The 71,616-nt window shown below is 44.6% G+C and overlaps 6 protein-coding genes across 6 annotated transcripts in view; 1 reads left to right on the plus strand and 5 right to left on the minus strand.

The window, feature by feature from the left end:
- bicra (BRD4 interacting chromatin remodeling complex associated protein) overlaps window positions 1-7,150 on the minus strand; it is a 27,175-nt gene extending 20,025 nt beyond the window's left edge. Inside the window, exons 1-5 of the mRNA XM_080547331.1 lie at window positions 7,105-7,150; window positions 6,939-6,984; window positions 6,248-6,313; window positions 3,893-5,980; window positions 3,527-3,721 (exon numbers count right to left, since the gene is read on the minus strand). Of these exons, the coding sequence (XP_080403457.1) occupies window positions 3,527-3,721; window positions 3,893-5,980; window positions 6,248-6,313; window positions 6,939-6,984; window positions 7,105-7,145 (2,436 nt within the window). The 5' untranslated portion in view covers window positions 7,146-7,150. The remainder of the gene's footprint in view (window positions 1-3,526; window positions 3,722-3,892; window positions 5,981-6,247; window positions 6,314-6,938; window positions 6,985-7,104) is intronic.
- A 5,131-nt stretch (window positions 7,151-12,281) lies between these two features.
- napab (N-ethylmaleimide-sensitive factor attachment protein, alpha b) lies at window positions 12,282-26,754 on the minus strand. The gene is made up of 11 exons (XM_080547684.1): window positions 26,607-26,754; window positions 25,647-25,726; window positions 25,217-25,333; window positions 18,500-18,546; window positions 18,203-18,280; window positions 16,736-16,791; window positions 16,458-16,542; window positions 14,650-14,754; window positions 14,366-14,434; window positions 14,167-14,217; window positions 12,282-14,003 (listed from the first exon to the last, which is right to left on the minus strand). Exons 1-11 carry the CDS (start codon window positions 26,702-26,704, stop codon window positions 13,902-13,904), a joined length of 888 nt encoding a protein of 295 aa, XP_080403810.1. The 5' UTR covers window positions 26,705-26,754; the 3' UTR covers window positions 12,282-13,901.
- Window positions 26,755-28,141: 1,387 nt separating this feature from the next.
- On the minus strand, window positions 28,142-33,984 carry bckdha (branched chain keto acid dehydrogenase E1 subunit alpha). The gene is made up of 8 exons (XM_080547474.1): window positions 33,866-33,984; window positions 32,688-32,864; window positions 32,449-32,535; window positions 32,250-32,358; window positions 31,635-31,796; window positions 31,081-31,287; window positions 30,835-30,976; window positions 28,142-29,730 (listed from the first exon to the last, which is right to left on the minus strand). The coding sequence occupies exons 1-8, from the start codon at window positions 33,977-33,979 to the stop codon at window positions 29,388-29,390; spliced, it is 1,341 nt and encodes a 446-aa protein (XP_080403600.1). The 5' UTR covers window positions 33,980-33,984; the 3' UTR covers window positions 28,142-29,387.
- A 442-nt stretch (window positions 33,985-34,426) lies between these two features.
- On the plus strand, window positions 34,427-38,621 carry exosc5 (exosome component 5). Its single transcript, XM_080547499.1, has 6 exons — window positions 34,427-34,545; window positions 34,988-35,101; window positions 36,156-36,277; window positions 36,792-36,932; window positions 37,354-37,443; window positions 37,702-38,621. Exons 1-6 carry the CDS (start codon window positions 34,449-34,451, stop codon window positions 37,795-37,797), a joined length of 660 nt encoding a protein of 219 aa, XP_080403625.1. The 5' UTR covers window positions 34,427-34,448; the 3' UTR covers window positions 37,798-38,621.
- Window positions 38,622-40,778: 2,157 nt separating this feature from the next.
- Window positions 40,779-46,968, minus strand: tmem91 (transmembrane protein 91; the record flags this gene model as incomplete). Its single annotated transcript, XM_080547226.1, has 3 exons — window positions 40,779-40,934; window positions 43,356-43,502; window positions 46,546-46,968. The coding sequence occupies 3 exons, from the start codon at window positions 46,966-46,968 to the stop codon at window positions 40,779-40,781; spliced, it is 726 nt and encodes a 241-aa protein (XP_080403352.1).
- A 19,757-nt stretch (window positions 46,969-66,725) lies between these two features.
- Window positions 66,726-71,616, minus strand: part of ppp1r13l (protein phosphatase 1, regulatory subunit 13 like) — a gene marked incomplete at its 5' end in the record, with an annotated part of 9,085 nt that continues 4,194 nt past the window's right edge. Inside the window, 7 exons of the mRNA XM_080547332.1 lie at window positions 66,726-67,118; window positions 67,693-67,886; window positions 68,693-68,859; window positions 69,629-69,762; window positions 70,191-70,340; window positions 70,785-71,272; window positions 71,574-71,616. The exon at window positions 71,574-71,616 is cut by the window's right edge and continues 363 nt beyond it. Of these exons, the coding sequence (XP_080403458.1) occupies window positions 67,083-67,118; window positions 67,693-67,886; window positions 68,693-68,859; window positions 69,629-69,762; window positions 70,191-70,340; window positions 70,785-71,272; window positions 71,574-71,616 (1,212 nt within the window). The 3' untranslated portion in view covers window positions 66,726-67,082. The remainder of the gene's footprint in view (window positions 67,119-67,692; window positions 67,887-68,692; window positions 68,860-69,628; window positions 69,763-70,190; window positions 70,341-70,784; window positions 71,273-71,573) is intronic.

The following is a 71,616-nucleotide window of genomic DNA, read 5'->3' on the forward strand; positions in this document are numbered from 1 at the left end:
CTTGCAGGTAGGCAGGGGCTGTCCCTTTTGCTGTCCTGTAGGCGAGCACCAGTCTTGAATCTGATGTGAGCTGCTATCGGGAGCCAGTGAAGGGTGCAGAAGGAGACGTTTGGGAGGTTGAACACCAGACGGGCAGCAGCATTCTGGATGAGCTGCATAGGTCTGATGGCGGAGGCAGGGAGCCCGGCCAGGAGTGCGTTGCAGTAGTCAAGGCGGTCGATGACCAGTGAGTGACTGGGTCAAAAGTTGCGCTGCTTCTCTGGTGAGGAATGGACGTATCCTTCTGATGTTGTAGAGGAAGAATCTGCAGGCTGTCACTGCGATGTTCTCTGCAGAGGATAGGCGGTTGTCCAGGATCGCCCCATGGTTCTTTGCTGTCTGGGAGGAGGTTACAGTAGAGTTCTCCACTGTGATGGAGAAGTCTTGGAGAGGGCAGGCTTTCCCAGGGATAAAGAGTAGCTCAGTCTAATTATGGTTGAGCTTGAGGAGGTGGACTGACATCCATATAGAGATGTCAGTGAGACACGTGTTGCCACATGAAGGTCAGAGAGACAGGAAAAGTCAAGTGTCACCTGCGTAGCTGTGGTAGGAGAACCCGTGTGAGATTACTGAGCCAAGAGACTTGGTATAAAGGGAGAACAGTAAGGGCCCTAGGACAGAACCCTGAGGGACCGCAGTGGTGAGGGTTCGTGGAGAAGACAACGAGTGCCTGAAGTCTGGAACCCATTTACGGTGGGTATCTTCTCTGGTGATGCTCTGCTAGGACTATAGTTGTTTTGAGTTATTTTTGCCTACAATTTCATCGTCAGAAAATTAAACGCATGTTCGGGTAATTGTCTTACTGTATCATGAAGCCATATCCAATGCATTTTGAGGCATTTACTTGAGTTTTTGTACACTTCAGAATATATTCTGCTGTCGTCGGCACCAGTTACCCGGTCCACTGTAAATATATGCATATCCTTTTTTCTCCAAACTTTACCCTTGCTATCACTCTGGTAAATATTATCTGTCCACAATACCTTTTACCAGACCTCTGCAGGCTTTTTAGCTAACTGTAACCTGACCATCCTTTTTAACAATAACTTGTAGTTTTGCACCTTGTAGTGAAGCCTCCATAGTTCAGCTGGTGACATATTCTGCGGAATGTAGTCTGACACATTCACGCCTCTCTCCAGGGCCCAGTTGTTCAAAACGTTTAATCTGGATCAGAATGATTCTGATTCTTTTTTGCTATCCAGGATCAGATGGAGCTGGCTGATTTCCCCCTGAACGACTCAAAACCAGCCAGATAGAGCTGTTCCTGGACAGCAAAAAAGAATCAGGATCATTCTGACCCAGATTAAAGGTTTTGAACAACGCAGCCCTGGAGGCTATTCCTGATCTGTAGGACAGGTGTTTAGATCCTGATCTGTAGGACAGGTGTTTAGATCCTGATCTGTAGGACAGGTGTTTAGATCCTGATCTGTAGGACAGGTGTTTAGATCCTGATCTGTAGGACAGGTGTTTAGATCCTGATCTGTAGGACAGGTGTTTAGATCCTGATCTGTAGGACAGGTGTTTCAGGTGTTTCAGGTGTTTTGAGGAGTTTCTTAATTATGCATTTTGTGATTGCTGAACCAGAGCTTGTTTTGTCTTTGTAATGATGTTCTAAACTGTTGATTTATCTTTTGGCTATGTTTCTAAATATATATATACTGTATATACACACAGTACCAGTCAAAAGATTGGACACACGTTCTCATTCATGTTTTTTCTTTATTGTTATTATTTTCTACATTGTAGATTAATACTGAAGACATCAAAACTGTGAAAGAACACATATGCAATTATGTAGTAAACAAAAAAAGTGTAAAACAAACCTGAATATGTTTTATATTTTAAGCTGATTGAGAGAATGCCAAATGCCAGAGTGTGCAAAGCTGTCATCAAAGCTAAAGGTGGCCACTTTGAAGAATCTAAAATATAAAACATATTCTGGTTTGTTTAACACTTTTTTGTTTACTACATAATACCATATGTGTTCTTTCATAGTTTTGATGTCTTCAGTATTAATCTACAATGTAGGAAATCATCTAAATAAAGAAAGACCATTGAATGGGAAGGTGTGTCCTGTCCAAACAAATAGCAGACTCCAAATGCAAAGCCTAGAATACGAGACGTTGAGAGCTCTCTTATGCCGACACAAACTATATGACAGAACACGCCTGACTTACCACAAACACCTGTCAAGCCAATTGCTTTTGGTGCCCTGAAGTAAAGCGACTATGTATACAAAGTTTTGTCATTTCTAAATGGTGGGACCACAAACACCCTCCAATAAAAGCAGAGAATCTCTACTTCAAGCTCATAGTAGTCGTTTCATTTAAAATCCAAACTTTTGGAGTACAGAACCAAAAGAAGGAAACAATGCTTCACTGTCCCATTACTTACGCAGGGCCTTGCATCGATATATGCGCCTAGATGTATAGATGCCTAGATGTATAGATGCCTAGATGTATAGATGCCTAGATGTATAGATGCCTAGATGTATAGATGCCTAGATGTATAGATGCCTAGATGTATAGATGCCTAGATGTATATAGGCCTAGATGTATAGATGCCTAGATGTATAGATGCCTAGATGTATAGATGCCTAGATGTATAGATGCCTAGATGTATAGATGCCTAGATGTATAGATGCCTAGATGTATAGATGCCTAGATGTATATAGGCCTAGATGTATAGATGCCTAGATGTATATAGGCCTAGATGTATAGATGCCTAGATGTATATAGGCCTAGATGTATATAGGCCTAGATGTATAGATGCCTAGATGTATATAGGCCTAGATGTATAGATGCCTAGATGTATATAGGCCTAGATGTATAGATGCCTAGATGTATAGATGCCTAGATGTATATAGGCCTAGATGTATGATGCCTAGATGTATATAGGCCTAGATGTATAGATGCCTAGATGTATATAGGCCTAGATGTATAGATGCCTAGATGTATATAGGCCTAGATCTCCTTTGGTGCAAAATAACTAACATGCTTACACAGCCACACATCTTATAATATAAATATTCATTAGGCTGACTAGCCACTTGCATTTCGATGACTGAAAATGTGACACACACAACCAATATACAGATAGTTCATGCCAGGACAATGGAAATGTTATTCCACAAAAAGTTAGGGATAGAAAGACACTGAGTGAAACACAAAAAGCAAAAGACTTACGAGACAGACTCATACATACAGCTTAGGAAAAGTTATGCCAAAGGACTTGCATGGAACTTATAGGTATGATATGATTTACATAGCGATTATAGTGCAGGAATTAACTGACACACTAGCAAAAGGAAGATATGCCCAAACCAGACAACAAAAGCACACAAAGTGATACAGAAGAAGCTTTCTGAGACAGACAATGCCCTGACGCAGAGGCTAGCGGCAGCAACAGGTGTGTGTGGGGGGAGGGGGAGCGGGGGTCAGTGGGGGGGAGGGCAGGGGGGGGGGCTTAGCATAAGGGGCATTTCTACCTGCTTTACCACCACTGCTGCCATGTGGGTGGGGTCAGGGGAGGGGCCGGGGCTCTGACCCACCCGTGCCTCGGCTAAGAGGCTGTCATGACCTGAGGGGGTTGGACCAGAGTTGCTGCTGCTGCTGCTGACGATTACAGACGCTGGTACACCCACAGAGGGGGGGGGGTCATTCTCTGTTTGGTGCCGCTGGTCCTGACATGAGCAAGTTTACCAATTCAGTCGGGGGGGGAGGGAAGTAAAATAGTAAAACCGAAGAGGTCAGACCAGGGTATCACTTCTGTGCATGTTATCTGTTGTTGGCTAATGTTAACTGTTCACAACACACAATGTCAATAAAGGAGGAGAGGGGGAGCACACACTGACCTGTTGGAGGAACATTTGCAGGGACTCTTGGCTCAGGATCATGCTGGAGCCGTGGGGCGTGAACAACACCCTCCCCGGGCTGTGCTGGGCCTGAGGGGGGGGCGCCAACCCCAACGCCGTCATCGACGACGAGGAGGTGGACACAGACAAGGACGGAGAGGAGGAGGAGAGGGAGGGGAGGACCGAGGAGACGGCGACAGACACGGAGGGAGCGGCGTGCTGCATGGTGAGGACGGAGGATTGCTGCAGGAGGGCGGGCTGGCCGGGGTGGGCCGCCTGGTCGGCGGAGCTGCCCAGCACCGTGACGCTCTCCCCGGGCTGGCTCTGGGCCATGGCCGCCGGCCCGCTGCTGCTGGGGACGCCACCGGCCTGGGGCTGCATGGCGGGCTGCAGGCTGACGGCCGGGCTCAGGCCCTCCACCTGGCTGAGCATGGCCAGGGAGTTCTGGATGGGCATGCCCTGGATGACCGTCTGGGCGTGCTGCTGCCCCGTGACGGTGTGGGTCTGGCCCTGGCTCTGGGCCAGCGTGACGGGCATCTGGAATAGCGTGGGGTGACCCATCTGGCCGGGCTGCAGCTGGAGGATGTGGGCGCCGGGGTGACCCTGCGAGGTCAGCATCTGGCCCAGGTTGATGTTGGGGTTGGCAGAGAGGATCTGGTTGGCGATGAGCTGCCCCCCGGGGCCCTGGCTAGTGATGATGTGGCCTCCCGGGTGCTGGGTGAGGATCTGTCCGCCGGCCTGCAGCTGAGGCAGGAGGAACTGGTGGTTCTGGCCCTGCAGGACAGTCTGTACGATGTTGCCTGATTGGTTTAACAAGTGCACACTTAAGGGTTTGCCTGACGCGTGAGCCGACTGCTGTTTGAACAGGGCCTGTTGGAACTGCTGAGGCCCCTGCGCCCCGGCCTGGGTGCTCAGGACCACGTTCGAGCCTGGCTTGCCCGTCAGGAAAGCTACATTCTGAGCAGCGGAAACTGGGACCTGCTGGACCCCCCCTAGAGCCTTGTTGGCATCGTTCTGGAGAGAATGGGGGACCGTCTGCTGCTGCTGCTTGAAATGTTTGGGATGGATGGCTCCCCCCAGCGGGGGCTTGGGCTGGATGGGGGTCGGCGTGCGTTGGATTATAACGTTCTGCATGATCTGCCCTTGGTTTTGCATCTGTGTTTGGGGTCCGATCCCTGCACCGCCGAAGCCCACGAGCCCGCCGGGAGCAGTCATAGTGCTACTGCTGCTGCTTGTGCTGCTGCTCACGCAAACCGCCGGTCCGTTTAAAGCCCCCAAGGACCCGACTGTGGTTTTGCCCCCTTGTATCAAAAGTCCCCCTCCAGAGCTCAGAACAGAGCCTCCCAGCCCGGCCTGCGGCCCTACGCCTGCCGCCTCTTGCGCAGGCTGGTGCAACTGGTAACCGCCGCCCATAGCTTTGGCCAGGATCGGCTGCCCGGACTGGTTTATAGTCATAACTGTGGGCTGGCCCACGACCTGAATCTGTCCGATTCCCAAATGTCCAGACTGACTCCCGTTAGGAATGGCTTGAAGACTTGAAATGGGTTGAAGCGTAACGTTCCCCAGACCGACTTGCTGCATGAACGGTTGAACATTGATGGCCTTGTTCATGACCTGGGGTTGCAGGTGCAGGCCCTGATGTGCCAAAACTGATCCCAGCATGTCGGCCGGAGCACTGGGAGGTGTGGCGTTGGAGCCAGCGACTGATCCAGGGAAGATCGTGGCGGCTCCTCCGACACCGATCCCTACGCCGATAGCGGTGCCCCCGGCACCAGACAAGCTGGCGTCAGGCAGAGTCTGAACGACCTGCGTCAGTCCTGGTATCCCATAGGAGCCCAGGTCCAGCTCAGCCTCAGCCTCCTGCAGACTCTGCTCTGTGATGTTGGCTTCGGCCAGGCTCTGCTGCAGGATGTCACACGGCTCGTGGTTCGTCCCGATGCTGTTGCTCCCGTCGTCTCCTCCTTCTCCTGGGGAGCCCCCCAGGATGTCATCGTCCTCCAGGAAGTCCAGGTCCACACTGACTCTGGGCAGGCCGGGCGGCTCACTGACCGACAGCTGAACCACGGGCTGGACCTCAGGAACATGGCCCTAAATAAAAAAGAGGAAGAAGAAAAAGTGAAGCTTGGTGACGGAAGACGAGCAAAGATGGGATGTGATGGACTGTCTGGAGACAGAAGAGATGTTGACAGAGCAGGCCCCTAGCGCTGTTAGGGTCACCAGAGGGTCAACCAGCGTATGGAGAGTGTATATGTATGTTATTTGAAGGGTGGGGGTGGGAAATGCATGCAACATATATTTATGGATGAAGACAGGAGGATGGGGGAGGAAGGGGGAGGATGGGGGAACGTTACTCACCCCAGCGGTGGAGAAGTACGAGCTGGAGGGGTCGCTCGAGCCATCCAAAAGGTCGTCAGTGTCCAGCTACAGACAGACACACCCAGGATAGGACAGACCGCCACCACAGTCACCCAGACATATAGGCCCAGAGGGGAAACGCCACAAGGAAAATCCAGAAATGCAGACAGATGGTCAGACAGGGGAGGGCAAAGGAAAGATACAGACCCACCAATGAACCAAAGGTTGAAGACAGGAAAAGATTTAGAGGGACAGAGTAAAATCAGAAGATGGGAAGATTATATTAGTATCTGTAAACGTGTGTTTATATTAGTCTCTGTAAACGTGTGTATTAATAAAGGGGTAAACTAGGTTTAAATCATAAGGAGTGCAATCAGACAGTAAAGACAGTAAAGACACCCGTAAGCATAAGAGCAGAAAGGAAGAGCACTAAAACAAAAAGAAGACATCACCTGGGAAGGGGGTGGGGAGGGGTGTGTGTGTGTGTGTGTGTGTGTGTGTGTTGTAGCCAGGTGCATCCCCATGTGTAGACAGTGTCTGTGTGCGTGTGTCTCAATCATTTGGTCTCAAGACCCGACAGAGATACACATCAACCACATTCATTCATTCTAGTAGGTCAATTGTTATGTCAGGTATAGTGCCATGCCATCCATATACATCTTAAAGATTTAAAACACCAGTCAACACTCACATGGGTCTCTGATCCATGAAGAAAGTCATTGAGTGCTTCTGGGTCACTGTAGAGGGGAAAGACATCATTCACTCACTGGGTTCCAATCTCATAATGGAATATATATGAGTACATAAGTGACTATAAGTAGGCTATGTAGTTTAATAACATCTTAAACATGACTTACCAAATTACATCTAGCAGGCATCTGCCGTCTTCATCATCCATGTCAACTGCATAGTAACATAGATATGACATAGATATGACATAGATATGACATAGTAATGGCAGAGTCACCAAAACACACCAACAAACAAACATCAGTTTCAATACGCCAATATATTTGTTACGGTACATGTGGGAATATGGTACATGTGGGAATATGGTACATGTGGGAAAACTAGGGTTAGGGTTAGGTGCTAGGGTGTTAGCCTAGACCAGCATGTACCAAATCAACGTTTTTTTTTTTTTGTCCCCGGAAATGCCAACATAAACTGTTTTCCCACATGTACCGTAACATAATTCACCAGTACATGTATACAGGTATAGTGCAGACATGGTGCTAGCAGAATCAACAGGACAACAGTGCTTGCATTGTGCTATGATATGTTGTAAATCACTGCAAAACAAGAAAAGTCCATCTACAGTCAAAATGGTGCACTGAAAGTGAAACCACCTCTGGGGAGGGTTGAGGTACTTTCTATGTATTTTAAATGTTATTTTTTTGTTGTAATCTGAACATGGTAAGTACCCCATGGATCTTGCGAGCTGCAAGAACGTAGCAAGCAGTGTTGCCAGATTGGGCTACTTTTGGTCAAACTGGACGGGTGGATTCCGCAGCTTTTAGACCGGTTGGGCTGGACATTGTCAATTCCGTCTGGCAACCGTGGTAGCAAAATATGTGCATACATTACAACATCGTATCTGGTAGCCTACTGGACTGGGTTGCACCAATATGGCGTAAGTCATTACTAAATGCAGGCATTTTAGTAGTTACTAAACCCCTAGTTGTTACTAGCTAGTTTCAAACTAGTTGTTAACTAATTTCGGTTGCACCACGCCAATCTTTTGCCAATCTTAGCTAGTAAATACTCAGCTTTGGTAACTGTTTTTTGTTTCTCTACTGTAACATAACTAGGTACATTAATAATAATAATTCATAATAATTACAATTTACAATACAAATACAATTGGGGGTCCCTCCCAAAAAATGTGGGAGCGCTGCGCGCGCACAAGATCAACCACCAAGCCCTCATTCTGACCCAGGAAAAACCCTGGTATGTACTGTATAACATGATAGCCATCTATGAGCAATGCACTGTATATAAGATGATGACCAAGGGGCTGAGTCCTGTTGATGGGGCCCAATTTTCTTTTAGTCTGTAGGCTACTGTATTTGTTTATTAAGATTTCATAAATATGATATATTGTCTGAATGTTTTTCTTGTTTTATACAATGTTAATTATTTATTATTTTCATTTCTTGTGCTGGTTTATTATGAACAACATGTAAAATTGCAGGAAACTAGCACAAATAATTGGGTGGGAGAGAGGGGCCGCCGCTGCCAAAACGCGCACAGTTTTGGGTCGCTCCACCGCCAAAAAAATCTCACTCCAAACTTTTGGTGAAACTTGGCAGCCCTAATAGACACACAACGCAGAATAATATAGAGGGACATTTTTTTCGTGCAAATTGCCGCTCTCTCTCCAGAGGGAAAGCGCTCGAGGCCATCATTGCATCGGTGCGCAGGATATGAATGGAGGGAGACACTGAACGTTAGTTAGCTCCATGCAAAGCTTCAGGCTCATCAAACACTGTCCTTTAGACTAGCTTCATCCGACATTATTCGTGCATATTGCAATTGAATCTCCATCATGTTGTCTTAACCTGTTATTTGGTTTTTTTGCATTTCGCTGCATACTTCTGCCCTGGCATTACATTTGTGTTAGCTCTTCGGGGCTAGCTATCCTAGTAGGCTAGCCGACCCAACAACATTTTGGTGTTCACAGATTCGGACGTCTTATTTTGTTGACAGTGACATTCACAACACAGCACAAGGTGACGGATACAGTCGTATTGCACGGATGCATTTAATCTCAGCTAAACACGACGCGTTATTTTTGGGTTTGCCTGCCCTGAAATGCAATTGCGTAGCTCCTCTGCAAGCAAAAACATCAGAGTTAATGTTGGAATACTCTCTTGGACCAGGGGGGTATGCTTGGGGATTCGTAGGAAAATGACTATGTTCAGCCTGGCCGTGCAGGAGAACGAGCGTTTTGATCACGGCAGGTTGCGATCCGCTCGCAGTGTGCAAATGTAGCATGTTTATTATCGTAGTTATTCACAGTAAAGAGAAATGGACAAATTGCTACATTGTAACAAACTCACCCGAGACGATAGAGGAGCAGGCTGCGCGGGGTCTCCAGGACAGCCTCGCACGGGCTTCCATAGAGGACCCGACTGATGGCAGGAAACAGAGGGGGCCGACGCCTTCGCCTGATCGAAATGTGTCGTCGCATGTGTGCAGGTTGTGGCACTGAGATGTCTATTCTATCAGTCATTATTATTAAATGTAATTGTTCTCCCCTATGCAACCTCGAGGAGAGTACGATGCCTTTAATCAAAAAAGAAGCATGAGCACGAACGCCGTGCTAACACCTGGATCAGGAGGGAATACCTTTGGAGACTTGACTAAACTCTGGACATGATCGCATGTCTAATATCTTAACGCCTTCATGGCTGTACAGTTCACTACCTTACTCATGTGAACGCATATCTATATTAATACCGTCGTCTTCAAATAGACTGAAATTGTGTTCATGTGTTTTGCATTTGTATTTGTTTTTGTTCATGTATACATGTGAAAAAATTTGAGTAAGCCCTGTTCAGCCCAAAATAAAAAGGTGGATGAACTGAGTTTACTTGGATTCACTGCACTGAATATCACTGAGGCGAGAGACGTGCACGTTGTGTGGTTTAATCACAAATGAACAGGTGAAGTTTTCCTCTGAACAGTCAAGATTATGCACATCATTTATGAAACTAGCCACAGGCCCAAGGATATTGGTTCTCTGCTCGCCAATGTTGACTTGAACAACGCCACTTCCACCACGACAGTGACAGGGTTGTCATGGACCTAACAGAAGGGTCACGTGTTAACCACGTCACACATTGTTTATTTCTTCATTCTGGTCCGGGCCTCCTATTGGCTGCCTCTTCCGTGGTGTCAAATTACCAGTGTTCTGATTGGACCATCGACAAAAGTACTAAGACGAAAAAGCCTGAGCAGACAGATGAGTAAAAGATGCTTTATTCGTATGCGCACAAGCTAGTGATGCCAACACATTTTGTAGGCCTTCTAGAAATAATTTTGACTAAAATAAAATAAAATAAAACAGCTCCTACCTCACCAGGAATCTATTAACTGAACATTTAGTAGCAGGTGGAAGCATTGGAATAATAAGAATTGTTAAGAAACAGCAGACTATTTTAAAATGAGAAAGGGGCTTGGACTACTACATTTAAATGCTAGAAGCAGAATAAATTAAATGGATTTAATCAATACGCTCAGCAGGCAAACCCAGATATGTGTATGATTTCTGAAACATCAGGGCCTGACAATGATGTGTACTTACATGGGTATACCATAGAAAAAATATATTAAAAAAGTATACCATTGAAAAAATCAGGTGTAGTGCTGAGGCACAAATGTGTACATTTCAAGCCTGCAAACTGCGACACTTTAAATGAATGTGCAATAACACTATGTGCAATATGACAACCCTAGTCGTCTATCTGTACAGTATAGTATAGTGGATAGTGTACATAGCCTTTATTTATGTAAACCAGCTCCTTTCCCTTCTTGTTTTTTTAGTTTTTTTTTCTTTCCTAGCACCAGGGGAGCCCCCCCTCCCAAATGTCGTTGTTTGGTACCTGTACTATAGCAATGACAATAAAGACCATTCATTCATTCATTCATAGCACAGACAGAGAAGATGGATGTATGGCTATTTTTGTCTAATGCTGTTTTACTGTATCTGTTTTTTTGTTTTTTGTTTTGCCATTTTGGAAGTCTAAGCTGTGTCTGTGATGGGAGTGTATTGCCCACCATGTGCCCATCATAGGGATCTTGTTAATTTAGTTTGTGCAGGAATAAAATAACTGTCAATGTCTAGTATTGATTCTATCCTTCAATTTCCTTTGGAGTCTGCTATTGGTGTCTGTCAACATGAAGACCAAAGAGTTGGTCACTGCAAGTCAAGGAAACCATTGGTGGAGAAACCAGAAATAAACTATTATAAACATATCCAAAACCATAGGCTTACTAACAACAACAATTTGGAACATCATCCAAAAGAAGAAAAATACTAGTTAGCTCATCAATCACAAACAGTCTGGCAGGCCAGGAAAGATGTCTACAGTGGATGGCCCAAAGAAGAAAAAGAATGCTCACCATAATTAAGAAAAACCCCCAAACAACCTCTCTCTCCAGGAGGTAGGCGTGAATGTGTCAGACGACCATCTGCAGAAGACTTCACCAGAAGAACTGCAGACGCTACACTGCAGGTATAAACCACTAGTTAGCAACAGAAACTGTGTGGCCAGATCACAGTTAGCTAAACATTGCTAATACTATCCTCCTATGCACATTCTGAAGTATTAATAATGAAACCTAGACTGGTTATTGCACATCTAACTCAAAACCAACACTCATTTGAAGAACCCAGATACAGTGGGGGAAATAAGTATTGAAGTATTGAATATTTTGTCCAGTAAATGTATTTCCAATGAGCCTATTCAAGTGAAATTTGCACCAGACTTTGGTATTAACTCAAACTCATATTGTCTCAAATCCAGAAATAAAAATGTAAATATTAAAGTTCATATGTAAATAAAGTGATGTGTAATAAAGTGGAATGAAACACTCACCAGCCAGGGAATAGCACCCTGACACTGCTGCCTCAAAGTACCTGATCCATACTAATCATACAACTACATAGTATTTAGAGCCTATGTTTAGTAACATTTCAACACACCACACCTCATTCATACTGAGAAACCTGCCGTTCACCATGTTGTTGATGACAGCCTGCCCTCACCCACCACACTGACTTGTGGGACTAAAATCCGATGTTACTTATGGATTAGTGTGCAGTGAAATCATACTATCTGGAAAGGCAAATATAACATGACATCGTAGCATTTTAAATATACAAAATTTTTGCATACTGAAAAACGTTCTAATCTTACATACTGAAAATACTAAATAGGTTGCAGTTTGAGCATTTGGTAATGAGAGTTTAGGAAATGTAGGGTTAAAAACATGAAAAATGAAATCTGATTAAGTTTATTGAAATGTGTGTATTACATTTCCAATAGACCATGATGAGAACAGCACTGTACAGTCATCGTCTGTGGTGACGATTCTACTTCTCCAAACAGCCCAGGTGAAGAAGAGAGCCATGCTCATTGTAGTGACGACAGACTTCCTCAATTCAATCAAAAGTTTGTGTATCTTTCCATGACAAAAAAGTTTAAATCTATACATGCTTACAAAATAGTTTCCGGTAGCATATTTTTTGAATACAAGATTAAAGAGAGATTAAACAAAAGCATTTTTAAGATAAAAAGAGAACTTCATAAAACTGAAAGGAAACACTGCAACACCTCATATCTGTTCTCTGGTGACACGTCACATTTAGCTGCCCCAATATCTGTGTAGTAACATCATTACTGTAGTAACATTGTAGAAATGTCCTTCCACTTGTGTAATAACAAATGTTATTACTATGCAATTACCAAAGTGCATGGTCTGATGAAGAGGAGGTTGGTTGGTTCACCCTTGAATTTTTATGTAATAAAATACAAATAAAAACTTCTGTACAAAAACAGTAAATTTGTTTGATTCACACTCACAAACAAAACAAAGCTCAGCTCAGATAGTCGTTGTTTCAACAGTGGTCCCAAACAGTTCAACAACCTGACTGCTAGCTAGCTAGCCAGCTGGCTTAGGTTATCCAACTGCAACTTGTTTGATTCAAGGTTAGCTTTGGTTGTATTAATTTATTGCCATATTCATTCCTCCTCTTCACCCTCCCTAATCTTGAAGCCGGCACTGCAATGTTCTGTATAATAAAATAATGTTAACACAATGTCACAGCGATATTACAGATATTGGTGCAACTTAATGAAAAACGTGATCCTTTTTTTCCCAAACCGTCCATTTAGAGAGAAAAGAAAAAAGAAAAGAAGATAATTAGGCACATTGTTCATGTGGAGCGTTTCTGTGTCTTAATCATCCCTTTCCCTGAAGTGTAAGTGTGTGTGTGTGTGTGTCTTTGGGGGGATAATCTTTATCTAGGAAACAAGCCCTTAGTTTCTCCATTGAAAGTGTTTTCTAGTCCAGAACACGCTTCCTCAGGGTCGTCTATGAAACCATCCTATAAGTCTGGTTACACCATAACAACCATCATCATTATTAGAATAACCACCCTATATGTCTGGTTACACCATAACAACCATTATTATTAGAATAATGAGCATACATATAATGCTTTTTCAAGGCTACCACCGAGAACCTAATCAAATCTAGCAAGTCAACATTCCTGATGACTCCCTAGGCAGTAGAAGACAGAGTGGTATTGCTGGATTCACCTTTAAGGCACTTCTCTCCCACTCTCAAGACTTCAAGACTGTTCACTTCAAGACTTCAAGACTGTACACTTCAAGTGAAAAGACCTCAACTATTGATGGAGGTTCTCCTTCAGCCAATCAGGGGAGGTTAGCTGGGCTGGGAATCACAGAACTTTGTGGGAAGACCTCAAAAGAGCTGGTGGCTGATCAACACTGAGTTGACCAGTAATGTAAGGGGAATATAACAAAGGCACAATGTTTTTTTGTAGCAAAAAGGCACAAAGGAGCATTTAAGGGCAAAACGCAGGTATGTAGAGAAATGTTGAGGTTTGAGGTGAGTGGTGAGGTCGTTAACGGAGATCGCTCTCATCCTCCTGTATGGTTTTCTTGATGCGGAGCAGCATGGTAGTGAGCCACTGATCCAGTCTGGAAATGGTGTCGTATTCCTTCACCTGAGAGGGGGAGGGCGAGTGTTAGACAGATAATAGATGGGGGGCAAACAGCATTGGACGGGTCAGGAAGGGCGACAGAGAGACAGAGGTATTTAAGGAGAAATGATCCAGACTTTCTCTTGTAAAAAAATAATAATCAAGTAATAAGTAATAATTCACTCACCGAATCTGTATAAGCATCCACGTTCTGTTCTTCATAAGCATCTAGAAGTTTCTGATGAAAAACAAGAAATAATAAAAAAGTATAAAAAAGCTCTGAAGTAAAGATACAGTAAGTAGAGAAAATGATTGTTTATAATGAGGAGTATAAGATACAAAAGGACAAGATTAATAAAGTGCAAAAACACAACACATTCACTTACCTTCAACAGTTTGCATTCTCGAGAATCTGAAAAGGCTGGAAACATTTCTTCATACTTTTGCAGGGCGAGCTAGGGTGGCAAAGAGGAGAAGAGATCAGTTGCAGAATAATAATAATAATAATAATACATTATTAGGTATTTAACTTAACTAAGAATTTCTGATCAACATTCTTTGAATGGTGCCCTCAGGTAATGACAGTACTAATTTGAAATAGGAGCCAAATTAATAATTCCAAGTAACTAATTACCAGTACAGTATTTACACCTCCATACCCGCTACTTACTTTAGCATTCAGCATGTCCACACAGAAGTGGCAGAGCGCCGCCTTGAAGAAGTAGTCCTTAGCGCTGTACTTCAGCAAGGTGCTGTCCATGGCGTGGGTCCCAACCTCCAACCAGACAGACACACACACCACACTGTTACCATAAGATATGGACTGACTTCTATAGCGCCTTTATCCAAAGCTCTTTACAACGGCCTCTCATTCACCCATTCACACACACATTCACACACCAATGACGGCAAGTTACCATGCAAGGCGCCAGCCCGCTCACAATTGCAATTTGGGGTTCAGTGTCTTGCTCAAGGACACTTCGACATGTGGCCAGCCGGGGCTCGAACCACCGATCTTGCGATCATTAGACAGCGGCTCTCCCTCCTGAGACACAGCCGCAGAGATTTGTGTAACATGTGATTTTAGTTCAGATGATGTTGCTGAGGGACATTTGCTAATTTCTCCATCACAATTATCAGGAGCAGCTGACAAAACCAGAGAATTAATATTTCAAAATGATCAATTTTCCTGATGAAACGCTGAAGCTCACCTGTTCATAGACCTCATCTGTTCATAGATCTCACCTGTTCATACCTGTTCATAGATCTCACCTGTTCATAGATCTCACCTGTTCATAGACCTCACCTGTTCATAGACCTCACCTGTTCATAGACCTCACCTGTTCATAGACCCCACCTGTTCATAGATCTCACCTGTTCATAGACCTCACCTGTTCATAGATCTCACCTGTTCATAGACCTCACCTGTTCATAGACCTCACCTGTTCATAGACCTCACCTGTTCATAGACCTCACCTGTTCATAGACCTCACCTGTTCATAGACCTCACCTGTTCATAGACCTCACCTGTTCATAGACCTCACCTGTTCATAGACCTCACCTGTTCATAGATCTCACCTGTTCATAGACCTCACCTGTTCATAGACCTCACCTGTTCATAGACCTCACCTGTTCATAGACCTCACCTGTTCATAGACCTCACCTGTTCATAGACCTCACCTGTTCATAGATCTCACCTGTTCATAGATCTCACCTGTTCATAGACCTCACCTGTTCATAGACCTCACCTGTTCATACCTGTTCATAGATCTCACCTGTTCATAGATCTCACCTGTTCATAGACCTCACCTGTTCATAGATCTCACCTGTTCATAGACCTCACCTGTTCATAGACCTCACCTGTTCATACCTGTTCATAGATCTCACCTGTTCATAGACCTCACCTGTTCATAGACCTCACCTGTTCATAGATCTCACCTGTTCATAGACCTCACCTGTTCATAGATCTCACCTGTTCATAGACCTCACCTGTTCATAGACCTCACCTGTTCATAGATCTCACCTGTTCATACCTGTTCATAGATCTCACCTGTTCATAGACCTCACCTGTTCATAGACCTCACCTGTTCATAGATCTCACCTGTTCATAGACCTCATCTGTTTATAGATCTCACCTGTTCATACCTGTTCATAGATCTCACCTGTTCATAGAGCTCACCTGTTCATACCTGTTCATAGATCTCACCTGTTCATAGAGCTCACCTGTTCATAGACCTCACCTGTTCATAGACCTCACCTGTTCATAGAGCTCACCTGTTCATAGAGCTCACCTGTTCATAGAGCTCACCTGTTCATAGAGCTCACCTGTTCATAGACCTCACCTGTTCATAGAGCTCACCTGTTCATAGACCTCACCTGTTCATAGAGCTCACCTGTTCATAGAGCTCACCTGTTCATAGAGCTCACCTGTTCATAGACCTCACCTGTTCATAGAGCTCACCTGTTCATAGACCTCACCTGTTCATAGATCTCTATGGCTTTGGGGTACTGCTCCAGCTGTGCTGCGTAGATGGCGACTTTGAGAAGACACTTGTTGGCAGAGCTGAGAGAGAGGCAGGTAAAGAGATGCAATCGCTCAGTGCTCAGATAAAAAGCAGAAAGCCAAAGAAGGAGGGGCTTATATCATCTAAAGAAGGAGGGGTTTATATCCTCTAAAGAAGGAGGGGTTTATATCATCTAAAGAAGGAGGGGTTTATATCCATCTAAAGAAGGAGGGGCTTATATCCTCTACCCACCTGGTAGAGTCTTCTCCCTTGTAGTAGTCGGCGGCCTGTTCGTAGTGAGCGATGGCCTGCAGACACAAACACAACATCTGAATCAACACACCCATACATGTATACCCTTGCATTGCTATGTGCATATCCAATGAAACAATTGTTTTTACAACTTAACTCATAAATAAGTACCTAGACAGGTAAAATGTCTGTGGAAATTGCGATGTGTGCTTGCCCTTCACAGCCACTCCGGTCCACAGTGTCCAGTTGTGGAATTATATGTATCACTACTTTAGCTAATGTGATGTGGGTTAAGTAGCCAACTCCGTAACATCAGCGGAGCAAACCAAAAGAACCAAGTGAGAAACTACTCGCTGTGATTGGTTCCACGTGAAAATGTCTTGCGTCAGACATACGTAACCCTTTGCGTGCCTGACCAGGCAATGTTCATGCTTCTGTTCACAACTAAGCCGTCCCTGCATTTTCCATGGAATCACACAAGGTCCTGACCAGGGAAATTGCCTGAGCCAATTTCCCGTGAAATTCTGTTCACACACATGCCCCATACCAGGTAAATTCCATGGAATTTAATGGGAAAGCTTCATGTGTGAATGGGGTTTTAGATATACATATTTTGAGTGACAGTGTGAGGATCTGAACATGTTGATGTAAAACGTGTCTGCGACTGGTGAACGTGCAAACCTCACGCTCACTGGAAGGGGTCAAAAAGTGAAAGTGAAACTTATTGTGTCAACAATATCTAGTTTTCTTTTTCTTAACACCAACTTGAAGTTTTAAAGTACCCACTCGATATAATAAACAACAGTTTAACGATCACTAAATACTTATCATTTGTGGATTGGATTGACTATTCTCGTTTGCCGTAAGCTACTGGTAAGGGAGACTTTTGCATTTCACTTGCTGAAGACAAAACTGAAGGGAAAATGCCCCAAGAACAAGCAGGAACTGAAGACAGTTGCAGTAGAGGCCTGGCAGAGCATAGGGACCAAACCCAGCGTCTGGTGATGTCTATGATGTTTATGGGTTCCAGACGTCAGGCTGTCATTGACTGCAAAGGATTTGCAACCAAGTATTAAAAGTGACAATTAGATTTATAATTGTTAATTGTCCAATTATTTTTGGTCCCTTAAAAGGGGAGGGGGGCACATGTAGAAACTGTTTTAATTCCTACACTGCTGTACACCTGATTTGGATGTAAATATCCTCAAATTTAAACATCTTGATTGTTTAATTTCAAGTCCATTGTGGTGATGTACAGAGACAAAATGATGAAGATTCTGTCAGTGTCCAAATATATAATATGGACCTAACTGTATATGTGAGATAACAATAGTTTCACACTAATTATGTTGACATGATATTCACTGTAGGGCCATACAGCATATCAATATGACAGTATGAGCTGACTAACAGCTTAGTCAAGTATGAGGATAAACAGAGGGTGAGATGGCTGCAGTTTGTTCTGACCTTATCGATGTCCACCAGTTCAGTCTCAAATATTTCAGCGATGGTTATGTGATGTTTGGCTGCGATGGTGAACCGCCCCTAATATGTCAGAGAGGAGAAAGGGGAACATACATTACATGGTACAATGGTAGAACGGTACACATGGTAGAATGTATCGTTACAGAGCAACGTAATCAAGACTGGGTTAATTTATTACTATGTTCACCATGAATCTCTGCACTGCCAAGTACAGCCATTGTTGTCATAGTTTCATTCATGCATTCAACCGTGCAGTGCTTTCCTCTGTTCACATCTCACCATGTCTGTGTAAATCTCTATGGCCCGGTTCAGGCAGCTTATGGCCTCTGTGGGAAAGAGAGAATATGTTATGTGCAATATGTAGCTTTTGAACTGAATGTCACTAAATAACCATTCTGAATCATTAGTTGGGATGCATTGGCAGTAAGCGACAGTAGGCGTGCACCTGCCAAGACCCTGCCCTTCTGCCTGAATTTGCTTATAACTTAATAATAATGTGTATAACCTGTGACTTGTGTGTGGCCTCACTGGCTACCTACTGCCTGGAAGCAGCAAGCATTTCTCAGTGCTGGAAGCAGACCGGAAGCCATCGTATGCAAATAAGTTGTAGATGATTTTTCCTAGTGAGTGTCCTGTTTCACAGCCTTGTCTGAGTTCTGCTTGGGAGAGGAGGGGATTTGTCTGGTTCCGCAAATGTGAGCGTCTCTTTTCCATGTTCATGTTTCTGTGAACATTTACATACTAAATAACGGCTGAACATTCAACTTTCACTTTCACTGCTTTACTAGTTTCATGGAGAAAATGATTGAAGTAGTTTGCATTAAGCAAGGGGAGGAGACACTTTTCTGAATTGTCATTGCAGTCAAAAGTGAGCAGCACAATCCTTCCCAGAATGCACTGGGTATCTTCTCTGCCGACGCTCTGCCAGGCCTGTGCTGCAGCCGTCACCAGTTGTTGTTTGTTTTGAGTTCTTTATGCCTAAAATCCGATCAGGAGATTAAACGCATGTTCAATGTTCTATGTTCTAGTTAAATCCAGTCAAGAACTTTCTATTTGTTGGCCCTGAAACACTCACTAGTTGCTATGTCATGTTTTGGGTAATTTACTTATTGTATGATATACCATGATATACCATGCAATGAATTTGAGGCATTTTCTTCTACTTGAGCAGACAAGATGTTTCTGTACGCTTCAGCATTCTGCTGCTGCCGTCAGCTTCAGTTTCATCAATCAAAGACGTTAGTCAGTTCTAGTGGCGGCAGGTACACATGCCCAAACCATAAGACCCCCCAGCATGTTTCACAGGTGAAGTGGCATGCTGTAATTCTGGGGCACATCCTTTTTCCTCCAAACGTTCCTCTTGCAATCACTCTGGTACAGGATAATATGTGTTGTATCTGTCCACAAGACCTTTTTCCAGACATCTACAGCATCCTTTTAGAGGATCACTAGTGGTTTGCACCTTGCAGTGAAGCTCTGTAGTTCAGCCAGTGACATATTGGTCGGTTGGTCTCTGACACGTTCACACCGAACCCCTGGAGTGTTCCTGAGCTGTGAGACAGGTGTTTTGGGGTTTTCTTCATCATGGTTAGATCTCTCTGGTCATCCACTACAGAAGTCTTCCTGGCCTACCAGGCTCTGACCCCAACCCTACTAGCCTCTCTGTGATCGCTGAGTTCACCGTTGCTTTTTTCCGTTTGAATGATGTTCCAAACTGCTTATATTGGCATGCCTACGGTTTTGGCATTTTTAAAGATATTTTTGTCTAATAATGGCTTCCTTGACCTCCATTGCCACCTCTTTGGTCCTCATTTTGACAGACATCAATAACAGAATCTAAAGGCAAATGCAAATGCAAAGCCTTGACATTGACATCTCTCTTATGACAGCTCTCTTATGACAACTCTCTTATGACAACTCTCTTATGACATCTCTCTTATGACAGCTCTCTTATGACATCTCTCTTATGACATCTCTCTTATTGCATCTCTCTTATGACATCTCTCTTATGACATCTCTCTTATGACAGCTCTCTTATGACATCTCTCTTATGACAGCTCTCTTATGACATCTCTCTTATGACAGTTCTCTTATGACATCTCTCTTATGACATCTCTCTTATGACATCTCTCTTATGACACCTCTCTTATGACATCTCTCTTATGACATCTCTCTTATGACATCTCTCTTATGACATCTCTCTTATGACATCTCTCTTATGACAGCTCTCTTATGACAGTTCTCTTATGACAGCTCTCTTATGACACCTCTCTTATGACATCTCTCTTATGACATCTCTCTTATGACAGCTCTCTTATGACAGCTCTCTTATGACAGCTCTCTTATGACATCTCTCTTATGACATCTCTCTTATGACACCTCTCTTATGACATCTCTCTTATGACATCTCTCTTATGACATCTCTCTTATGACAGCTCTCTTATGACAGTTCTCTTATGACAGCTCTCTTATGACACCTCTCTTATGACAACTCTCTTATGACATCTCTCTTATGACACCTCTCTTATGACACCTCTCTTATGACATCTCTCTTATGACATCTCTCTTATGACAGCTCTCTTATGACATCTCTCTTATGACATCTCTCTTATGACATCTCTCTTATGACAGCTCTCTTATGACATCTCTCTTATGACACCTCTCTTATGACAACTCTCTTATTGCAGCTCTCTTATGACATCTCTCTTATGACAGTTCTCTTATGACATCTCTCTTATGACATCTCTCTTATGACATCTCTCTTATGACATCTCTCTTATGACATCTCTCTTATGACATCTCTCTTATGACAGCTCTCTTATGACAGCTCTCTTATGACAGCTCTCTTATGGCAGCTCTCTTATGACATCTCTCTTATGACATCTCTCTTATGACATCTCTCTTATGACAGCTCTCTTATGACATCTCTCTTATGACAGCTCTCTTATGACATCTCTCTTATGACATCTCTCTTATGACATCTCTCTTATGACATCTCTCTTATTGCAGCTCTCTTGTGACAGCTCTCTTATGACATCTCTCTTATGACATCTCTCTGATGACATCTCTCTTATTGCATCTCTCTTATGACATCTCTCTTATGACAGCTCTCTTATGACAGCTCTCTTATGACAGCTCTCTTATGACAGCTCTCTTATGACATCTCTCTTATTGCATCTCTCTTATGACATCTCTCTTATGACAGCTCTCTTATGACATCTCTCTTATTGCAGCTCTCTTATGACAGCTCTCTTATGACATCTCTCTTATGACATCTCTCTTATGACAGCTCTCTTATGACACCTCTCTTATGACATCTCTCTTATGACAGCTCTCTTATGACATATCTCTTATGGCAGCTCTCTTATGACATCTCTCTTATTGCAGCTCTCTTATGACATATCTCTTATGACATCTCTCTTATGACATCTCTCTTATGGCATCTCTCTTATGACAGCTCTCTTATGACATTTCTCTTATGACATCTCTCTTATGACAGCTCTCGTATGACATATCTCTTATGGCAGCTCTCTTATGACATCTCTCTTATTGCAGCTCTCTTATGACATATCTCTTATGACAGCTCTCTTATGACAGCTCTCTTATGACAGCTCTCTTATGACAGCTCTCTTATGACAGCTCTCTTATGACATATCTCTTATTGCAGCTCTCTTATGACATCTCTCTTATGACAGCTCTCTTATGACAGCTCTCTTATGACAGCTCTCTTATGACATATCTCTTATTGCAGCTCTCTTATGACATATCTCTTATGACAGCTCTCTTATGACATATCTCTTATGACAGCTCTCTTATGACAGCTCTCTTATGACAGGTCTCTTATGACAGCTCTCTTATGACATATCTCTTATTGCAGCTCTCTTATGACATATCTCTTATGACAGCTCTCTTATGACAGCTCTCTTAATCAAAAAGTAATGGGACTCAGCTCTCAGAAATGATGAAACAAAACACACGATTAACCAGAAGCCTTTGTCAAGTCAGCAGTCACTGCTGACTTGACAAAGGCTTCTGGTTAATCGTGTGTTTTGTTTCATCATTTCTGAGAGCTGAGTCCCATTACTTTTTGATTTAAATCAAACAGTTATTAAGTATAGTGGCAAAAGAAGACAAAATGCTTTACTGACCCATTGCTTATGCAGGGCACTGTGAAAACTCTTCAGTATATAGTATATATAACTCTTCAATATATAGTATATATAACTCAGTGTTTCCTCTATATGCATTTATTGGTGGCGGGCCGCCACGAATGAATTTCCTCCGCCACAAATTGATTCAGTCCACAAAAAAGTGCTCAATTTTTTTTTTTTTTTTAATATATCTGATCCTAGATCAGTGCTATAATGGATGTTGACTAAAAGTGCACCTAAATCCACGCCCATCTCTCTCTAACCGCTGATCCAAAATCAGATTAATGACATTAAACATTCAGTTGACGACGTGACACAAGGGCTCCTGATTGGTCTAAATGTGAACTGTGGTATTCTGTGTACAGGCCACCGTAGTGACATCAGGTCAGGTGGGCAGGTTACGACGAGACAACAAGAGACCGGTATTGTAGAGCTTACAGAGCGAGTTAAAATAAAGACACTACATTGAAATACAGAAGGACTCACGTGTATGTTTAATAGAATAACACAACATGGTGTCAGAAGTCCTGTAAGTGAGTGTTAAGAGTTAGATCGGCCGACAAGTGTAATTTGAGCTTGTGACGGTGAGAAGGGAGAAGAAAAGATGGATGCTAATGCTAACGCGGGAGCAGCTGCAGTCCAGGGGGGTATTCCATCAACGTCGCTAAAGGAAAATCCTGGCTTATTTTGGATAACTCTCGCGAGACTTGTCAGAATATGCCTGGATATTTTTAGGAACTCTCGCGAGACTTAACCTGGATTTTCTTTTAGCGATGTTGATGGAATACCGCCCAGAGAGCGGCGCCAGTTTCAAGTGCTACGTTCAGCATCCAGCCTCCGGATCAGCCTAGCATCTAAAAGATACAAAAAGCTGATCTAGCTAGCTAGGTGCACAAATAAGCTACAGCGGGAGAGCCATCAGCATCGGCTAGCTGTGGTGGTGTATCAGCAGACATTAGCAAGTCAAAAAACGATTCTTATGTGCCGTCACTTTAGCAACGACACAGTATTGTCAAGGGGAAAAGAAGGGGAGACGATTTTTTTATTGACAACGGAATTACATGCTGGAAAAACATGCAGACACAGACAATAAGAGACACACGGGAGAAGTACGGGAAAACAGGGCTGATGTGGGTGTCATCAAAGGTAAGAGTTTGTTTTCTTTAACTCAGCTGATACTCAGCTGTTTACCGAATGCTCCATCTGACTGTGATTTTACTTCTGTAATTATTGTAATTCGTATTATATTATAGCTGATGATCTTTGTGTGTGTATGTGACTGTCAGTCACAAGTTTATATTCTGTATTTTCATAAAAAAAATTTGGGCCATCCTCTAGTTTTGGCTGAAATTACGTCGTTGTTTTGAGCGTGCGTGCGCGTTTCATGCGCGTGCACGCGGGGAAAAAAATGCCCGCGCTGCGCGCGCGGTCAGGGCTACCCGCCACCAATGTAAAAATTCCTGGAGGAAACACTGTAACTCTTCAGTATATAGACAGCCTGAACATCTGAGGTGTGGAAACGCTTGTAAACCCTCATTTTAACCTCATAAGAAGGAGCCTCATTTCTGCCCTTTCATTAATTTCTCTCTCAAATGTCTTTTTTAATAACAATCCAATAAACATAAGATCAAGTGTAATACTACAGTTAGGGGATTTAAGACGCATTTGCAATCATTGAGAATTCCATAAAATGTTCAATAAAACTGAATTAAGATAATTTGGCAATAACTACTACCATTGAATAACATGATCAATGGAAGAATCTACAACCGATTAATGATAATATTACATTTTTTTTTTTTTTGGGTCGCGCAGCCATGAGTCTCATAGTGGCAGAGTTGCCTCGCTCCTGACAACACAGTTTAAAAAGACTTTGACTTTGACCCATGAAGGCAGAAACCTTCTCTTTTTACTGCAACTTTCTATGACAGATCGTTCAACCCTGGAGGTCAGATATTCTTCAGCACAAACTCTCAGTCACGCCATAAGTGAAAAAAAAAGTGAAAAAAATGTTTTACAATGAGGAGGAGGGTTGTCAAATTCCAATAATAATAACCTGGAGCCTCTCTCTCTCCTCCCTTGTGTTTGGCTCCAGGACCTCTGGCTAGCTCTCACACATCAACAACATGCTCGAGTCAGGAGGGTAAAACAAGTCCATCTGAACTGTTATATATGATGGTAGATATGGTGTTATATATGATGGTAGATATGGTGTTATATATGATGGTAGATATGGTGTTATATATGATGGTAGATAGGGTGTTATATATGATGGTAGATATGGTGTTATATATGATGGTAGATATGGTGTTATATATGATGGTAGATAGGGTGTTATATATGATGGTAGATATGGTGTTATATATGATGGTAGATATGGTGTTATATATGATGGTAGATATGGTGTTATATATGATGGTAGATATGGTGTTATATATGATGGTAGATATGGTGTTATATATGATGGTAGATATGGTGCTATATATGATGGTAGATATGGTGTTATATATGATGGTAGATATGATGGTATATATGATGGTAGATATGGTGTTATATATGATGGTAGATATGGTGTTATATATGATGGTAGATATGGTGTTATATATGATGGTAGATATGATGGTATATATGATGGTAGATAGGGTGTTATATATGATGGTAGATATGATGGTAGATATGGTGTCATATATGATGGTAGATATGGTGTTATATATGATGGTAGATATGATGGTATATATGATTGTAGATAGGGTGTTATATATGATGGTAGTGTGATGGTAGATATGGTGTCATATATGATGGTAGATATGGTGTCATATATGATGGTAGATATGATGAAACATACCTTGTGGATCAGCTTTTTTGAAGGCATTTCCAGCATCTATGAAGTTTGTGGCCGCGTCATGTTTACTCTGCATCTGCAGGTGGAGGTGTGCGGCCTGGGAGAAGGCGTTCCCCGCGGCTGAAACAGGAACAGACATGTGACAGATCAGATTACCACAACAAACACACAGAGGCGTGACCACACACAACAAACACACATAGGGCTTTCACACCGGAAAAGAACCGTGCCGGTTCGCGTTCGCGTTTGGGAACCTCCGAACGTTGGCGCTGTTCATGTATGAACGCGGGCTCGTTCGCCAGACAGCGCCAACGTTCGGAGGTTCCCAAACGCGAACCGGCACGGTTCTTTGACGGTGTGAAAGCCCTAACAGAGGCTTGACCACACACAACAAACACACAGAGGCTTGACCACACACAGAAAGCCACATTACCACACCAGTTCTTGGCCATCTTGTACATATTGGCGGCCCTGGCGTACATGTCACAGGCCTCTTCCAGCTTTGAGGAGCCTCTGCGTGAACAGAGAGAGAGACATACTGTAGTGACCATAGGGTCTATGCAAGCAAATTCATTGGTTGAAGATATATTACTCAGGTCATGTTGCTAAGATTTGTGATCTCAGAACTAAATAAAACGTTTCACAAGTTCAGTTTGATTGTTTATGTTCCTCCCCTGAACAGGACTACATCATTAACTAAACAGTATATTATGGTCAAGCAACGACATGGCATCTTACTGGTAATGGCAGTCAAATAAACAAACACTAGGTCACACTTTTACATTCAGGTTAGTGGCACTACACTATTCTATGTAGTAACTGTTGCTTTGTTATTACCTAATGTAATGACTATGTAACAACATGTTGATGGCGTCATGACTATGTAACAACATGTTGATGGCAGAGGATCACGTGGGGCAACAGTGTTCACTACGTCATCATGTCGAAATCAGCTGATGGCTGAATTACAAAAGTGTGTGTTGATAATGGATAAATACACAGTTATATCCCGTATAAAGTCAAGTGTGATCTATGCAATACACAATAAGCTGTATTCAACCAAAACCCAATCATCTTTTGATGTTATTGCCAAAACGTCCTAACTTGATCTAACTTGATCATACACGGTAGCTGTCTGTCTGCATGCAGACCCTTGGCTTTAGACATGAAAATGCACTGACTCATGCAATTCCACACAGTTTGTGCGCAATCTATACGAACTTTAACTATTGTAAACTGGGATTAGATCGGAGCCAATCCTCTGAAACGACAGCTACTTGGGGTATAACTTGCTACAGCTACTTTAACAGCTGAAGTTGTTGGGCTCTTCCGCTTGAGAAGTTGTAGCTCCTAGTTTGAGCTAACACACCCTGCCCTGCTAACCAATGCTCACCCAAACATCGCCCCGAAGAACGACTGAGATGATTTCACTTTCTTCTCGGCGTCCGCCATCAGAGCCGAGGCCTCCTTCTCCTTCCCAGAGGTGTCCATTTCTGTTTGGTTTATCTCCGTCCAGGCGAGTTCCAACAAAACAACCACATAGGGTTTAGGGTTGTTGGGTTAGGCTCCGAAAGTTACTAGGAACACCTCTGTCACGTGGGCTGCCGTGAACTTCTTCTTCGTCTTCTTTTCAGTTTGAATGGCGGTTTGCGACCAACTTGAGGCGCACTACCGCCACCTACCGGACTGTGTTTGACAGGGAAAACTTAATAATGAAAGAAAGGGAGGGAACAGTCGTGCCGTGAACTATCTGTTCCAATCAATATGATGTCCCTGCAGAGCCGCAACACAGTGGTGTCAGACCAGGGTTAGGATTATAGACCAGGGTTAGGGTATAGACCAGGGTTATAGACCAGGGTTAAGGTTATAGACCAGGGTTAGGGTTATAGACCAGGGTTAGGGTGATAGACCAGGGTTAGGGTTATAGACCAGGGTTAGGGTTATAGACCAGGGTTAGGGTTATAGACCAGGGTTAGGGTATAGACCAGGGTTATAGACCAGGGTTAGGGGTATAGACCAGGGTTATAGACCAGGGTTAGGGGTATAGACAAGGGTTAGTGTTAGTGTTAACGATGAATTGAGAATCAAGGACCCCAATTGAAATAAGCCAGTGGCTTTCTTGGGTTTTTATCCTGTTAGTTGACCTTGTATGTAATATGTACTTTCATGTACCTACTTCTGCAAATCTTCTAATAAAGTTTTCAATCAATCAATCAATAGACCAGGGGTATAGACCAGGGTTATAGACCAGGGTTAGGGGTATAGACCAGGGTTAGGGGTATAGACCAGGGTTATAGACCAGGGTTAGGGTTATAGACCAGGGTTAGTGTTATAGACCAGGGTTAGGGTTATAGACCAGGGTTAGGGTTATAGAGCAGGGTTAGGGTTATAGAGCAGGGTTAGGGTTATAGACCAGGGTTAGTGTTATAGACCAGGGTTAGTGTTATAGACCAGGGTTAGGGTTATTGACCAGGGTTAGGGTTATAGAGCAGGGTTGGGGTTATAGACCAGGGTTAGGGTTATAGACCAGGGTTAGGGGTATAGACCAGGGTTAGGGTTATAGACCAGGGTTAGGGTTATAGACCAGGGTTAGGGGTATAGACCAGGGTTAGGGTTATAGACCAGCGATTCTAGGTCACTAGTTCATTGCGACAGCGCCACCTAACAAATTGGATGACCTTATTGTACCCTACATTGTAAAGGCTTATTCCACCCAAATACTACTTTCTGTCTAAGTACTTTGTTTTAAAGGTTTATTGCACCCAAAATATCACTTTATCTAACTACATATTAAGTGTGCTTGCAGTATTATCACTAGGAATATGAGTCAATAGAGATGCATTATCACTAGGAATATGAGTCAATAGATGCTCAGATACATCTGTCAGGCTCTACATATAGTATATACTGTCAAACAAATGTTGTCTGCATATAACTTTTATTGACACCAAGTCTCACAAAACCTGTTTTGTTTTCTCAAAAAGTGTTAGTATTAATTCAAAAAGTGTCCTAGTGTTAATTCAGTAATAACATGACAAGTAACCTTTACACCCACATGTTGGTTGTGAGTTTAACCTTAAAAGGACAAACCCTCTTCTAACATCAAAAAGAAAAATCACACAACACCTCTGCCACACACTGGGGTAACAAACAATGGATAGAAACAGTTGTAATCAAAAGGACAAAACAGCACAAGTGTATACCGGTATATGACCTCTTCTGAAAAGGGAGGAGAATAAAGGAGTTGAGTGGGACGTGTTGACCTGCCTCATGACAAACCAACGTTATGAGAGCTGAACAGACAGCGCTATTTGAAACCACACAGAGGGATATTGTATATATTCATAACTGCCAGTGGTGCAAATGAAGATTATTCAGTTAGTTTTTTATTTGTATTATTCTATACAACAATGTTGAGCATGACAAAGTGGAAATAACTGATTAGTATTACAGGTGATCACACAAGGACTAGCGTCTACAGACTAGCAGTAGAGGCTGCAGCAGCTGCCTGTGTTCTGAGAGAGGACACTGCAGTAGGGCTCATCAGATCTCACAATGCTTGGATAGGTGTTCGACGTTAGTTAATGCTTCATTAAGATGACGTATGGTCCCAAAATATTATTACTTTATTAAACCTCAGATATCCTAGTGAGAGGGAAGGTAACCAACCTAAATGAATGAATGGTCTTTATTTGTCATTGCTACAGTACAGGTACCAAACAACGAAATTTAGGTAAAGGCTTTTAGAAAGAAAGGAGTTCCTTGATCTTTATTGCAGGATTATCGTTTCTACTCACGGCACAACACAGTTTCAACGTGACTCTTTCACTGCGCTTCTAGAAGCAAAACAGCTCTCTTTCTCTTCTCCCCTCTACAAGATCCTAGTAGCAAGGAAGCTGATGAGAAGTATACAAAAATATATTTGAGGACATTTTTAGTCAGATACTCAAATTCAAGGCACAAAAGCCAGAGACGCTCTAGTGGCAGAATGAAAACAATGACTACCTCCCTCACGCATCCTATTGTGCAGAATGTGATTATTTCCACTAGAATTTCCTGAATACAGTAGAATGCATTGTGAGCTGTTTGCGACCCACCCCAACTCTCAGCATCCCGCGTTCCTTCCATGTCTGTCGTTTGCACCTTGCCCTGTTCCAGTGTAACAGTGGAGTGGCTACTTAGCATAGAGGTCAAGTGGATAATGTTCCTTGTACTGCTGCACGTGTCTCCACATGTCCTCCTTCTGTTTGATCAGGCCGGGGGTCATCTCTTCATACACGTCAGAGAACATCAGGTCAGGATGAGGCTTCAGACGCTTCTCGGCCTTCTCAAAGGCCTCCATGACCATCTTGCGTGACTCCTTCCTCCAGGTCCTCTCGTCCTCCTCGCTCCACCAGCTATGAGCGTTCATGTAGTGGCGGAGGCGTGAGATGGGGTGGTCCTGCTTGTCCCAGTAGTTCACCTCATCTACGGAGCGGTAGGCGGAGCTGTCGTCACTGGTGCTGTGGTGACCGATCCTGAGGAGAGGAGGAGGATGATGATGTGAGAAGGTCAAGAGGGTCAAGTCATGCTACAGTGGGGTGTAAACATTTGGGCACCCCTGGTTTAAATGTCTGTTACAGTTCATCTCCAAGTGATTGAAAGCGAACCTGAACACTAAATGCTACAAAGTTAAGCATGAAAACCTTTCTGCACATTTGAAAGCAAGGTTTGTTTTTATTTTTCTGATAAAAAAGGAAAAGGGCCCTGTGCAAAAGTTTGGGAACCCTTTTGGAATATTCATTGTTATCTTTTGAGGAGATGATTACTAAGGCCCAGACCAAGGTGATTTACTCGTTAGAGCTTCAATGAGTCAGGTGAATATAACTCCAGGGTTGAACTATATATTCTGAAGTAACTCCATGCCTTCTAAAGTATCCGACTGCGGTGGCTGTTGTGTCTGGTGTTAAAAACCATGGGCTCCTCTAAACAGTTGTCCAGGGATCAAGATAGTTCACTTCCACCATCAAGGAGAAGACTTGAATATTATTGAAAATCTGTGGAGAGATCTCAAACATGCCGTGTATTTTATGAATATTTCTGAGCTAGAGGTGTTCTGCCAGGAAGAATGGGGAAACATTTAAGAATTGAAAGACTCTTAGCTGGCTACAGGAAGCGTTTGCAAGCTGTTATAGTTGCCCGGGGAGGAGTTACAAAGTACTTGCTGACAGGGTTCCCAAACTTTTGCACAATGCCTTTTTCCTTGTTTTAAAAAAAATGAATCTTGCTTTAAAAATTTGATGAAATGTTTAACTTGGTACCATTTCGAGGTTAGGCTTGCTTCTTTTCACTTGGATGTTAATTGTAAAAAGCATTTTGACTAGCGGTGCCCACATTTTTGCAACCCACTATACACCTTTCTTACAAGGAAAAAATCTAGCTCAGGCCAGGGGCCACTGGCAGTTGTTTGTTTTTTGCTGGAGACAGTATAAGGGGGACAATGAAGAGACAGTACAAGTATAGGGGAAAAGCAGGTGTCTCAGGAGACATAGTGCTGGGGGGTAGTAGATGTCTCAGGAGGAGCAGTTATGGTGTAACCTGAAGAGATGGGTCTTCAGTCTCCGGCGGAATAATTAGCATACCTGTAGGTCATAGCCTCAATGAGGAAGGGCTGGTTCTCAGCCACGGCTCTGCGCCGAGCTTCCTTGGTAGCGTTGTACACAGCAAACACATCGTTGCCGTCTACACGGATAGACATCATGCCATAGCCTGGACCGCGTGCAGCTGAGGAATGAGGAAGTGTATTTCTTAACACACACACACACACACACACACACTGAAACAGACAATTTGAAAGGAAGGGAAGGACAAAGAGAGTGGCCTCTTACCTATGCCATCCCCTCTGTACTGCTCGTTGGTGGGGGTGGAGATGGCATAGCCGTTGTTGCGACAGAAGAATATGAGCGGGCATTCTAGGGTGGCGGAGAAGTTGAACCCGGCGTGGGCGTCGCCTTCGCTAGCCGCTCCCTCTCCGAAGTAGCAGATCACAGCGCGGTTTAAGTTCTCCCTCTTCGCTGCGTACGCCGCCCCGGCCGCTAACACAGACACACGGGAGAAAGTAAATGGATGGACTGCACTTCTATAGCGCCTTTATCCAAAGCGCTTTACAACGGCCTCTCGTTCACCCATTCACACACCAATGGCGGCAAGCGACCATGCAAGGCGCCGGCCCGCTCACTGGGAGCAATTTGGGGTTCTGTGTCTTGCCCAACGGACACCTCGACACGTGGCCAGCCGGGGCTCGAACCGCCGATCTGCCAACCTTGCGATCATTAGACGGCAGCTCTACCTCCTGAGACACAGCCGCCCCTGTATACAGGAGTAAGCACAGTGGAATGGGCCGGGGACATGAATGAGACACATACATGAGGGTGATTCTCACCCTGGGGGATCTGTGTGGCCAGGGGAGAGGAGATGGTGACGAAGTTGAGGTCTTTGCTGCCGTAGTGGACCGGCATCTGCCTGCCCTTCCCCAGGTCATCCACGTTGGCGTAGCACTGCGCCATGAACATGTCCAGGGGGAACCCGCGATACATAAGCACTCCTATGGCATAGCCCAAAAAGTGTTTGTTAGTACTTAATAAACCCAGTTAAAACAAATGCAAGACACTCGTTGGCGAAACACTTAAGGAGCATTTTCAAATGGACCTATCGCTAAACCACGGCCCAAAATAGAAATCGTCACAGCAAAAGTCACGACAGGCAGAAAACTCGGACAAACAACTCGCTAATATCTGATGGTGAAAAGCTTCTAGACGAAATATTCTTGTAATCTTTAAAAAAACATGTCTATTACTTGCTGTGGTAAATCAGAAATCAGAAATTCGCCAACTCCCTCCATTGTAAGTCATTGAATGTCATTCGGTCACGGTCGGTCAGTCACTGTCAGTGAAGCGTTGTTTGTTTGTCCGAGTTTTTAAAGGGGGCGTGGCTTAGCGATAGGTCCTTTGTACAGACGTAGAATGTATCCTCTCAGCAAAGCTCCTTTAGTCCTCACCAGCCTCTCTGTACTGGCCGAAGACCAGGTCGTTAGGGTCCAGCGCTGCGGCACTGCCGATGTGCGTCCCTTCTTCTCCATAGTTGGTCATGTAGAAGGAGATTCGACCCTGCAGGGGCAGATCTCATTAGCTCTCGTATATCGCTCTCGTCTGTTATAGAACGCTGTCTTCAAACCTGACATCAACGTAAGCCCTTACCTGCCTCTGAGACTCATACAGGATGCGGTCCATCGTGTTGAGCAACGTCATCTTCTGATAGAAGTTCAACACGGTTTCCTTGGAGAGCTGGAATGAAACGATGCATAAGAAAAATGCAAACAAGTCGTTATCGAATCAAAAAAGACACAGCCTCTGTAAAGCCTTGATACAGCGTGTTGGCATGAGGGCAGACATTACAGGGGTCCTAGGACAGCAGGGGAGGGCGGTGCCCACTGCACCTGAGGGTCTTCTGAGGGGTTGATGATCTGGCCCTGCCTGTCCATCACCCTGTACACGGGGATCCCAGAGATGACGTTGGGCTGGATGAACTCCAGGTGGTCCACAAACTCTGCCGAGGCGCCAGGGAACTGAGGCTTCTCTGCAGACGAGTCAAAAGGCTGCTGCCGGCGGACTGCCTGAGAGACAGGTAGCAAAACATTACTGGTTATTATTATTATGGTAGCTCTACAGTATAACCTAACACCAAGAAGTCATTGGAAATTACAATGACACTGTTCCAGACCTTATAAGCTACTGTCCCTTCAACTGGAGCTTTAGAGGTCAGGTCTAGAGTGCTTGTTGTGTGTTTTAAGGTTTATAACAAACCATACCTTTTGAAAGCAAGACGGGACCTATCGCTAAGCCACGCCCCAAAATAGAAATTGTCCAATCATATCACAGCAAAAGTCACTACAGGCAGAAAACTCTGACAAACAACTCGCTAATATCTGATGGTGAAAAGCTTCTAGACTAAATATTCTTGTCATCTTTAAAAAAAAAAAAAAAGTCTATTACTTGCTGTGGTAAATCAGAAATCAGTAATTCGCCCATTGTAAGTCATTGAATGTCATTCAGTCACTGTCAGTGAAGCATGGTTTGTTTCTGAGTTTTCAAAGGGGGCGGGGCTTAGCGATAGGAGCCAATCAACAGCTGTGTATACACACCCCCCACAACCGACCAATCAGGATGCAAGAATATCAGGAATATTAAGCTAGCTAGTTACAATTTAGGGTTAGGGTTTAATTCATTAAAAAAACAAGCATAGTTTACAAGCTGTCAGCGCATTGGGATTGGTTTTCATTTACATTGTAGCTATGCAAACCCACTAAAGGGATTCATAAAGGGACATAATTTCGGATTGGGGTGGGTTTAATTTCTGACATTCCAGTTCCATGGAAAGAAACTTAAATATATTCTACAGTGGATGCATCTAGCTTGCCGAGAGAAGCATTATTAACATAACCATATATAGATCATTAATTATAACACCCAATACAATGCTAGTATATAACATTAACCGCTGTATTGAATATTTCTCCCCACGGATTAATCAGACCCCAATACAAGGAAGCGATGGCATAGATGTCAAGCAAGCATCATTTTTCAAATACAAAAGGTGAACAATATATCAACTCACATTGACTCTGAACGATCTCTGCTGGAGAAGACGTGATGCTTTCAACCCTGTCGTTTGACGGATCGCGTGAAAGCAGATCGAGTACATTTTCTTCACTTCTCTGAGCGTCGCCATCTTTGTGTTCCAGAACCACAATGAAACAGCTAAAGTCGGCTCCTCCCCTTTCAAAGTCGGCTCCTCCCCTTTCAAAGTCGGCTCCTCCCCTTTTACTTTTCGCACTAGAAGTGAAAGTTAGCCACCTCCACAAGATGGCAGTAATGCAACATCAAGGAAGCAAGCTGCCGTTAAAACCAAAAGAAGAAGAAGACGTTTTGATTTTTATTAGGAAGTGCAATTAAAATGGACAAACAGGTAATACAGTATTTGAAAGATACTGGGTTGATAGACAAGATTTAACCCCCCCCCCCGCATTTTCTTTATTTCTTTCATTTTTAAGTTTTCCCTGTCAAATATACCGTCCAAACACAGTCCGGTAGGTGGCGGTAATGCGCCTCAAGTTGGTCGCAAACCGACATTCAAACTGAAAAGAAGAAGAAGAAGAAGAAGTTTTGACAACACGATGGAGGTGTGTGTACCATCCAGCATGGAGGTGTGTGTACCATCCAGCCCTGCTCTGAGGGGATTTGGCTGCGAACAGAATCTCCTATCACGACCTGACGGCTCGTCGTCCTTCATTCAAGGTATGTTGGAACATTTGTCGCTGAAACTAAGCAGCGTAGATGACATGTAGCTTAGCACAAGCTGCTATCTTGAGTGAGACACGCTAGCTACCCCCCATGCACCAACTAGCAAAGCTGAACTCCCCAGTTATCTGTCCCTCGTGTGGACTAGACCCATGCTGTATAATACATACTGTAATATGTGTTGTATTGTTAATAACAATGACTGATAGGGCTTACAAGTGATATCTCACACGGAGACCTGACATGCAATTGACCATCACTTTACTGAACTAACTCTATTCAGGTATCACACAGGTTCTATGACTGCATCCGATTAGGGTAGGGAGCGCCCCCTACTGGTTAGGCGTGTTAACATATTTCACAAGACATCACAACATACCACACAATATTATATATGTTTGTGTCTATCTCCCATCTTTGTTTGGATGTGTTTCTGCAGGAGACTCCCGGGTGCTGGCTGGGGTGTACGGGCCGGCGGAGGTCAAGGTCAGCAAGGAGATCTACGACCGGGCGACCCTGGAGGTGGTGATCCAGCCCAAGGTGGGACTACCCAGTGAGTGAGACGTTGTTTGTCATACTTTAAGATGAAGCTTTTGATGATTCGTCGTGTGATGGACCTTTGGATGGGCATTCAAGGCATGCGAAATGTTTAGTTTATTGAAACATAAAAATGACAACAGTCGAAAGTGCCACCGGTAAGCTGTTTGTAGTGAGGGTCAACGGGGGAAACTTGACTTCTGTATCCCAGTAGAGCAGAGTGGCTTAAGATGTGGAAGCTTCCGGTATGAATACATATCTGTATGAATACATATCTCTATGAATACACATCTCTATGAATACACATCTGTATGAATACACATCTCTATGAATACACATCTGTATGAATACACATCTCTTCTCTATGAATACACATCTCTATGAATACACATCTCTATGAATACACATCTGTATGAATACACATCTCTATGAATACACATCTGTATGAATACATATCTGTATGAATACATATCTATGAATACACATCTCTATGAATACACATCTGTATGAATACACATCTGTATGAATACACATCTGTATGAATACATATCTATCTGTATGATTACACATCTATATGAATACATATCTGTATGAATACACATCTGTATGATTACACATCTGTATGATTACACATCTGTATGAATACACATCTATCTGTATGATTACACATCTATATGAATACATATCTGTATGAATACACATCTGTATGATTACACATCTGTATGAATACATATCTATATGAACACACATCTGTATGAATACACATCTGTATGAATACATATCTCTATGAATACACATCTGTATGATTACATATCTGTATGAATACACATCTGTGAGACGAGACACTAGCAGGCTTCCACTTCTGTACAGTTTTTTTTAAAAACGGTTTATGTTTTAAAATCCTAGAATAGGTGAATTATACAGCATATTCTGCAGGGATGCCTGGTGCACCATTCATCACCACAAGGTGGCAGTATGATACAGTTAGCACAGGGCAATAATATATCTCTCTCAAACAAAGATTATGTGATGATTGGGGCACTAAGGGGGATGTCTCAACCTTGTTTCAGGTGTCAGAGAGCGTGCACGGGAGCAGTGTGTGAGGGAGACATGCGAGGCGGCTCTTCTCTCCACTCTTCACCCCCGCTCCTCCTTCACCCTCGTCCTCCAGGTGGTCCATGACGACGGCTCAGTATCCTTCAGTTGAATTTTGTACACCTTTTGTACACTTGTTGTTTGTTACTTGTTCTTATTTTGCTATGACTTTTGCTCTTTTATTATGTTCTTGTATATGTAAAGCACTTTGTGAGCCCTGGTCTGGGATAGGTGCTATACAAATACATTTTACTTACTTACTTACTTACTTACTTGAATAAAAAAAACATATTTTCCTTGTTAGTCCATATTTGCGAAGTGTTTGCTGAAAGGGAATCAAACTTAGCAGGTAAACTTACAAGTTTGGCTAAAACTTTAGAAGACAAGAGATAAAGTAATCTTATTCATGATTAGCTTTGTTTTGGGCATTTCAGCTACTATTGGAAAAACCTGTGCAAGTGCTTAGTACATGTTGACCTGCGCCGTATAGCTCTCAGTAGGGTGATAAATCCAAAATGCATTTTGATCAATGGCTAAACCACATGTCTGTATAGTAATCTGTTATTGGAGTGCGTACCCTTGAAGGATGCTGTTCCTTATCCAGCCGCCAGCTCTTGTCCTGCTTCTTGAACGCGGCGTGCATGGCCCTGATGGACGCAGGGCTGCCTATGAGCTGCCTGTTCTGTGGCGTGACCTGTGCCATCGACACAGACGGCCAGATCATCACTGACCCCACGGCAGCTCAGGAGAGGGTAAGTAAAGATCCTGTTGACGACACTCGACTCTTCCTGTCTCCCCCCCCCCCCTCCTTTGGATCACACGTGTATCGTGTCTTGCAGACATTTCTGCTTCTCTTCAGGCTACATTAACTTCTGTCCCTCCTGCAACCTCTCCCATCCCCCAGTTCAGTTTCTACTATATATTTAAATGATGTCAGCCCACCGCCTCAAGCTCAACTCTGCCAAATGCCAAAACATTGCATAGTCAGAAGATATACCTACTTAACATTTGTGTGCACTTTATTCCACATATCTCTCTCTTTCTCTCTATCTATATATTTTTCTGTTCATTACCTTTCTATCAGCAATACCCTCAGCTTTGTGGCATATTGATTGTGAATATTCCTATTTGAGCATGAACCTGTATATATTATCTACTTTTTTATTTTCCTAGGAATGTCGAACTTTGATGACCTTCGCTATTGACAGTAAAGAGCACAGAGTGATGATGTCATCCACCAAAGGATCTTTTACAGTTCATGAGGTCAGTAAGGGTTAGGGCCTCTACAAGGTTGTTTTTTTTAAAAGAAAAGTCATATTTTTAATGGTGCTGTTGGAAGTGCATGTATGACAAACGAATGCTCTTGTTCTCTAAGCAAGAGGAGTAGAGTCTGTCTGTCGATGTTTGTCTGTTGTAAACTGAAATGAACTCTTTCATTCCTGTTTCCTTTCAATAGCCTATTGTAGTGTCACATGGCATTGTTCTGTAAGATACTAATGTTGTCCCTCTGTCCTCACACAGCTCCAGCAGTGCATAGCAGTGAGTCAGAAAGCCTCAGAGAAGATCTTTCAGTTTTACAGAGACTCTGTCAAACGTCGGTACTCCAAGACACTCTGAGAGAGAAATCTTACTTTTTTTTACAGACATTTTACACACAAGACATTTGGACAGCCCTTTACTTTTTGCAGTCTTAAAATATCAGCTGTTGAGGTTAATCTCCCATGCAAAAACAGATCAACAGAAATCTGTGGAAATAACTGAATGATGTTATGATGCTTGCAGCATGTACAGTAAATTAACCACGGCTTTGTATTGTTGTAAAAACCGTGGTACCTCATAATATAACAGTTATCACAATATGATAACTGATCAAACAAAAAATATTAATTTGATTCTCAAACCTTTCAAGATGGGCTGAAATGTTGTAACAAGGACTTTTCGCAGGGTGTGGATGATGTCTTATGTGATACATTAACAGTTCTGTATGATTTATACCGTTAACTTGGATTTTGGTCAAATGTAGTCCTGTTGAAGACAGACTAAAGTAGTCAAAGAATTGACAGTTGATGAGCAGTCATTTGAAGCACACAGTCTGAAGCACCCAGAAGTGGCAGTAAACAGCAGTTTCACTCAACTCTTAATCAGATATGGAAATATGAATGTTTAGTCAAGTGCATTTATTTGATTCGTTTAAGATGTTCTTTAATATATGTACACATACTTTAACACAAGATTGTGAAAGGTACATCTAACCAGTTTTTTCAACCATACCCATTTCCCTCAATTAAAAACCTGGAGTGCCAGGCTGCTGAAAGGAACGTCCTCACTGCCACAACCTTTGACCTCTGCTGGCCAGACACGACGATAACTGCAGGAGTCATGGATCACGCTGTCTGGTTATCTGAGTTGTGTTTTGTCATCTTACACCAATAAATGTCTAACCCCCCCCCTCTGACCAGATTTATTATGATTCATTTAGAATAGAGGTTGCTTTCATATGCATACAAAAAAGGTCTCTAACACATCCCATGGTAGCTTTTATACATGCTTGATGACATTTCCATAACCATATTTCAGCTGTACCAAACCAGAATTAGAATTTGGCTGGTGGAGGTAGAAGTCAGATGACGGGGTCAAGGTAACGCATGGGGGGGTAATCAAACGGGTTTGATACTGTTCCTCATTCCGTCCCATGCATCACAATGACCCTGTCCTCCACCTGCACAGAGGTGTGTTTATCTAGTGCAGTCATACAGGGTAGCACATCACTATCACTAGTGTCGTAGTCATGGTTACTCATCATGTTTTTTAAGTGCTTACTAATTGTTAGTGATAATCAACCCAGTCTTGATACAACACTGATTCTTTGCATATTGCTTTTAAACTATAAAACTATATACAGTATCTAAATAGAAAATGTCAACACATTTTGGACTGTATACATCTGGAGTCTCTGTGTTTTCTAAGATGGACTCCTTATGGATCAGCGTGTTTATTTATGGCACACTGAATTCAAGAAGCTGAACTCCCAACGTGGGTTTTTGTCATTTTGCTTTTGTAGGAATCATTCCAGACACACAGAAGACAGTTGAAGCATTGAACAAGTTAAATATGGCAGAGTGCATACACCATGCATGCATATTCACTGTGGCATTGTGGTACGGTGGGGTTATGCACATGATGTGCCAAGCATTTTGGTATCATCATTTGTGAAACATTTCTATACACAAGTTATGGACAGACAGGTAATGACACAGATAATAGTATTCAACCACACTCTCGGCTTATGATGACATGGTTGGGAAGTGTCAGTGACAGCAGTGTAATTCCCTGTGTTGCATGTTGGAGAGAAAACAGACGGTGTATATTTGGGTACAGTACAGGAAGTCAGTAGCCTTGAGAACCGATGGTTCTGGAGCCTAACGGCCCTTAGAGGGCAGGAGCCTATCTCCTGTTTCCATAGCGTGAGGCCGGCTGGTATGTCGCAGGGTCTTACCCCCCAATCCAACCCTTAATGCTGAGTGCCAAGCAGGGAGACATCGGGTACCTTCTTTTATTTTCTTCTTTGGTATGACTCTGCCTCCCAATCTCAGGGCAGACGCTCTAACCGCAAGGCCACTGAGCTGTTACAGTAGCTTCACTTAATGTGATGACTCGTGCTAGGATCCCCTGTGCTCTCACTCTTCTCCCTACCCCCCCCACTCTTCTCCCCACCCCCCCCACTCTTCTCCCCACCCCCCCCACTCGCGTCACTTCAAATGTGGATCACTTCAATCAGGAATCAATTCCTTTGTCCAGAGTTATGGTGATGACATTTTATAATCGTAGCTTTATTTTTTTTATACACTATAATTTACATAGACTTTTAGTCTTTTCTGGTTCAATTGTTTTGGCACATAATGACTCTCAGTTTGTCTTTTATTCTCACAAGGATCAGTCTTTTTTTTTTTTTACGCCGGTTCTGATAGAAATCAGACAGCCGGTTTGCAGTAGTAACGATGGAGAAAGGCAGAGGACGGAGGAGGTTGGTTCGTGTGCTGAAGCAGTGCTTTTCCGAGGGCGTCCTGTGGTGGGATGTGTGTCTCTACGCCTGGCAGATCCTCAGTGAGCTCCGTTAGGGTCGCCTGCTCCCGTGTCCTTGTCAAGACCTTCACACACATCCACACTCATCGTAGTCCCACTCCTGAGCCAGTTCATTTAGCGGCACCCTCTTACCCTCTTAGCACATCTTACAGCGTCTTAAAGACTGCTTTGAATCATTCACTGATCATGTTTTTATTTACTGTACTGGCTATTGGATTGATGTGTCAACATGGACAACATCTGACTCAAATATGCTCCATGGTTTTATCCTGGGAACGAATCACATGAGGTCATCATACTCCGAGGGTGTCATCTTGTGATGTCCACGTGTGGTTGTGCAGTGCAGTCTGGGATTTCCTGGGATTAGTGTTTGTGGTAGGTTGTCTGGGTCAGGGTCAAAGGGTGACAGTTGTGAATTGTGACAGTATATCCAGGTGGTGGGTTTTATGCGTGTCGATGTTTGTGTGTACGCAGGTGAACATGTACTGTACGTGTGTGAGTGTAAGTGCTGGGCGTTACGGCGGGCTTCCAGACAGATATGAGATGAGAGCAGCGATGGCACAGATGTACGTGATGATTCCAAACACGATGGACAGCACAGAGAGCCACAGGGCCTGGCGAGAGGCGGCGCTGGCCCCCTGATAGTCCCCCTCAGCCGACGCCTTGTTGGTCTGAGAGAACAGAGGAGAGAGGAACGATAGAACAAGGAGAAGGAAGAGAAGGAAAGGTAACGTGAGAACATGTACGTAAGCAAAATCTAATGAGTATCTTAATACACTAAACTGCTAGACAGAGTCTGTTGTCCTGGTTAATCCTGTAACAGCGTCCACCTCCCCCATTTCATTATTCTGCTGTGTGCCATAATCCGACACATCTGGGTGTAATCCCTGTTAAAACCCCAGATGTCATTCCATAATGTCCATAATGTCCACACTCGCATTTAAGACTGTCACCTGGGTCAGTGGAAAGCACTACATTTACGTTAAGCTGCCCCTTTAACCTGTTTAGTAACTTTGGAATGACTGTATTGTATGAACATTGTTACAGAGTAATTTGAGAATAATTATATAGCATATGGAGTTGAGCTGTTTGTGTTGTTATTACACAAATGGAATAAAGGGCTTTGGGTGACGGTGTGTAACCGTTGGTTACGGTGTGTAACCCCAGTTAGGTAATAAGACATATAAGACCCTATCTGCAGCACTCTAGTTGAGGGGGGATGAGGTGGGATGGCATCCCCCCTGAAATAAAAATGGTCAAAATCATCCCCCTTCTAAAACTGCCATCCCCCCTTTCCATCCCTTATGTCATTTTTTATCAATGAACGTGGAACAAAAAAAATATTTTGCACTTATTGTCAGAGTGTGGTATGGTATCTATGTAAGAGCAGTGGTGCCATGGTAGCCCGGGGACTGACTCCAATTCTGAGGAGCCTTGGTCAAGAGCAATGACAGGAGTATCTGACACCTAACATCCATAACATGCATGTTGTTTTAGGAGTATAATAATGATCTCCATGCTTTAATAATAATCAAAAGGGTACACAGTTGGTCTCCCATCCTCTGCGCTGTCATCAGCACAAATTGTTTGTTGCTTATTGTTTTTTTACAACGTGAGTCCTGCCTATCTGCTGAAACTCTATTCAGTTACACCTGGAGCAGGCTGAGAGGCTGTGTGTGACTGATGCCAGCCCAGCCCAGCCCAGCCCAGCCCAGCCCAGCCCATAAAGTCTCATGCACATCAAACCCATTTCATTCTGCAAACCTTCTATTCACAAGCCCATAAAGGAGGGGTGATCTGGTTAGATTTCTCCCTCATCTCCTTCACAGAACCGGGGTGACAGTGGGGTGCAAAAATGTGCGCACCCCTGGTTTAAATGTCTGTTACAATTAATCTCCAAGTGATTGAAAGCAAACCCGAACACTAAATGCTACAAAGTTAAACGTGACACCTTTCTGCACATTTAGCAAATAAAGCAAGGTTTCTTTTTATTTCCATTTTTCAGAGTTTTTAAATGATAAAAAAGGAAAAGGGCCCTGTGCAGAAGATTGGGAACCCTTTTGGATTATTCTTTGTTACCTTTTGAGAAGATGATTACTAAGGCCCAGACCGAGGTGATTTACTCGTTAGGGCTTCAATGAGTCAGCTGAATATAATTCCAGGGTTGAACTAAACTCCTCAAAAAAAGTTCAGAAACGTATTTCGGTCGATTATTCCTCCCCTTTAATAACACCAATTGGTATTGGATTTTATATCGTTGGAAAGCCTGATTAGTCACCTTTACAACGAGGTACAACTTGTAAGGATCATGCATTCGTGGAATGAGCAACACAGCCAAAATCGTAGTTTATTGCGAGCTTTCGGTCATAGACCTTCTTTAGGCATAAAGCAGACAAGTGAATGCAGTGGTATAAAGGGTTCAAACAACATCACTTGATTAGCCAATGCACAACACCTGTGTCAAACATGTCACCTAGTGGCTAGGTATCAAGGGAATTGTAGTCCTAGATTTAGTGGACTACAAAAGCATACACACGTGTTCATGAGACAGGAAACACCAAAATACATCAAATATATACAACATAACAGAACAGAAAACTATAGAGAAATGCTACAACATGCAGACATCAGGCAGTAGCCATCATATAGCATAGAACATTTAGGGCCGGTTTCAGAGACAAGGCTTAAGCCTAGTCCTGGACTAAATCACACTTTCAATGTAAAATCTCCATTGAAGATGCTTTGTAGTCTAGGATTAGGCTTAAGCCTTGTCTGTGAAACCGGCCCATAGTGTCTAAAGTAATGTATTCATAACACTCATGTCGAAATCCTGATTCAAACCTAGGGGTTTGATTGCTCCCAGCAATCGTCCATTGTAAACTGCCCCACATCCCTGTAGTGATGCATCTGTCCTCACAACTTTGCACAATTTTTTTGTCCTTACACACAAAACACGTACTGAAACCGAACCGAAACCGTGACCCAAAAACAGAGGTTCATACCGAACCGTGGGCCAACAGAACTCCCCTAGTTGGTGTGTAGTAGGTGTGTAGTAGGTGTGTAGTAGGTGTGTAGTAGGTGGTGTGTAGTACCTTCTGTGACAGGTAGAAGGCAGCGATCCCCAGGGGCCAGAAGCAACACAGCATGGAGAAGAAGGCCAGGCCCAGGTAGTCCTGGGGGAACATCAGAGGGAAGTCGCTCTCGCTGTCCGTGTCGCTGAAGTCCTCGCTGGACGAGTCCTGGAGGACACAAACACATCATCCACTGACCAGGACACAAACACATCATCCACTGACCAGGACACAAACATCATCCACTGACCAGGACACAAACATCACCCACTGACCAGGACACAAACACATCATCCACTGACCAGGACACAAACATCATCCACTGACCAGGACACAAACATCATCCACTGACCAGGACACAAACATCATCCACTGACCAGGACAGAAACACATCATCCACTGACCAGGACAGAAACACATCATCCACTGACCACTAGATTACATCAGCCAATTTAGCACCTGATAACTATACTGTATATGAAAATATCCAATGTCCTCTTTAAATGTGTCGTAGTAACAATGTGTTAACTATTTCTGTTTTTATTATAGATAATAAAGCACTTGAATGTGTAGCTGATATCCTATGATGTTAATAAGATTGAAGGGAATACACACACTGTATGTTATGTGAACACTGTACACACTGTGTATGTTTGCTGCTGTTACATTGTTTGCGTCTTCTAAATGGACTGACTTATATAGCGCCTTTATCCAAAGCGCTTTACAACGGCCTCTCATTCACCCATTCACACACACATCCACACACCAATGGCGGCAAGCTACCATGCAAGGCGCCGGCCCGCTCACTGGGAGCAATTTGGGGTTCAGTGTCTTGCCCAAGGACACTTCGACATTGTGGCCAGCCGGGGCTCGAACCGCCGATCTGCCGACCTTGCAATCATTAGACGCCGGCTCTACCTCCTGAGACACAGCCGCCCCATAGGTCTTCTCAAACAATGAGTATATTTTTTGCTGGTGCCAGTAAGACAATGTGACTGAATGGGGTTATCCTGAGTGTGCACTAGCTATGCCGCCCGGAGGCAATATGTGACTCATGCTTTTTTAGAAAGGACTTCACATTCAATCTGGCTTCCTCTCTCTGACCTTATTTTCTAGTTTTTGTCCTTTTTCCTGCAGAAGATAATCTGGTTAATTTCCAGCAGTGCCTGATTACTAATTCACCTCACGTAGCATTTAGTTTAAAGCCCCTCACCCCTTCCAGAGCAGACACATAGTAAATACATAGTGAATAATACCCACATAGTTTTCTTTTTAGCTTGTTTTTTTGGTCCTGTATGCTGCTATGATTAAGGAAGAAGATGACAAAGGAGTCTTTCTATCTCAATAAAATGTCACATTCAGCAGTTTGAAATAATAGTTCAAACAGATTCCTTTTCTAGTATTGTGCTGCTGTCACGGTGTCTGAGTCTGGGAGTCTAGTCTTGTTCCCTGATGTTACAATTCATCTGCCGCGCTAAGCACTTCCTATCAGTCGGGTGTCAGCCTAGCGTACTCTGCCGTCAACAAAGTACATTGAGGTCGTGGTTCAGAAAGCAGTTCTTGTCTCAGGGAGGAAGTGAATTCATCAGGGGGGCAGAGAGAGAGTCAGAGAGAGTCAGAGAGAGAGTCAGAGAGAGAGTCAGAGAGAGAGTCAGAGAGAGAGTCAGAGAGAGAGAGTGAGAGAGTCAGAGAGAGTCAGAGAGAGAGAGTCAGAGAGAGTCAGAGAGAGAGTCAGAGAGAGAGAGAGTCAGAGAGAGTCAGAGAGAGTCAGAGAGAGAGTCAGAGAGAGAGTCAGAGAGAGAGTCAGAGAGAGAGAGAGTCAGAGAGAGAGTCAGAGAGAGAGAGTCAGAGAGAGAGTCAGAGAGAGAGAGTCAGAGAGAGAGTGAGAGAGAGAGTCAGAGAGAGAGAGTCAGAGAGAGAGAGTCAGAGAGAGAGAGTCAGAGAGAGAGTGAGAGAGAGAGTCAGAGAGAGAGAGTCAGAGAGAGAGAGTCAGGGAGAGAGAGAGTCAGAGAGAGAGAGAGAGTCAGAGAGAGAGTCAGAGAGAGAGAGAGAGTCAGAGAGAGAGTCAGAGAGAGAGTCAGACACTGGCTGGTGACACATGACTTGTGATGTTGTCTCTCCTGCTCTCTCTCTGCTCACACCGTACTGATCACCATTACTCCTTTACACAGGACCGCTCAAACGACTCTTATGTTTGGTCGCTCTACTGTACCTGGGCTTTGGAAATAAAACAAAGGAGACGAGCTTGTTTCCATTTCTGCGGGGTCAGGCTGGTTATGCATCTGACACAGCCTGGGCCATCGCCAGCGTGCACAATGTGTTTGAAATATGAAATGTCATTTGGAATGGTTTTACAATTGACATGTTGATTCAAACATTGTTGTTTATTTATTGTGTGTGTGTGTGTGTGTGTGTGTATGTGCGTGTGTGTGTGCGTTTGTGTGTGCGTGTGCAAGGCTAAATATTAATAAGAGCAGACATTTGCAATTCTGGGACACTGTGGGTATGTGTTTTTTTCTGTGTTTTCCGTTTTTGCCATATTGTCAGTGTCTGAGCCTCGGAAACGCGCTATATAAATATAATGAATTATTATTATTATTATTATTATTATTATTATTATTATTATGTAATTGAACCATTATGCAATACCTAAGACATTTTATCAACTGCCCAAAGATTTACACAAGTTACATAAATATATAAATATAGACCTGACAGACCTAACATTCTAAGCATATTCAGATTTGTTTACTATTAATACAAACCTGGAAAGAATTGATTATCTAGAGGTGACTTTGGTGTCTACATTTCTACATTTCACTCAGGGTGGCCTCTGTTCACTGATGGATGAAATAGACCTGGCAATGGCTCACTGCAGCGTTGTCATTACCAGCCCAACAGCAGGCCGAGGTTAATGTAACTCCACCATACCAACTGCTGCCTGTTGCTCATGGGAGTCCCTCTCCTTATACAAAGTATTTTAAGTTTCCCTCTGATTTCAAAATACCGCTTTGATGCTGTCTGTTCTGTTCTGCTTTGTTTTTGTGTTTAAAGTTTAAACCGGTTGTTTCTTTGCATTTCACTGTACTGTAGATGTAGACGTGTAGATGTGCTGTGTGTGGGAGGACGTTGTGGTTGAGACAACAGCAGATTGTCTAGTCCCTGTGTGTACGTCACGCCACACCGTGCTGCGAGGGAGAGGGCATCTTACCTCAGAGTCCGGCAGCAGGTCATCCTCATCCTCCAGGCTGTAGGACACACTGTGGACGTCCTGCGTCTCCTCCAGCAACTTCCTCTCCAGGGACGAGCCGGGAGCGATGTCCACAAACGTGGTCTCCAGGTAGTCCTTACAGTGCAGCCCCAGGGCGTCTGTGTGGCCCCAGATGGGAGGAGGGGGGTACAGGGACTCCAGAGTGCCGGGGAGGGAGCAGGGGTCCAGCAGCTGCTGCTGCTGAAGTTCTGCCGGGCCACGGCAGTAGCTCCTCCATGCCAGAGGGGGTAAGGTTTTGCCCTCCTCACACCTCACTAGAATGCCCTTGAACAGTCCCCTGGGAGACCCCGTGCTGCTGGGTCCTCCAATGTTCTTGGGGCTCTCTCCCAGAAGAGGGTGTTCCAGCTCATCCAAACTCTCCATCCCCACTAGACGAACACCAGGCGGAGGGGCCACCACAGCATCGACTGACAATCAAAAAAAAAAAAAAAATTCAGAGCTCCTCCCCGGAGCGCGTCCTTTGGGATTTACGCAAAAGCTGCCGCTTTGCCGGCTTTGTTAGCACAGTGATAATCCATCTTTAATCCAATTCTTTAATTTCTCTCTTATTACAGGATTTGTCCTCAAATTGAAGGACAAAAGCCGGAACCATGGTGGAATGAAATGTCCTTGCTCCGCCAGCGCCAGCTCTCCCTGCTCTGCTGTTGTGCTGAAGTTTTCTTTGGAGATTTAAGCTCTGGTGGAGGCGCTTCTATAGATAATTTTTTCCTCACATGTCATATGCTGTTTGTCCCAGGGCTTGATGGCTTTCTGCTGGGCCCTTGTCTCTCAGTTCACATGATTGAATATGTCTGTGTTCGTCAATATGCTAATGGTTTCTCACACATTAACATCTAGAGTTGTCCATGTTGAGGATGGAGTACCTTGATTAGCACAAGGCAATGGATATGGAACATATAACCTTGACTCCCCTCTAGGCCTCTAGGCCTCTAGGCCTCTAGGCCTCACACAGGTCCTGCGAGAGTATCGAGCCTTGATCCTCACAAAGTATCAGTTACAGAATCATCTTTGGCCAAATCTTTGGAATTCAATCCTTATCTTGAAAGATAAAAAAAAATGTTTGGATGAGTTGGCAGTTCAGAAAGAACATTAGAGAGAAACAGCTATAATGATCGCAATTCCAGGCTGTTTTTATTCTACTGCAGATATAAACGTGTACAAAAAAAAGGACCAAAAACCCCCAAAAACGGTAGGACTGTAAGTGTTGAATGAAACCTGTGTTCACAAACACTACCTGAGAAAGCAGCAACTAGCCGTGAGTCGAGGGTTCAGCGATAGACAAGCAATGTGGCTCCAGAAATAGACTCCTGCTGCAGCAGCAGGTCAGCACTTCTGCTTGTTAATCTGCTGTTGCTCGGCCAAGTGATAATGAAGAAATCAGAGTCCTCAGATATGGATTGCTGGCTGTGTGTTTGCTGCTCGCGATGCGGTTTTGGTTCAGGACAGGCTAGGAGTGAGACTAGCAGTGAGCCAGTCAGGAGTGAGACAGTCAGGAGTGAGACAGTCAGGAGTGAGCCAGTCAGCACCGTGTCCAGTCACCCGCCTTCTGCTCGTCCGTCAACGTGCTGCCGCACTGCCGAAAGGAGAAACACAGTCATGAGTAACATTCATTGATTCTTCATATTAATTTTGCATCTCTGCACATAATATCTTGTCTCGGATAGTCATATCATACACCACAAAGGCTCCTGACTCAGTGCTGGTCGGTCTCAGAGTACATTCTAGGGACATAGCTGAGCCAACACTTATTCACACGCTGAGAGGGTAAAGCACATGACACAGTGTCCAAGTACTCTCAAGTAAAAGTGTTCTCTGACAGATCTAAACACCAGGCTATAGCTTCTGACTACCCTACTGCCGTAGATAGAGACCCAGTGTGTGCTATCCAATCCTAGCTTAAACAAGTTCCTAGGTCACCTTGTGTGTTAGAAGGAATAGATCTTCCTTCTTTCCTTGAAGATACCCAGATAAGTGTCACAATAAAAAATACTGTGCATTCTCTGTTGTTACCTGGGTTATTTACCTGAGTTACCTGAGTTGAGTTACCTGGGTTAGGCCCATGGCCGCCGTTCTCCCGTCTTGTCCTTGATGCATGTTAACGTATGGTTAAAACTTAGTCATATGTTGCTTTGAAACTGTTAAATTGGTAAATGTGTATACTCTATTCTCATTCTTCCTATGTACATTAATGTGAGGTTGTGCGCTAGATAAAGGTTCTGTTAATGCAGCACAACATAATCGTGACCTGGTTCTCCCATTTAATATCTGATGTTCACATGCATCGTTAACGAGACGTAGAGAGAGTCAGCTTCAGATATTGGTCTGAGTGTAAACCTATAATGAAAATCCTGGACGAGCCCCCAATTTATGTTACGACTCCCAGATCTTACTGCTCTACATCTAGGGGGTGTAGGGGTGTATGTACCCCAGCTTCCTGTGGGGAAACTAATAATAAGTCACAACAAGTAGAACTAAAGTGCAATCATTTACTAACAAAAATAGTGGTGAGGTTATAATACACAAGCCACAGGACAACAGGTAGACTATGTGCGGTGTCAACTCAGAGAATTCCAAAATAAAGTGCAACCCTATCAACTGTCTATATACATTGTATGCAACATTTACGTAACGTTATGCAAGTGGAGAATTGTAACATATTATGTCAGTGTACTATAGCTTCTGGTCACTGAGTGTTCATTATGGAACATGGGAGAGTGCTTCTCTGCCCTGTTTCAAGTCTCTTATAGTTCCAGCCTCTAATGCAATGCTTTTAATGAATTGGTGGCTATATGCTAATACGCAAACATGCTAATATGCTATTATGCTGCATTCCTCTGTGCGTCTCTGTTATTACTTTTCTGTGCTCTCCAGTTATGGAGGACCAGTCGCTCTGATACTGAGCCAGCCCAGGGATCATTCAACAACACATTCATGCTCGCTGACGTCAACAATATCTCTGGGATAAGCTGCATGCATGCACGTACGCACGCACACTCGCACGCACGCATGCTCTCACACTCACGCACACACCACCTCTGCCTATCCAGTCCCTATCCACTATAGAAGTCCTCTGTCAGCTGTATCAGCCTGCCTCCTTCCTGACTCTGCAGCTCATAAACCAGACAGGTGGAGGGAAGCTGCAAGGACGCGCCGCAAATCACCTCAGACACTTTTATAGAGAACTCTTTTCTACCTCCTCCTTCCCTTTCTTTTTCTCTTTCTCTCTGTCACACACACACACACACACACACACACACTCTCACACACACACACACACACACACACACACACACAGCCTCTCTCTTCCTCACCTTTACTTCCTCCTCTTACCTTTTATTTGATCCTCCTCTTATCTCCTCATCCATCACTCGCTTTTCTCTGTCTCCCCCTTTACCTTCCTTTCAGGTTAACACTAGAACAGCCATGAGGGGCCCTGTGTGTAAAGACATTTCTTTATATCTTTGCACTTAATCAAATTTCAGGACCCTCCTTTCATGACTTTTCCTAGATATGTGCGTTCTACCACCCAGTATCCTTACATTTTCTAAATCTAAAGCAGGATAAGCTAGTATGAAGTTATTTTGCCGTTTTTCTGTGTAGGAAGCAGGCTAATTTACAAGTGGCCAACTAGTGGTCGTTGTGTGTAAGTAGCAGCTTGAGCATTGTAAAGACTATGGTCATTTGACCCCCGAGGTGGCTCTTATAGTAGGTAAAAAAAAAGGCATGGCTGTTCTAGTGTTAAACTCCCATTTCAAAGGCAGAAAACACCAAGAGAACATTCCTGCTGACTCACACTCTGTACCTATGCTGTAACTCTCTCACTGCGTAACTCTGTTATGTAGCCGTGTATTCCAGTGGGACTCGAGCTGTCACATTGGGAGAGTAAGGCCTTGTCCACACGGAGATGAATTTGGGTGCATCTGCCAACGTTTTTTGCATTCTGGGAGCCTGAAGACTCTATTTAAAGATGTATAATTACCATTAGAATGGGAAAGGATAGAGTGAGGGTCCAGACTGGATGTGTCTCTGAAGTTCCCAGTGTGTCTGTGGAATTAAGCTAATTTATCAACCCTATACATGGCCCACTGTAGTCTTGCATAGCCACACCAACAGATAGATTAGCAGATCTGGCTTGGATGGAACTGGATGGAGCGATAGGAGAATGTGCTCGCAATCTCATTGGATGGTCCAAGAAACATGCCCTTTAAATGGTTGTTTGTTGTTATGTATGTCGTCTTTTCCCGACTGAGTAGGACTATTTAGCAAAGTTGTTGCCTATGCTAGTTTGCAATATTAAAGAAAATGGGAGACAATCTTTTTTTTTTTTTAGCTCTGCCCAAGCAAGGCATTTGATTTATATAACATGTCACTCATTTCAAACCAGTTTCCACCCTTTGCAGCTACTTTCAGCTAATAGTATTTATTTCCCCAGGCTTTCCGAACTAGTTACTGTAACCTCAGATCATTTAAGAATTTACACACACACACACGCACGAATGCACACACACACACACGCTAAAAGTGAACAATTCCCCCCGCAGTCCTCCTTCCACCCAGACCCCTTACTCCCATCTCTCTCTCTCTCTGTGTGTGTGTGTGTGTGTTTAAGTGTGTTTACAAAAATGTAGAGCTGAACAAGGCCAATTAGCCTCTCATAGCTTGTAACATGTTCAGTTAATGTATGACGGCGTTGTGTTCATACTACAGTGTTATACAGGGCATGGCAGTGTGTTGACCTACATGCAGAGACACAGCCATGCAACCATGCACAGCATGTCCAAAGATATGCACTGCTACTAATGATAAACATTGTATTGTGTCCTTGTATTGTAACAGTTTATAGCAAAATATACGAGATATTATTCTACAAGAAGATACACATGTAAGTGCAATGCTAGGTTACTTGATTTATGAAAACATACTAACATTACCAGGTTTTACCACACTTACATTACCAGGTTTTAACATACTAACATTACCAGGTTTTAACATACTAACATTACCAGGTTTTACCACACTTACATGACCAGGTTTTAACATACTTGCATTACCAGTTTTTTTTTAACTTAGAGAATAGTACACATGTGACACATTGTAAATGTTGAAAAGATACGCAAAATAGATTATAATAGATGGCTTGTGTGAGTATTGCATTTATACAATGCCTTTACACAAGTGTGCTGTTATTGATATCGCCTACACTGCCTCAGAGCCCACCATGCTGTGTGAACTATTAAAAAAACAAATAATAGTTGTATGAGCTTTACACAGAAATTAGTCACATTTCAGGGACCACAAACCATTGTGTCCCAAAAATGCTGCATCAGCATGTGTATGTCTGTCTGTATGCCTATCTCAACATAACACTCTATCAGAATGATATCATCCAGATATGGTTGAAGCAAAAGTGTAATCACTTTTACAAACACCTTACAAGGTAGCATTATAAGCCTAGATCCTATTCAGAGTATGAGAAGGTGTCTTTGTGTATCCTCCCACAAATGACTGCTCTCTAGCCCTTAACGACAGAAAACAATTACACAAAGTGCATGTGTGCTACAACATCCTGTCACATACTTAATGGCTCTCAATAAATAATGACTTCAAGTGAACACCCAGAGAGAACCTAACAATGACAACATCGGTTCAGAACGGAAAATGTTGACTGCTGATGCAAAGAAATGAAAAGAGACGAATTTCTCTCAGATTGTGTTTTGTTATTAAAAATCAAACAATTACTCACCTTTCTGGGTGGGGGGGGTGACTGTCCTTTGGTGGATTCCAGAATCCCAGTTTGAACCATCCAAAGATTCCAGCACATTTACAGTCACTGAGCCAGCCAAGCCAAGCTGTCAGTTAGCGCAGTGTGGGCATGTGTGAATAAGAAGGTAATGTGTGTGTGTGTGTGTGTGTGTGTGATGGTGAGAGTGAAGATGTGCTGTTAGAATGTTGATGTAAGCCTTTTAGACAGCGTCGATGGCCACTGTCAGTTTGGCTGAGAGTCTGTGAGGCTGTTCAGATACGTACCCACACGCTCCAGCATAGTAGATGCTCTCCCCAACACCCTCTCCTCAGTGAGATATTATCCTCCTCCTGTTTTCATGGCCTGCCTTCCCCCCGTCTGTATCCCTCTCACCCAGAAGCAGTAGCTATTCTTTAATCCAGTTAAAACATGGTTATTTAAACCACCGATATCATCTCTAGTTGCTTCTGGAAGACGACCCCAGCTTTCCAATTACTTTCACAGTGCACTAGCTCTCTCCATCTATTCTCTCTCTCTCTCTCTCTCACTCATCCTCCTCCACCACCTCCTGCTCCACTCTCTCTCTGTCTCTCTCTCTCCTCTTGCCCTTTCTCAGCTTTGCTACCTTATCAGGGCTCAATCACTGGGTCCTAAAGTCTGTTGGTGCATGTGTTTATTGTGTTTGTGCTACAGTGGAATAAATTAATGTGCATTGCTCACTCTCTCTGTTGGGGGACACTCAGGATGGGCAGAGAAAAGCAAAGCACAAAGCAATGTGTTTGTGTGTGGGGGGTGGGGGGTAGGGGGTGGGAGGCGGGGAGGCAATAATGTTGTAGGAGGTAAAAGCTGCATGCATCTCCAGATTTACAAGGCAGCGTGACGCCCCCAGCGAGGGTGACTCCTATAGCGTCACCCTACGACCCACTTACTCTACTTCCACTGGGTTTGGCGGAATTAAGATTCATGTTCAGAAATAGACAAAAGCAGAAGCAGGGGCCTCTGGGACGAAGCAGAGATGTGGCTGGACAGCGGCAATCAATAACATCCACAGGGCTTTATGCTGAGTATTTAATGAGGTGGTGCGCTGCACTTTTCCCTCTGCTCTCCTCCCCCGCCTGTAGTTGAGCCCCTCTGTCTGTTCCTGTGTGTTTCCAGCCAGTCAGCATGTCAGCACGGCCCTCTCTGAGGCTTCATTTGTCTTGTGTGTCACGGTGACACTGTGACAGCATTCTGGTCCAGTCCATCACTGAGCCGGGATCAATACTGCCTCCGTACCCTCTCTGCACATCCTCCTCTCTGGGACAGAGCACGCAGGGGAGGGACACATGCAGGGGAGGGACACTCACAGTCAGCAGAGGAGGGGGGAGGGAGGAGGGGAGGGGAGGGGGGAGGTCCATGCAAGAATATTCAACATTTGAATGGGCTATAGTATGACAAAGAAAGATATGACCAAAGACTCTGACCATAATGTGTGTTTGTGTGTGTGTGTGTGCGTGTGTGTGCGTATGTGTGTGTGTGTGTGCGTGTGTGTACGTGCACAAACACATCATCATTAACGCATATGGAATTGGGGCACATCAGCTGCTGCCTAAAGTAATCCATTATGACGGTTCAACGAGCAAACACACCTGACTACAACATACAGACAAACACACCTGACTACAACGTACAGACAAACACACCTGACTACAACGTACAGACAAACACACCTGACTACAACATACAGACAAACACACCTGACTACAACATACAGACAAACACACCTGACTACAACATACAGACAAACACACCTGACTACAACATACAGACAAACACACCTGACTACAACATACAGACAAACACACCTGACTACAACATACAGACAAACACACCTGACTACAACATACAGACAAACACACCTGACTACAACATACAGACAAACACACCTGACTACAACATACAGACAAACACACCTGACTACAACATACAGACAAACACACCTGACTACAACATACAGACAAACACACCTGACTACAACATACAGACAAACACACCTGACTACAACATACAGACAAACACACCTGACTACAACATACAGACAAACACACCTGACTACAACATACAGACAAACACACCTGACTACAACATACAGACAAACACACCTGACTACAACATACAGACAAACACACCTGACTACAACATACAGACAAACACACCTGACTACAACATACAGACAAACACACCTGACTACAACATACAGACAAACACACCTGACTACAACATACAGACAAACACACCTGACTACAACATACAGACAAACACACCTGACTACAACATACAGACAAACACACCTGACTACAACATACAGACAAACACACCTGACTACAACATACAGACAAACACACCTGACTACAACATACAGGCAGATGACCATGCTTTCTGCACCCGTTTGTGAAATTTCACAGATACAAAGTAAAGACTTTTGTGAGCTTTAAACCCTCTCCACAGCAGACCTGTTGATGGTGATGAGGTCTTGTGCCTGCCTCTTCTTCCTGAAGTCCACCACCAGCTCCTTGGTCTTGTCGGCGTTGAGAGCGAGGTCATTGACCTAACTGTACTGAGCCAGACGGTCCACCTCCCTTCTGTAGGCCGTCAGTAATCAGGCCAATCGCTGTCGTGTCGTCGGCGAACTTGATTACCGTGTCGGGGCTGTGAGTGGCCACGCAGTTGTGGGTATACAGGGAGAAGGGGAGGGGGCTTAGTACACAGCCCTGGGGGGCTCCTGTGCTGATGGTCAGAGGGGGGGCGGAGGTCTTAGAGCCCATTCTCACCACCTGTTTTTTCGGTCCGTCAGGAAGTCCAGGATCCAGTTGCGTGCCTAGGTCCCTGAGCTAGCTGCAGAGTCTGGAGGGGATTATTGTGTTGAATGTCGAGCTGTAGTCTACAAACAGCATAAGTGTACCTCTTCTCAAGGTGGGTGAGGGCTGTGTGTAACGCCGTGGCGACGGCGTCATCTGTCCATCTGTTTCCTCGGTAGGCAGGGTGGTGAGGGTCTAGGCAGGGTGGCGGCTCCCTGCAGATCAAGATCTTGATTATCTTCTCAAAGCGTTCGCTCACTATGGAGGTGAGAGCAACAGGGCGCCAGTCGTTAAGGCATGTCACCTTGCCCTTCTTCGGTTACCGGGATGATGACAGATAACTTGGAGCAGGAGGGCGCTATGCCTGTGGAGAGTGAGAGGTTGATTATGATGGTAAAGATAGCAGCCAGCTGTTCTGCACACACTTTAAACATCTGGCCTAGCGATTCCATCTGGTTCCAGCAGCCTTGTATATTTATAAATGCACTTGAGAACCTCTATCACATCTTCCATAGTGTAACCAGACCAGAGTAACTTGTCTGTGTAGTGGTGTAAACAAGACTTGTTTTGCTCGATTCACGCGAGGTTTCACAATTCCCGACATGCGGATTCCCTTTTCACCAAGCCGTGACACAAATGTTTTTTTATTCACCATGTTTGATTGAATAGCGTCTGTATGATACAGAACCGCAATGATTTGTTGAGTTACAACACTGTCTTGCTGAGTGCAGATGGTGCAAGTCTGGAGATTTGGAGTGAAACCCTCTTTCCTGAGGAGGGCAGAGCCAGCACATTCAGCCCATGAACCTGCCAACCTCAGCAGAGCAGCTGGACAGCTAGAGAGAGATCTCATTACAGCATTAGCATCGGAGCTAGAGACACTCGCACTGGTTCAATATCCAAAACACATCTAACCCAATGTCAGGGTGTCCTGGTTACAGCTTAAAAGGCATTCCAGTTCTCTCTCTCTCTCTCTCTCTCTCTACAACACCCTCCTCACCATACTTTGCATTCACTCACTTACACTGATTCTCATACCCCATTGGATTATTGTTCAGTTTGGCATACCTTAGTTCTATTAAATTCTTGTTATTCTGATTATACATGGTGTGTGTGTGTCCCTTTTTGTTATGGTCCAGAGCCAGGCCGTAACAATGGCCCTTGAAGGATGTTCTAAAAATGTAAATGGCCCTTGACAGGAAAAAGGTTCCCCACCCCTGCTCTATCACATAAATTGGCAGAGACGGGTGACTTTGTAGTCCAAAAAACAAAGTACTGAAGTATTGAAACATGAATATTGATTGATATAATGACATCAGCCTTGACGTGTCCTTGTAGCGTGTGCCGGTGGGGGAAATACCTAGGTTCTGGGCCCTGGACAGTCTGGACGGATTGATGGCAGCTGCTGGACTGAAAAAATCAGGTGTAGTGCTGAGGCACAAATATGTACATTTCAAGCCTGCAAACTGCGACACTTTAAATAAATGTGCAATAACACTATTGTGCAATATGACAACCCTAGTCGTCTATCTGTACAGTATAGTATAGTGGATAGTGTACATAGCCTTTATTTATGTAAACCAGCTCCTTCCCTTCTTGAAGTTTTTTTTCTTCTTTCCTAACACCAGGGGAGCCACCCCTCCTAAATTTCGTTGTTTGGTACCTGTACTGTAGCAATGACAATAAAGACCATTCATTCATTCATTCATTCAAATGAAATGTAGCTACATGCATAGTGTCCTTCACTGTACATGACACAGTAACACCCAGAGTAGTGGAAATCTAAATAGAGTTTTCAGAGATGGAATGCGTTGTTTTTCTTATCCCTTTAATGACCAACAGTTGACATTGATAAGTTTCTTGATAAGAGATGCAATGTGTTATCCTTGTTACTGAGAAAGGGGCAAACACGATTCTGTTTGTCTGCCAACTACTTGCAAATGCAAAATGCAAATGGAGAGGCTGAAATCTCCTTTCTATGCTAAACAAAGCTCATAATGGCTGATTTGTGGGTGCTGCAGTGTTACTGGAGAACATAGATCACCTTGGTGAAGACGGAGTCTTCTGTGTTGCTGATGTACTCTTCTTTCTCTCCCAGGAAGGCAGAACAGATACAGTCAGAGCTCAACACTCTTTCATTTTTCTTGCTCCATTCGTTGCCGAGGGAGGCTGAATTATGTATCTGACATGGTAAAGAGATAAAAGGACAATCAAAATGCACGCACACGCACGCGCACACACCAGGCACACCAGGCACACACACACACACACACACACACACACACACACGGCTAGATATTATCAAAAAGATCAACACACATGCGCTGTTGTTTTCCTATGGACTGCCTCGAGCAGCGTTCTCACCAAAAGCGAAGCGAAGCAAAGTGACGGATGCGTCGTTTCTAACCGGAGCGAAACCACCCTTTTCAAGCGGAGCATCCGAGGGTTCTTTGCTCCGGGAGCAACTTCGAATGCGCGTTCTCACAGCTCCAAAAGACGCAGAGCAAAGCGAACTTTATCCTGAACTCCGATTCCAAGTGAAGCAAATGTTCTATTGAGAACACACCCTAGGCACAGGTGTGGAACATTCGGTTGAGGAGTCTGTAGTTTGCTTCCCTGGGCACTGGTTGATTGGGGGAATGCAGGTCAGCTGTGAACGGTTATGGTGCCAATACACCTGGCATTTTGTGGGGGTCACTACACATGACCACACATGGAGATAGTATTGATTAGAAAATCAATCTGCCGCCAATTTCTTTTCAGTGGCATTATAACCTGCTTTTATAGTAGAGTTCACATGACGTCAATATTAAGTCAACATTACAATGTCTAATAATCTGTAAATAAACAGAAATTATGGCTGATATTTAACCAATCATGTGACCATTGACCACATAGAGCGAAAACGTGTTTCTTTCTTTTTTTTATTATGTAATATTTGATGTAATGTTTTTTTTGTGTAAAGTGTGATGTTTTTATTTCCTGTAGTTGTGTTTTATGTGATATCTCTATGTCCTGTAGTTCTGTTTTCAATTGTTTATAACATCTGAGGCCGTATTTCCCCTGTGGATTTACCTGCCCAGGGACTGCTGATGCAATGTAGCTACCCAGCTACTTCAGGGAGAGTCAATGACTGTCCACTGTCCCTTTTAAATAAACGGGAAAAAAGGGGGGATTGCTCATTTCTGCTCATTTCTGCTCATTTCTGCTCTGCTGCGACTGATTCAGTGTCACAGATGTTGATGACTGTGAGAAAATAGAGGGTAAATAATTTAATAAATGCTGAAGTGGCCGTTTAAGGGGATTAGATGGACAAAGCCAGAGCCTCTCTTAGAAGGAAGAGGAGATGGAGCTAAAGCCTTCAGCTCTGATGTGGGGGAGGGGGGGTTGCTCTTTAGCAATTAAAGTGATTAATACCCTGAGCCAAGTGGGGAGTGGAGGAGGGAGGGGGGGGGGGGCAGTTAATGGAGCCAGATTAAGAATAATTGCCACTCGGCAAGAGTTTGCCTGCAGAAGTTGTAGAAACACAAAGGAGAGGGAGAGACAGAGAGGATATATATAATATAGGGATAGAGGGATTGGGGTTTCATACAAAGAGCTGATACCCAGAGACGACGTGGATGGTATTGCAAGAGGGGGAGGGAGGGAAAAGGAGAAGGAAAGGGAGAGAGATATGAGGATGGCAAGGAAGGAGGAGAAGGACAAACAGAGTGACAGAGCAATTTAAAGAGAGGGGGGCGACTAAAGGCACTGGTGGAGCCTTTCAAATCCTTCCCTCTCTTTTTTATTCCAGATCCATCCTGGCTTCGTTTGCCCTTGAAACATTTCCTGAGAGCAAAGCTGGGACTTTACGACTGGCGTAGGATATCCACTCAGTGCTCAACACATCTCCATGACATCATCAGTGTGAACGCTAACTTTGCTTTGGGCTGGACAGAGAGGACAGAGAGAGGAGGTGTGAGGAGGGGGGGGGGCAGAGAGGACAGAGAGAGGAGGTGTGAGGGGGGGGGGCAGAGAGGACAGAGAGAGGAGGTGTGAGGGGAGGGGGGCAGAGAGGACAGAGAGAGGAGGTGTGAGAGGAGGGGGGCAGAGAGGACAGAGAGAGGAGGTGTGAGAGGGGGGGGCAGAGAGGAGAGAGAGAGGAGGTGTGAGAGGAGGGGGACAGAGAGGACAGAGAGAGGAGGTGTGAGAGGAGGGGGACAGAGAGGACAGAGAGAGGAGGTGTGAGAGGAGGGGGGCAGAGAGGACAGAGAGAGGAGGTGTGAGAGGGGGGCAGAGAGGACAGAGAGAGGAGGTGTGAGAGGAGGGGGGCAGAGAGGACAGAGAGAGGAGGTGTGAGAGGAGGGGACAGAGAGGACAGAGAGAGGAGGTGTGAGAGGGGGGGGGGCAGAGAGGACAGAGAGAGGAGGTGTGAGAGGAGGGGGGCAGAGAGGACAGAGAGAGGAGGTGTGAGAGGAGGGGGGCAGAGAGGACAGAGAGAGGAGGTGTGAGAGGAGGGGTACAGAGAGGACAGAGAGAGGAGGTGTGAGAGGAGGGGGGCAGAGAGGACAGAGAGAGGAGGTGTGAGAGGGGGGCAGAGAGGACAGAGAGAGGAGGTGTGAGAGGGGGGGGGCAGAGAGGACAGAGAGAGGAGGTGTGAGAGGAGGGGGGCAGAGAGGACAGAGAGAGGAGGTGTGAGAGGAGGGGTACAGAGAGGACAGAGAGAGGAGGTGTGAGAGGAGGGGGGCAGAGAGGACAGAGAGAGGAGGTGTGAGAGGGGGGCAGAGAGGACAGAGAGAGGAGGTGTGAGAGGAGGGGGGCAGAGAGGACAGAGAGAGGAGGTGTGAGAGGAGGGGACAGAGAGGACAGAGAGAGGAGGTGTGAGAGGGGGGGGGGCAGAGAGGACAGAGAGAGGAGGTGTGAGAGGGGGGGGGCAGAGAGGACAGAGAGAGGAGGTGTGAGAGGAGGGGGGCAGAGAGGACAGAGAGAGGAGGTGTGAGAGGAGGGGGGCAGAGAGGACAGAGAGAGGAGGTGTGAGAGGGGGGCAGAGAGGACAGAGAGAGGAGGTGTGAGAGGAGGGGGGAGAGAGGACAGAGAGAGGAGGTGTGAGAGGAGGGGGGCAGAGAGGACAGAGAGAGGAGGTGTGAGAGGGGGGGGCAGAGAGGACAGAGAGAGGAGGTGTGAGAGGAGGGGGCAGAGAGGACAGAGAGAGGAGGTGTGAGAGGGGCAGAGAGAATGAGAACATTATGCGGTGGCTCGAACAGGAGAGGAGAGAGAGCTTAAGTGAAAAGGTTCCCCCATGAGAGAAAGAGGAAGAGAGAGAGAGAGGGAGAGAGAGAGAGAGAGTGAGAGAGGAAGAGGAAGAGAGAGAGAGGGAGAGAGAGAGAGGGAGCAAGAGGGAGAGAGAGAGAGGGAGAGAGGGAGTGAGAGAGAGGGGGAAAGAGAGAGGGAGAGAGAGAGGCGTGAGGGGAGAGGAGCAGTGATAGGGGAGGTGTTTGTCGAGCTGTATCAGAGGAAGAAAAAAGGTGTGGAGGAGGTTGGAGCGGGGGGGGGGGGTAGGAGCAGAGGGGGGGGGGTAGGAGCAGAGGGGGGGGGGGTAGGAGTAGAGGCAGATGAAAAAATGAAGGAGACATGCTGTAGGAGAATAGTACAAAAGGGGGGGGGGGGTTGGAGCCTGGGTTGGAGGGGTGGGGAGCACTGTGAGAGAGGGGACGGTGGTGGAGTCCTTACCGACGCGCTCCTCGCTTAGCCTATACTGATGGACTCAACGTCCTGAAGGTCTGAATGATTTATTAAAGGAAAGAGTGGCGGAGGAGAGGGCAGCCAGCCGAGGCCTGATTAACTAGGGAGAGGGAGGCAGGACAAGCACTCCTCTATTATTCATCCCTCCAGAGGAGCGGGGAGAGGGTGCACGGCTGGAATAGACGAGGAGGAGAGGAGGAGGAGGAGAGGAGTTATTTTTGTCGACGGCATTCTTTGTTTCTCTTCTGTCCCTACAGAGTGTCCTCGTTAAGTGGCTCACAGGCCTGGATGTGTAGGTTCTGTATTCTGTACATGTAGGTTCTGTATTCTGCCATGGATATGCACCCCTACCTATCCTACTGTACCCAGTATCACACACACACACACACACACACACACAGACACACAGACACACACACACACACACACACACACACACACACACACACACACACACACACACACACACACACACACACACACACACACACTCCTTGGGTCTCCCCTAATATTTTCATTCTATTATTTTATTTTCTGTCTTTTTTGCACTTTTAACCTATACACTTTATTTTCTACTGCACCAATGTATGTCCCTATGGTCACATACTCATTGTTTGATGTTGTGATGTTGTCCATTATTATTATTATTTTTTAATCTATTGTACGATTTTATGTCATGAGGACTACGGATGCAAATGAGCTCACATCTAATTTCCAACATCCCACTGAGGCAGTTAGCTGGCTGACACGTACCTCCTGTATGGCCTTATAGTCTCTGCCAAAGCAGAGGCTGGATACAGTAGAATATATAACTGCATGTGTCACCCAATGGTCCTTCAACTAGCACGGGGCCCCTACACACACACACACACACACACACACACACACACACACACACACACACACACACACAGTCCAGGACACCTCTTTGCTGTTTTGTTGCCCAATAAATAATTGAGCAGTTCTCTTGTTGAGATCACATTAGGATGTATTTCCCTTCCGTCTGACAGGACCGACCTCCTCAACTGTTATTAAAGAGACGGGCGTCTTTAATACTTCAGAAGGAACATCCAACATTCATGACTGCCTGTCCTCTGCTCACCAACTGAAGTGAGGGGCTTCATATCCCAGAGTCATGTCTGTGGTGTGTGTGTGTGTGTGTGTGCGTGCATGTGTGTGTGTGTGTGTGTGTGTGTGTGTGCGTGCGTGTGTGTGCGTGCATGTGTGTGTGTGTGTGTCTGTGGTGTGTGTGTGTGTGTGTTGTGTGTGTGTGTCTGTGGTGTGTGTGTGTGTGTCTGTGGTGTGTGTGTGTGTGTGTGTGTGTGTGGGGGGGGGGGGGGGTGCATGCATGCTCATTTACACGCATGTACGTCCTTTACATACAACAAATAAATCTGCAAGAAAATATTTTTTATTGTTTTTCTAATAACCTTAAGCCAGTTTATTTGATGCTAGATGATTTCTCTATTCCGTGTCAGTCAGTTCTGCTGTAGTGGAGAGTATTTGAAATTGGCAGACCAGTTTATGAATTATCCCATCACAAAAATATTGCTTTCACAGAGCTTTCAGATATTCATTTTCTCCTCACTCTCTCTTTATTCCTCCTCCTATTTTTCTTTCTGTCTCACTCATCCTATTCCACTGCGACGTCTCTCCAATTCAACTGTGTTTACTTCGAGACACATTTTCTTCAAGCCGTACTCACCTAGGAGAAAAGCCTGTCCGTTCTGAGTGTTTGATATATTTATTGACTCACTACAGAGCTTCTAAACCTGAAGGAACTCATTTCTCTTGGAACATTTAAAAAACCTTGTGAGTCACTTGGAATCAGTTCCTCATATCGTTCTTGCTCCTGCTTTATATGAAAGTCCCGTTATTTCACTCTATTGCTCTGACCAGACTGTATTTTGTCTATGTTATTGTTGCTGACTTGGTGTTGTTTTATTGTGTAATTCTGCATTGTTTGTTTTAACTGTCCAAACTCGATGTTTTGAGCTGCTGTCTTGGCCAGGCTTCCCTTGGAGAAGAGATCACTGTGAATGAATGAATGAATGAATGAATGAATGGTCTTTATTGTCATTAATACAGTACAGGTACCAAACAACGAAATTTAGGAGGGGGGGCTCCCCTGGTGCTTGGAAAAAAGACTAAAAACAAGAGAGCCAAGGGTAAAACAAAAAAGAGAAAAGAGTAAAACAAAAAAGAGAAAAGAGGTTGACATAAATAAATAAAGGCTATGTACACTATCTACTATACAATAAACACTGTGCTGTACACTATGCTATGCTATAAATATCCTAACTTTTTCCTATATCTATTCCTATATCTGAACCTTATGTAAACATTGTGTCTCAATGGGACCGACCTGGTTAAATAAAGGTTAAATAAAAACATTTCAAAAGTTGACTTCAGCGGTTGAAGGCATGTGGGTGGAAGGAGGCCGGCCTGTCGTGTCTAGCTGGGCTTCCAGGCTCTGATGGGCCAAAACCGCTACCTCCGATAATGGCCGACTCATCTAAAGTCATTCGGTGTACATGAGTGGGAGAGAGAGAGAGAGAGAGGGAGGGAGGGGGGGGGGGGGGGGTTGAGATGGAATTGAAAGTGGTGGAAAGAACGGGAGAGAGGAGAGAGGAGATAGAAAATAAAACGTACAGAGAGAGACAAGCCCTGCGCTGTGAGCATGCTGCGAGCTCCTCCACCTCCACACCCTGGCCTCCACACCATGGGGCCTCCACATCCTGGCCTCCAGACCCAGGCCTCCACACCCTGGCCTCCACACCCTGGGGCCTCCACACCCTGGGGCCTCCAGACCCTGGCCTCCACACCGTGGGGCCTCCACACCCTGGCGGTGTCGATGTCAATACCAGTTCACTTCGTCCCGTCTTGGTAATAATGGGGCTTCAATGAGGCATCAAATGAGTTCTGCTGAGAAACGCTGTTCAGCACAATCTGACTGCTGCTGCTGACTGGCGTAAACACAATCCTACATCAACACTACACACACACACACATCAACACCACACACACACATCAACACTACACACTCACATCAACACCACACACACACATCACACTACACACACACATCAACACTACACACACATCACACTACACACACACATCAACACTACACACACACACACATCACACTACACACACACACACATCAACACCACACACACATCAACACCACACACACACACACACACACACACACACACATAACACTACACACACACATCAACACCACACACACACATCAACACTACACACACACACACACACATCACACTACACGCACACATCAACAGCACACACACACACACATCAACACTACACACACACATCACACTACACACACACATCAACACTACACACACACATCAACACTACACACACACATCACACCACGCACACACATCAACACTACACACACACACATCAACACCACACACACACATCACACCACACACACACACACACACATCACACTACACACACACATCAACACTACACACACACACGCCCACACACATCAACACCACACACACACATCACACAACACACACACATCACACTACACACACATCAACACCACACACACACACACATCAACACTACACACACACATCAACCAACACTACACACTGACAAGGAGCAAAACACACTGAGGGGGCCCTTTTGTGTGTGTGTGTGTGTGTGTGTGTATCCCCACCCATCAAATTGTTAGCTTTTCGGTGGCGTTCAGTGGTGAGTGATTTGTTGATGAAATGTTTGCATTTTAGTTCATTTTAAGAGTATCATAGCAAAGGGTCTGAATACTTATGTACATGATATATTATTTCTGTATTTAAATTGTATTCAATTTACTGACATTTAGAAAAAAGTGGTTTCGCTTTCTCATTCTGGGCTATTATGTGTGGTTGATGGCAAATTATTTTAATTTAATCAATTTTAAATTGAGGCTATACCAGAACAAAATGTGGAAAAGGTGAAGGGGTCTGAATACTTTCCGAATGCACTGTATGCTAATGACATCATAGCATTATGACATCACAGCATCCACAAAGAGGAGGAAAATCAACGAACGTCTGATGCTTCATGGCTGTGAGCCTCCAGTGTTTAAATACGGGAGGGTTCAGTTATATTTGACTGGACACTGCCACCTACTGGCTGACCAAGGGCCTTGCACAGGGTTTAATAACCAGATACCAATCCATCCTCACTGTCTCTGGTAGGGTTTAACAACCTGCTAGGCCAAGTTATCACAAAGCTAGAAAAAAGCAAGACAGCACGAAGATCAATGACTTTGCTTTATTAATATGATCATTTTACAGTGTTAAACATGTTAATCAAAACACTGTCGTGCTCAAGTGTCCAATATATTCATAATCCTGCACTAATCAGCACACATGTGAACACAAACACTCATCCCTATGCATGTACAGACATGTACACAGACATGTGAACACACACAGACAACAGCATAACTCACAATCCTCATGGCCAAAATATACAGAGAGCGTTACCTCAGCGGCGCGTGTGCGTGGCGGAACTTCTGCTGGACTTTTCTGTCCACCGCCCGCGTGTTTGACCAGCGGCTCTACTGCAAAGCTGCTACAGTCAGCCCTAACTTTGTACATTGAGTTTGCCCTTGATAATGGCCATCAATAATATAATGTTTCATTTCACTTCATTCTAAATGTGTTCTGGGTTCAGTCTCTGCTGTCATCCATCCTTAATGAGCGGTTGGAAAAGTGAAACGGTTATAAGCAGAAAGAGTCACGTCATTTTAATTGTAAACCTGTTGATCATGAAGAAAATAGAGTGTATATGACAACGTATTAGCTATTTATTTGTTATGTAAGGTAACTTTACTTAGTTTAGATTAGCCTACTTGTCTATTCGCATTTGCTAAATAATAGTAACGTGGTTAATTAATTTATTTTATTTTGTTTTATTTTCATTGTTTTTTAGAGCGAGTTGTAGACAGGAGAAGGAACCGAGGGTTGTTGTTGTTGTGTGTGTGTGTGTGTGTGTGTGTGTGTGTGTGTGTGTGTGTGTGTGTGTGTGTGTGTGTGTGTGTGTGTGTGTGTGTGAGCGAGAGAGAACGAGAGAAAGAGTAGTATTAGACAAATCATTCAGAGCTTGCGCATTTCCATGATGGGAATGTTATTGGTTTTAATATTTCGCAATCGTTCCAACGACATGTCATTTCATGCGACTTTGATCACAACATAAGCAAGACAGACATGTACCTGTCACAATGTTGCCGCAAGAGAATACCGAACTACCAGAGAGAGAGAGAGAGAGAGAGAGAGAGGGAGAAATCACTGGAAAAATACTGCCCTTCACCTGATGTTCTTTTAACTTATTAACATAATATAATTATAGTCTACGTGGGGTTTCTGCTTCGAAACAGATAGCGGAAGTGTTGATTTTAAAAAACAACAACAACATATTTACAGATGTAGACATTGAAACTGTAAAACTGTAACTGACACGTCCCGCTGAGGTTCACTCGCTGCAGGGGTCCTGTGTGTGTTTTGGCCGTTAAATGTCATCGTCACGGACGAGCCTATGTCAGAACACCTCTGATAAAGACTAATAAAAACAGGTTTTTAGACTTTTACATATAACACTAACACTCTGTTATCATTCTGGATGCACATTTGAAGACAGACAAAAACAAATGAATGACGAGTGTTCGGAAAAACAAACCAATGACAGTGACAGAGATGTCTGTGTAGTTCATTTCTAAAGGTTCACAAATTACAGATACAAATGAAGTCTCCTACACAATCCTTCTAATGCCTGTGTGTCAGGACCGGTTGCTAGACTCTTAAACAGGTAAGGACAAAAGCAACACTCCTCCCATTGCTTCACAACACACAGCAATGCTAATGCTAACCCTGGACAGCCCAACATACTTGTTTTTATGCTTTTTGTGCTTTTATAGAACTATGGAAAAACATCTCAACTACATCCCATTTAAACAATTCTCCTGTGAGTCAGAAAACAACATCAACTTGTCAAATGAGAAACTTTACATGCCATAGTTTGAGGACACCATGGCCTCGAAAGAAGAGAGAAATACTTATCTGTTACAGAACCTAAACAGTTTCATCCTGCTCTGATTAAAGCCACCCAGTAGGCAGAGTGGTGATGGTGTGAGTTCAGCAGAGAGATTTGGGTCGAACCTTTGGGAAAAGCTGCAGAAGAAAAAAATATGAGACTTTCTGGCAAAAAATATTCAACACCGATCAACAGTAGAGCATATCATTTTATCATATCATATCATCATATAATTTTGCTAGCATATCAGCCCAATAGAGCTCTCAGGTCTTCTGCTAGCATATCAGCCCAATAGAGCTCTCAGGTCTTCTGCTAGCATATCAGCCCAATAGAGCTTTCAGGTCTTCTGACGCTGGTTTTCTCTGTGTACCAAATGTACAAAAGAAGAGATTTGGTGAGGCTGCATTCTCATTTAATGCTCCAGATTGTGTCTCACTGCCAGTTTACATTAGGGATGCAACCTCAGCACATTATGTACCCCAGCCCATCTTTTTAATATTGCCTTTAAATTACTAAATCATTTAATTATGATTACATAATGATTGGAGCACTTTGAGCTGCAACGCTTACATGAAAAGCGCTATACAAATAAAGTTATTATTATTATTATTATTATTATTATTATTATTATTATTATTATTATTATAGAGCTGAAAATGATTGTGACGCAACATGAATAATGCAGTAACGCTTCCTGGGCGAGTCTCTTACCCCAAAGTAGTTGTTTGGGACGAACCCCTCCCTGCCGCAGAGCGACGCCCACCACCAGTCCACGCCCTCGGCCTTCTGCAGGATGGTCACCATGTCGCCCTCCCGGAAGCTCAGCTCGTCTGCCGCCTGGGCAGGGTACCCCCACAGGGCATACAGCACCCCGCTGTTCTCCACGCCCATGGCCTCCTCCACACCTGGTACCACACACACACACACACAACACACACACACACAACACACACACACACACACACAACACAACACACACTTAACACTTAACCAGGCTGTTCTCCACACCCATGGCCTCCTCCGACACCACACACACACGCACGCACGCACGCACGCACGCACGCACGCACACACGCACACGCACACCACACGCACACACACACACACACACACACACACACACACACACACACACACACACACAGGACACACTTAACACTTAACCAGGCTGTTCTCCACGCCCATGACCTCCTCCACACCTGACACCACACACACACACACACACACACACACACACACACACACACACCACAGGACACACTTAACACTAGAACAGCCGCCTCGGGGGTCAAATGACCCCCTCTTTACAATGCTCAAGCTGCTATTTACACACAACGACCACTAGTTGGCTGCTTGTAAATTAGCCTACCGTACTATCTACACAGAAAAACTGCAAAATAGCTTTGTACTAGCTTATCCTGATGTGATTTAGAAAATGTAAGGATACTGGGTGGTAGAACGCACATATCTAGGACAAGTCATGAAAGGAGGGTCCTGAAATTTGATTGAGTGCAAAGATATAAAAAAATGTATTACTCACAGGGGTCAATTAAGGCTGTGTTTCTACGCTCTGGTGGCTTATGCTGTGTTGTTATGTCATTTGGTACGTTCTATGCGGTGTGGTGCTGAGCTCTCTCTCTCTCTCACTCTGTGCATGTGTGTGTGTGTGTGTGTGTGTGTGTATATACACTATATGTGTGTGTATCCTTACCCTTCAGGAAGCTCTCACACTCCTCAAAGCCCACGGCGTAGGGGTCACACTTCTGGGAGGCGGTGGCTCCGTCGCTCTCGGTCACGGCCGTGACGGCGGCCCCGTTCCTCACCAGGAACTCACACAGCGGCCGGTCGTTACAGGAGGCGGCGCAGTGCAGGGGCGTCCTGGCAGAGGGAGGGGATAAAAATAAATGAACAAAAAAACGTTACCCCCCCTCCTTTGCACCTTGCACTGGCTCCCGATAGCAGCTCGCATCAGATTCAAGAGCCTGGTGCTCACCTACCAGGCAGCAAAAGGGACAGCCCCTGCCCAACTACAGGCAATGGTCACCCATTGATGTCTACTTCCCCCCTTGTACTGTTTCTCCAGTATCTTTTTTTTTTTTTTTTTTCTTCTTCTTCTATCATGGAGACTGCCAATGGCCCCGGGCCTGAGCTGGATTACTCTTCCTGCTGCAACTGGTGGATTGATGATTCACTTGCTTAGTCAAATGTATCGATTGTAAGTCGCTTTGGAATAAGGCGTCTGCTAAATGCCAAACATGTAAATGTAAATGTAAACGAGATCAGGCCTCAGAGACACAACTAGACTGTCCATACTAAATACCAGACCTGAGTCCCAAAAAATAGTTCAATTTAAATACTTTGAGATATTGTTTGAGCCTGACTGGGGTGACAAATGGAGCTGGGTTTGCAAATACTATTTGAACCCCCCAGGTCTGAATCTGATGAGACACAACACAACAACACCTGCCAGAACACAAAACGTCACACAGCGTTGTCACAAAATATGGACATCAACACAACAACACACAGGGACAGTCGACAAAACAACAGAACGGATGGATGACAGAGATGGACAGATAAGAGATGGACAGATAAGAGACGGACAGATAAAAGAGGGTGAATCAAATACGAGGAAGCAGAACCTTACCAGCCGTGGCTGTCTGGGGCGCTGACGTTGGCTCCGATGCGAACCAGGAAGTCGACCACGCTGTAGTGGCCTCCGCAGATGGCGTTGTGGAGGGCGGTGATGCCCTCGTCGTTGGGCTGGCTGGGGTCACTCATCTACAGGACACACAGGTCACTCATGTTACTGTCCATCCAGCATGCACACACACACACACACACACACACACACACACACACACACACACACACACACACACAGGCTTTTAAAAAACTAGTCAAAACACATATTTTCTCCCTGGCCTTTGACCTGAGGTGAGCCTGCCTTCCCGACACTGCACTCTTTGCACTTTTATTTGAACTGCACCTTGCTTGTATTTTTCTATTCTATCAGTTTTCTTTAATCTGTATGTTATCTCTTTTATCTTGTTTTTCTCTTTATATTTGATCTGTTAAGCACTTTGGGCGGCTCTTGTCGTTGTACATTTTGTGCTACATAAATAAACGTTACTTACTTACTTACTTACATGCACACACACACACACACACACACACACACACACACACACACACACACACATACACACCTCCTGCACCGCCCGCTGCACCGTGTCCAGTTCTCCCACCAGAGAGCCGTCCAGCAGGAGGACCAGCGGGCTGAGCCGAGCCCGTCTGCCAGAGCCTTTACTCTCCCTACTGGACCTCCGCAGGATGGAGTGGTACTGGTACCCTGGACCCTGAGAGGAGGCAACGGAACACTGGTTTAATATTCATATACCTTTAGCACGAAGGGAGGCTCAAATGTTACCACAAGTCATTTCAGATCCCTATACAGCTGAAGTTGGAAGTTTACGTACACTTAGGTTGAAGTCATAAAAAAAAAAAAATACACCACGGACTCGGCCCGGTTGATTGGTCCCGGAACAGAGTGCGATCGCTGTGTTCACATACGCCCAAACGAACCGATCTCTACAATTTTCTTTGACATTTCTTTGACACATTCTTTCAGGATTGAATGTCAGGACTTGTGAAAAACGTAACCTTTGGCTATGGGTGTATGTAAAACCTCCGACTTCCAACTGTCAAAATTCCTGGCGTTGTTTCAACCTACCCTTAGGGTTAGGGTTAGTGGGGGTGAGGAGGTGTGTGTGAGGGGGACAGGACAGGGGAGGTGAACCTACCCTTAGGTCTAGTGGGGGTGAGGAGGTGTGTGTGAGGGCGACAGGGGAGGGAGGTACTGAGCTCTCCTCTCCCTCTGAGGAGCTGCTGGTGTCGTTCCCCAGGTCGCCCTTGTGGCTCCCGCCCTTCCTGTGGAACAGCTTGTTGATGAGCTGCTGGTACTGGCTGGGCTGCAGTACGGCGTACTTCTTCAGCGGCGTGTTCTGGTCCACGGAGCCGCGCCTCTTCAGCGCCCGGGGGATGTCGGCTCGCAGGCGGAGCAGCTCCTCCAGGTCGTGGACGGCCTGGCTCTGCGGGGCGATCACGGGCTGCAGCCGGGTGGGGCTGAGGGGGCGGGGGGGGGCCGCCGGCTTCCTGTCTCCCGTCCCCCCCCCCCTCTCTCTCTCCCTCCCCCTCTCTTCCGAGAGGAGGGGAGACTCGGACACGGCGGCGACGGCGGCGGCGTGATGCTGCATGTCCAGCTCAGCATCCACGTCTCCCGGCTTCAGGACTGAGGAGGGGGACGTGACGATGAGCGCACACACACACACACACACACACACACACACAGGGATGCACGCACACACACACGCACACACACAGGGATGCACGCGCACACACACACACACACACACACACACACACACACACACACACACAGGGATGCACGCACACACACACACACACACACACACACACACACGTAAGAATACGCAGGCACACACACACACTCACACAAACACACACACACACACTCAGATGGAGAGTGAGGGTTTTGAACATATGACAGATAGATAGCGTGTCTTCCCTACCTTCTCCATAGTAGGCTGGCTGCCTCAGCTCTGGGGGGGGAGG

This window comes from Nansenia antarctica (assembly GCF_963989245.1).
Source record: "Nansenia antarctica genome assembly, chromosome: 17".
Taxonomy (NCBI): domain Eukaryota; kingdom Metazoa; phylum Chordata; class Actinopteri; order Argentiniformes; family Microstomatidae; genus Nansenia; species Nansenia antarctica.

Bases quoted from the DNA above. Each gene is read 5' to 3' on its own strand.
- napab (XM_080547684.1), bottom strand. From the start codon at position 26,704: ATGGACACCTCTGGGAAGGAGAAGGAGGCCTCGGCTCTGATGGCGGAC. The intron at 18,547-25,216 runs GTATGTTTCATC...TCTTTCCCACAG, and splicing joins CAAAAAAGCTGATCCACAAG to AGGCCATAAGCTGCCTGAAC. The intron at 16,543-16,735 runs GTGGGTAGAGGA...CCTCTCTCTCAG, and splicing joins AAGGGAGAAGACTCTACCAG to CTCTGCCAACAAGTGTCTTC.
- bckdha (XM_080547474.1), bottom strand. From the start codon at position 33,979: ATGGCGACGCTCAGAGAAGTGAAGAAAATGTACTCGATCTGCTTTCAC. The intron at 32,536-32,687 runs GTGCAGTGGGCA...GTTTCATTCCAG, and splicing joins ACCCCTCAGAAGACCCTCAG to CTCTCCAAGGAAACCGTGTT. The intron at 32,359-32,448 runs GTAAGGGCTTAC...CTGCCCCTGCAG, and splicing joins TGTATGAGTCTCAGAGGCAG to GGTCGAATCTCCTTCTACAT.
- exosc5 (XM_080547499.1), top strand. From the start codon at position 34,449: ATGGAGGTGTGTGTACCATCCAGCCCTGCTCTGAGGGGATTTGGCTGC. The intron at 35,102-36,155 runs GTGAGTGAGACG...ACCTTGTTTCAG, and splicing joins GCCCAAGGTGGGACTACCCA to GTGTCAGAGAGCGTGCACGG. The intron at 36,933-37,353 runs GTAAGTAAAGAT...TTATTTTCCTAG, and splicing joins CCACGGCAGCTCAGGAGAGG to GAATGTCGAACTTTGATGAC.